The sequence below is a fragment of the Macrotis lagotis genome, chromosome 5 (assembly GCF_037893015.1).
Source record: "Macrotis lagotis isolate mMagLag1 chromosome 5, bilby.v1.9.chrom.fasta, whole genome shotgun sequence".
Taxonomy (NCBI): Eukaryota; Metazoa; Chordata; class Mammalia; order Peramelemorphia; family Peramelidae; genus Macrotis; species Macrotis lagotis.
Genome location: NC_133662.1, coordinates 16,104,174 through 16,176,262, shown reverse-complemented (window position 1 = coordinate 16,176,262; position 72,089 = coordinate 16,104,174).

The window sequence follows — 72,089 nt, the reverse complement described above, 5'->3', positions numbered from 1 at the left end:
TAAAAATTGTTTTCCAATTTACTACATTTCTTTTGATCTTGGTTACAGTGATTACAGTGGTTTTGGTTATAACCACTTGATTACAGTGGTTTTTGTCTGTGCAAAAGCTTTTTAATTAAATGTAATCAAAATTATCTAGTTTGTTTCTATTGATATTCTCTATCACTATCTTGGTCATAAACTGCTTCCCTTTCCATAGATCTTACAGGTAAACTATTCTTTGATCTCCTAGTTTGCTTATAATATTTTTTAAGTGAAATCTTGTATCTATTTTGATCTTATCTTGATATAGGGTGTGAGGTATTGGTTTAGTCCAAGTTTCTGCCATAATAATAGCTTCCAATTTTTCCAAAGAGTTTTTATCGAAGAGAGAGTTTTTAATCCCCAAAGCTGAATTCTTTGGGTTTATCAAAGAGCAGATTACTACTAGCATTTCCTGCTATTGCATCTAGTCTATTCTAATGATCCAACACTCTGTTTCTTAGCCAATACCTGACAGTTTTGGTGAGTGATAATTTATAATATAATTCTAGATCCAATATGGCTAAGCCATCTTATTTTACAATTTTTTCATTAAATCCCCGGGAATTCTTGAGTTTTTATTTATCCATATGAATTTACTTACATATTTTCTAGATCATTAAAGTAATTTTTTGGAATTTTGATTTGTAGGTCATGCAACAAGTAGTTTAATTTAGGTAGCATTGTCATTTTTATTATATAATCTTGGCCTATCCATTAGCAGTTATTTTAATCCGATTTTATTTGTGTGAGAAATGTTTTGTAATTGTTTTCTAAAAGTTTCTGAATCTTCCTTAGTAGATACACTTCCAAGTATTTTATATTGTCTGAAGTTATTTTGAATGGGATTTCTCTTTCTAGTTCTTTCTGCTGTATCATTCTAGTCATATATAGAAATGTTGAGGATTTATGAGGGTTTATGTTATATCCTGTGACTTTGCTAAAGTTGCTAATTATTTCGAGTAGTTTTTTTAGGTGATTTTTTTGGATTCTCTAGGTATACCATCATGTCATCTTCAAAGAGGGACAGTTTTATCTCTTCCTTCCCAATTCTAATTCCTTCAATTTCTTTTTCTTCTCTTATTGCTAAAGCTAACATTTCTAGTACAATATTGAATAGTAGTGGTGATAATGGACATCTTTGTTTCACCCCTGACCTTATTGGGAATGCCTCTAGCTTATCCTCATTGCATATAATGCTTTTTTGATGGTTTCAGATAGATACTGCTTATTATTTTAAGGAACAATCCCTTTATTCCCACTCTCTCTAGTGTTTTTAATAGGAATGGGTGCTGTATTTTGTCAAAATTTTTTCACCATCTATTGATATAATCATATGATTTCTGATAGGTTTGTTATTGATATAATTAATTACACTAACAGTTTTCCTAATATTGAGCCAACCCTGCAATCCTGGGATAAATCCTACTTGGTCATAGTGGATTATCCCGGTGATAACTTGTTGTAATCATTTTGCTAAGATTTTATTTGAGTTTTGCTTCTGTATTCATCAGGGAGATGGGTCTATAGTTTTCTTTCTCTGTTTTGACTCTTATTGGTTTCAGTAGCAGCACCATATTGGTGTCATAGAAAGAGTTAGGAAAAGTACAGTCTTCACCTATTTTTCCAAAGAGTTTATATAGAATTTGGACGCAATTGTTCCTTAAGTGTTTGATAGAATTGACTTGTGAATCCATCAGGCCCTGGAAATTTTTTCTTAGGGACCTCAATAATGGCTTTTTGAATTTCTTTTTCTGAGATAGGGTCAATTAGGTGTTTAATTTCCTCTTCATTTAACCTGGTCAATTTATATTTTTGTAAATATTTGTCCATTTCACTTAGACTGTCAAATTTATTGGCATTGACTTGAGCAAAATAATTCCAAATTATTACTTTAATTTACTCCTCACTGGTTGTGAGTTCACCTTTTTCCTTTATGATACTAGCAATTTGATTTTCTTCTTTCTTTTTATAAATCAAATTACACAGAGGTTTATCAATATTATTGTTTTTTTATATAAAACCAACTCTTGGTTTTATTCATTAGTTCAATAGTTTTCTTGCTTTTGATTTTATTATTTTCTCCTTTAATTTTTAGAATTTCTAATTTGATACCTAATTGGGGACTTTAATTTGTTCTTTCTCTATTTGTTTTAGTCGCATATTTACTTCATTGATTTTCTCTTTCACTAATTTATCCATGCAAGCATTTAAAGATATAATATAACCCCTGAAAGCTGCATTGGCTGTATCTGAATAAGTTTTGGTATGGGTATGTTGTTTCATTATTGTTATTAACTAGGATGAAATCACTAATGCTTTCTATAATTCGTTGTTTGATCCACTCATTCTTTAAAATGAGGTTATTTAGTTTCCAATCAGTTTTAGGTCTATTTTTCTGTGGCCCATTATTGCATGTGATTTTTCTTGAATAATGATCTGAGAAAGATGTATTCACTATTTCTGCCTTTCTGAAATTGATTATTACATTTTAGGCCCTAGTACATGGTCAATTTTTGGTTAAGTGGCATGTACTATCGAAAAAATATATTCCTTTTAATCCCCATTCACTTTCCTCCATAGGTCTATCATGACTAGGTTGCCTTCTTAACTTCCTTCTTGTTTATTTTATGGTTAGATTTATTTAATCTGAGAGCAGGAGATTGAGGTCTCCCACCAGTAGAGTTTTAAGATTCTGGTTTTTAATCTACTCTGCTATTTGCTTACATTTTAAGGGAAAGTTCATCCCATTCACATTCAAAGTTATAATTACTAACTCTCTATTGCCCTCCATGCCATCTTCCCTCAGTTTCTAATTTTTCCCCTTTTCTATTTTATTCATATTCCCCAGTATTTTGTTTCTGAATACCACCACCTTCAGTGTATTTGACCCCATATCCAATCCTCCTTCCCTTTCTTTCCCCTTTCCCTTTGCCCCTTCTTTCTTCCCTTCCTTCTGTTTGTTCCCCTTTTCCTCTCCTGCTTTCCCCCCTTTTAATACTTGAAAGGTAAGATAAGTTTCTTAACTTACCTGAATGTTTATATGTTAACTTTTTGTCAAATCTGATGAGAATAAGATTCAGGCAGTTCTTATCTCCTCTCTTCTTCCTCTCTATTGCAATAAGCCTTTTGTATCTCTTAATGTAATGAGATTTGCCCCATTCAATCTCCTATACTGTCCTGCCTTTTTACTGTGCCCCCTTTCAAGGAGGTAGTGGTGATAATGGGCATCCTTGTTTCACCCCTGATCTTATTGCGAATGGCTCTAGCCTCTCCCCATTGAATATAATGCTTGTTGATGGTTTCAGATAGATACTGCTAATTATTTTAAGGAACAGTCCATTTATTCCTACACTCTCTAGTGTTTTTTAATAGGAATGGATGCTGTATTTTGTCAAAAGCTTTATCAGCATCTATTGATATGATCATATGATTTCTGATAGGTTGGTTGTTGATATAATTGAGTATACTAACAGTTTTCCTCATATTGAACCAACCCTGCATTCCTGGAATAAATCCTACTTGATCATAATGTATTATCCTAGTGATAACTTGTAATGATTTTGCTGAGATTTTATTTAAGATTTTTGCATCTATATTTAAGAGATTTGTTTCATGTGATAGATGGGGAAAGATCAGGAGACTTTAGAACTGTGCCTGTCTTCTCTCCGCCATCTTGGCCGGAAGTCCCGGTTTGCAATTTTCTTCTCCACCTCTATTTACAGATGAGAAATGTAGGCAAACACTGACTTGCCCAGGGTCACACATCTAGAAAGTATCTGAGTGACTGGTGCTCTAACCACTGCCACACCATGGGGTCAATTTATCCATTGCATTTTTTGTTTCCCTTCATGTTTTCCCATAACTCTAAATTAATCTTCTCCTCTTCAAGTCCTCATAAATGTCCTCTCCCTAAATTCCAACCTTGACTTCAAAATTTTGAAAATTTTAGATTTAGTAGTTCTTTCCTTACCTTCCTTTGCCACTATATTGTTTTTGCATGAATTTTTTCCCTTCTTTCCAACTTGATTATCTTCAGATACTAGATAGCTTACTCACTGGATCAAAAGTGTTAAGAGTAAGTATAGACTTAGTCACTGACTATAGCATCCTTATTTTCCAGAACAGGAAATTGATGTCCAGAGAGTGTCATATAGATAGATCTGTGTTATTTTCAGCCATTTATTTTAGTTAGTTTCAGCATTATTTTTTAAAATATCATGACATTTACAAACATAAGCAGCCATGAAAATTTCATATTCAAAAACAAGAAAATGAAAGATTTCATAAATAAAATCTTGAATCTTTATTATTGACACAGCTTGACTTCCAATGTATATTAAATTTAACATGGCAATATTCAAACCACTCAATTTGTCTAAATTCCCTTCTTGTCTAAATTCCCTTCTGTACTTCCTTTCATGCTCTTCTGTTTACTTTTGAAGACTGGTTCTTTATTCTTCTCTTTTTTGACATAATTATTACTCTCTTACCTTCCTTCTCCAAGAGAAAATCACTTTTAGATGTCACAGCTAATTAGTGAAATGAATAAAGCACTAAACCTTGAGAGATTGAACTTAAATCTGACTATAAAATTATGATGTATCTCTGACCATGTCACTTAACTATTAAATGCCTGTATCCTCATCAATAAAATGGGGATAACAGTAGCACCCACAATTGTTGTAAATATTAAATCATGTGGTATTTGTTTTCTCAAACTTTAAAGCAACACATAAATATTAGCTAGTTTTAGCTATTATTAGATATAGGAAGAAAACAAATTCAAATATTGACTGTTTCTTACACTGTAAGTCTAGTTACATGCCTGTAGTCCATTCCCTCTCTGCTAAGATGTGCGAAGAATACTTCTTTATCAGTCTTCTGGAGTTGTGGTTACTAGTCACATGGAACAGAATTTAGTTTTTCAAATTTATTTGCATTTGCCTTTTTAGAGACAATAAATAGTTTTCCTGCTTCTGCTCATCTAACTCTAATATCAATTTATGTAAATTCTCCTCAGTTTTTCTGAATCTTTCCCTTGAATAATTTTAATGGCATAATATTCTATTGTAATCTTATGCCATAATTTATTTATCAATTCCCCAGTTGATGTACACCTACTTTGTTTTGAATTATTATAACATATATACATATATATATATATATACACATATGTTGGTGTGTGTGTGCATGTGTGTGTGCATGTCCTTTCCTTTTAAAATTGATGTTTGGATATATATGTCTACTAGAAGTATTGTTTGATGAAAAATGACTTTAGGAATATGGTTCCAAATAGCTTTCTAGAGGTTCAATTCACTTCATCAATCATACGTTGGTGAGCCTATATTTTCACAGTCCCTTCAACAATTATCACTTCCCTTTTCATATCTGTTGCTAATCCGCAAAGGTTTTCTACCCCTTACCCACATTTAGTTTTCTTTCAATAACTAATGTCATTTTGCTTACTTTGCATATTTGTTACAAGGAGTTTTCTTTTCTTTTCTAGTCAGAGAGAGAGAGAGAGAGAGAGAGAGAGAGAGAGAGAGGTGAGAGAAAGGAAAGAACAGAAGGTTACTAAAAGAAGTTTGGAAATGCACAAAAGGGAATAGAAAGAAAAACCTAAAAGAATCACAGGTAAGCAGGAAAAACTTTGAAAGTTGAATGTTTAATTATCATTTTGTTTTTAAAAGAAAGTAAGTTTTTATATAATAGAGATACATAGTTTCATGTATAATTATTTTCCAATTCTAATATATATTTATGTATGTACTAATTTTATTTGGAATTATCAAGGTCAAAATAAAAATTTAAAACTAAATGAAATTGAATTGATTCTGGAGACGCAAAAAGATTTTTCACTTTTTTTTAGTTTTTTTTTTTTTGCAAGGCAAATGGGGTTAAGTGGCTTGCCCAAGGCCACATCATCTAGGTAATTATTAAGTGTCTGAGACTGGATTTGAACCCAGGTACTTTTGACTCCAAGGCCGGTGCTTTATCGACTACACCGCCTGGCCGCCCCGAAAGTTTTGACTTTTATGCTCTCAAGGCTGTCTTTTTATAACTTGTTATCATCTCAGTCTTGTGGTTGATGAAGAAGGGTTCCTTGGTTGTTATAAAAGGTATTTATGTCCTATTCTTGTTTATTAGTTGACCTTTTGTCTTGTCAGTTAGAAGGCAGAGTGAATAAAACTCAAGACCTGGATCTGAGTTCAATTCTGACCTGAAACACTTGTTACATTTCTTTGGGTTTGGCAAATACAACTTTATCTTCCTCAATTATTTCTTTTTATTGTGTGCTTAATGTTATAAAAATATTATATACAGAATACATTCTATTTGATTATTTCTAATAAGGGCAAGTTGGAACCAGCTCATACTAGACCTTGAGAACTGTCTTTTGAATTTTCAGTCTAAATAGTCACACTTCAAATATTGTCCAAGTTTACAAATCAAAGCATGATTTATTTTTTGTTGATTATCTAAACTTAATGAAGTAAAGGAGAAAATGTTAATAATGTAGATAAATCTTCAAAGTGTGTATGATGGGTTTGGGTAGCATAGTGACTCAGTGGATAGAGCACTAGCCCAGGAGAACCCGAGTTCAAATCCAGTCTCAGGCACTTGTGTGACCTTGGGCAAGTCACTTAACTCCATTGCTTTGTAAAAAGGAAAAAAAACACAAAAAAAAGGTGTGATAGGGATAACTTTTTTTTCGGGAGAGCTGAATGTTAAACATTTTTTTACCATAACCATGATTGACACCTTATTGCATAGTTTGAGTTCTAATGTATTGATTCCATCCCATTAATCATTATTTGTCTTGCAATTCTTGAGCTTTTGTTTCTCCTGATGAATTTTGTTATGATTCTATTTAGTTCTATAAAATAATAACCCTGAGGAATTTGGTTGATATGGGACAAAGTATGTAAGTTAAATTAAATAATCCCAGTTTATTTTTACATTGGCAAATCAGGTATGCCAATGTAATAAAAATATTTCTTTCTACATATATATCGATAACAGTTCAGCTATGCCAATGTAATAAATATATGATACATAAATATATGTTTCCTGTTTCTTCATAGTTATATGTAAGATATTTAATAAAATCCATAGTAATTTATGGATTTTCCTTTTCTTTTGCTACCTATTGGATTCAAGTAGTACTACATAGAAAGCCTGATAATATATGCAGATTTATTTTATATCTTACAAATTTGCTGAAGGTATTAATTATTTCATTAAAATTTTAGTTGACTAAGATTAACTAAGTAAACTATCCTAAAACTATGAAAAGAAATACTTATTTTTCTTCTTTGCCTGTTTGTTCTCTCAATTTATTTTTCTTGTCTTGTCATAATTTATAGCATAACATTAAAATGTATTAATAACAATGGAAATTCTTGCTTTTATTCTAATATTCTGATGGAAAGGCCCCTAGTTTCTCCATTACATTTAATTCCAGGTATTTTTTTAAATTTCATTTTGCAAATGAACAAAAATCCATGAGGGAAATCTCTTTTGTGCACATAAATAGTTTGATAAAACAAATTCCTGAATTGTCTGTGTTTTAAAAAATGTTTTATTCTGAAACCTGAATCAATCATTTTCATTTGAGATGAATACCTGGATCATCATTTTAGGATCATGGTTGATTATTGTGTTAATAAATGTTTTTAAGTCTCTCAAAGTGGGTAATAATTATGATTATGTTATTATTATATGAATTATTCCATGGCTCTGCTCACTTCATTATGGCATGGTCATAGAGATTTTGGAGCATAACTATGTAAAATAAGTCATGATACTTATTTTTCTTCTGAATTTCATTTTCATCATATACTATTTTGACCTTATAATTTTCTGCCCTCTTCTTTTTAATAGGGTTAGCTAACAGTGTCAATTTTGTTAGGCTTTTCAAATGATCAGGTTTTACTTCTGTCATTTCTATAGACTTTGGTTTCCAATTTATTTTACCTATTATTTTCATTGTTTTAAATTTATTTTTCAGGTTTCAAAACTTTAAAATGCACATTTAAATAATTCTTTCCTTTTCTTTTTTTATAACTGTTTGCTTTAGGGATGTAATTTTTCTCCTGATGACATTAACTACATATCAGAAATTTTGTTGTTATTTAACATGATCATTTTCCTTTATGCAATTATTATTTTTCTCCACAATTTATTCTTTGACACACTCATTATTTAGGATTTCATTTTAAGTCTGTGGGGGTTTTTTTGGTTCCTGAATTGATTACTATTTTTATGCTCTGTAAAAGATGTTCTTACTACTTCTGTCTTTTTTATTTGTGTGGGATATCTTTGTGACCCAAAAAATGTTCAATGTTTTGTAAAAGTTCCATGTGGTTTTCAGAAACATGTACATTTTTAGTGATCCCACATAAAAATGCCAAATGTTTTTAGCTCTAGTTTCACCAGCAATTTATTCAATCTTATCTCTTCTTTTTAAAAAAAAAATTCTTTATGCTATGTTTGTCCAATTCTAAGAGTCGATCATTAAAATTCTCCTATTATGCTTTACTATGAATATTTTCTAGTTCTATGTCTTCTTTGATTTCTTTTTGTCCCATAGAGAGGTGAATTTCAGAGATTGATACACAGCACTACTTTTATTCATCTAAGCTGGAACATTGATAAGCATCAATGTTGATTTAAAAAAATGATGAGAAAATTTAGGAACTGCTAAACAAAAAATAAGAAATCCAGAGTTTACCAACAGGATAACATGCATCTCTAAGGTGTCAGATTTTAACTGCTGTCAAAATGAAAGGACAAAAGTAAGGTGCAAGCAAAGTTTAGAAAGATGTAGGATTGTAGACTTAGTAAGAAAGTAGATGATAATTAATTTTGCACAGGTAGTAACAATCCAAAGCATTTTTTTTTAGTCTCTCTTTTTTTAAGGCTTTTTGCAATGCAAATGGGGTTAAGTGGCTTGCCCAAGGCCACACAGCTAGGTAATTTATTAAGTGTCTGAGGCCGGATTTGAACCCAGGTACTCCTGACTCCAGGGCCAGTGCTCTATCCACTGCGCCACCTAGCTGTCCCTATCCAAAGCATTTTTATGATGCCCTGAAGGCTATTTATGATTCAAAAACCTATAGTACATCACAATCACTCAATGCTGATGGAGCAGCTTTGATTAGTTATAAAGACATGGTCCTTGTGATATGGGGTGAGCACCTCATTGTTGTATGCCTATGAGTGCTCTCAACAGACTATCATCAAGCAATGCTGAAATCATTGACCATATACTTTACATTGGAGGCAATCTTTCCTTAACCAAACTTCCAATCGAAGAAGAAGCTTTGAATGCCATTAAGGTTCCTCTTGTCTGGAAAAGTGCCTGGTACTGATTCTAATCTAACTGAGATTTACAAGTTTGGGAATTCATTGCTTCTGGAAGCTTCTGGAAGCTTCTGGAAATTTTTAGTGTTATATGGCAAGAGGAGGTTATTCCCCAGAAATTCAAGAATGCCTCCATTGTCCATTTACACAAATGAAAAGGAAATAGATTATCTTAGGACAATCACAGGAGGGATCTCTCTCTCTCTCTCTCTCTCTCTCTCTCTCTCTCTCTCTCTCAAGTTTCTTGCCAGTGTCCTCCTTAAAACGCTAATCCTTCAGCTGGAAGATGGTCATCTACTTGAGAGCCAATGTGGTTTCAGAAATTGACCAACAACTCCAGAATTATTTGAAAAATTCCAGGAGGAGAATAGAATGTACACAATATTTGTTAATCTGACCAAGACCTTTGATGCTGTTTGATGGTTAGGGCTTATGGGAAGTTTGGCAAAATTTGGTTGCCTGAAGAAGCTCTTTAGTGTTGCATATCAGTTTCATGATATCTTGCCTACATGGTTTCTGGATAATGAATGATTTTCTTATATTTTTCCAATCACCAGTATCATTTAACTGAGGTATACAGTGAATGCTTTCAACACTGGGCCATAATAGTCTGTTGAGAAAACAATAAAAATATTTGGTTCTTCTCTCCAGGCTTATGGCCTAATCATTGGTGAAACAGGACTATGCACTTGCTCCCATGCAAAATTTAGCATGATGTTTTAGTGATGTTGTTAGACATCTGCAATGAGGATGAAAACCATATCAAGTTATGCTGGAAGTAAATTATTTAGCTTGAAAAGACTGCAAGCCAAATCTAAAGTGGAGGGAGAGTTGGTACACAAGCATTTGGTTTCAGATTACTGTGCACTGAATGCTTCTCTGAGGCTGAGCTCAACGGAGTTTCAATTGATTCACTGTTGCTTGTTCTAATTTGGCCAGACAGTTAGCACCAAATAAACAGAGATTCTCTACCAGTCAACACCACACCATCAATAAGTTGAACACTGGTTTGAAAAAATAGAGAAATTTTGAAAGCCATGGATAAGTTCATTTGTTATATACTTTCAGGGATGTAAACATAGATGATGAGATTGACACATACATTGCTAGAGCTAGCTCAGTGTTTGTAAGAATCTGAAGGAAAATGTGAGAGAGAAGAGGTCTACCAAACTGAAGGTCCACAGACAATGACCTCATTGTTATATGCCTATGAAACATAGACAATCTACCAGACTGAACTGGTATCATTTGAATTGCCTTAGGAAGTTTCAGAAGATCTCCTGGTAAGTTAAGGTACCTGATACTGAGGCCCTTTCTTAAACTGAATTGCCAGGCATTTAAACTTTTCTTTAGAGAGTACAATTCCGATAGATTGTCCATGTTGTTTGAATGTCAAATATACATTTGTGGCAAAATATTATTTTATGGAGAAGGCACACAAGAAAAATACTCACATAGAGATCAAATGTCTGAAGACAAAAAGTTTTGAAGAATTTTGTAATGAATTGTGAGAAACACATGACCCATACGGCACGTTCATATCAAAAAAAGGTGCTGAGTACAAAGACCAAAGCAGAAATGTAGTAACTCAAAAGAAAGGAGATGTTCAAATTTAGAGACAACTCTACTCCAAATTTTCATATGGTTTCTTTTCTGCTTAACCTGTGGTAGAGCCTTTTTTTTTCTTTTATTCTTTGTCTGAATTATTTGTTTTCCTCAGAGAGCTTTCTTATCTCTTTTTCCATCTGGCCAGTTCTGCTTTTTAAAGCATTGTTCGCCTCAATAACTTTTTGAACTGTTTTATCCATTTGACCTAAGCTGGTTTTTAGTATGCTATTTTATTCAGCATTTTGTGGGATTTCCTTGACTAGGATGCTTACTTTGTTTTCATGTTTTTCCTGCATCTCTCTCATTTCTTTTCCCAGTTTTTCTTCTAACTCCCTCATTTGATTTTCAAAGTCTTTTTTGAGCTCTGTCATAGCCTGATCCCAGTTTCTGTTTTTCTTGGAGTCTTTAGACGCAAGAGCTTGTGCTTCCTCATATTCAAACTGAGTACATTGATCCTTCTTGGGATCATAGATAATGTACTTCTCAATGGTCTTCCTCTTTTTTCTCTGCTTGCTCATTTTCCCAGCCTAAGCTTGTTTTGGGGGTGCTTCCTGAGCTTTTGGGACACTCCCACAAGGGTCTCAGTGTGTGAGGCTCTGTCCTCCCTCCTGGTCTGTGAATGACCATATGCTACCCCTCTGCCACGAGGCTGAGGTGGAGGGGGTCCTGCTGTTCTATGGGGGGGGGTGCCTATACTGCGATCAGGATCTGAATGTGTTCAGAGCCCCAGAGTCCTGTTCCAGGGCAGAGCTCTGCAGTCTCTCTCTCTCTCTTCACTTTCCTCCCTAGGTTCAATGGGCTCATGCCCTGGGGGCTCCTGCTTACCCGCTCTGCCTGCTTATGTTTCCTAGATCAAGAATGCAGTGGCCATGCTGCTCTCTGTGTACCCTGAGGGCTGGACTTTGTGTGCTCTCACTGGCAGAGGTCCCCCACTGTTCCCCCAATTTGTGCCTGGTGCTCCCCGGGGGCATAGCTCAGGAAACTCCCCCGCTGCTGTGAGCCAGGATTCCCTGCACCCTGGGGCTGCTCTGGGAGGGTGAAGTTCTTTCCCTCTGGGGGGCCACCCCTCTGGCAGGCCGCCCCTCCGACCTCAGGGAGCAGAGCCTTTCTGCTCTTTTCCAGGTTACCTTGAGTAGGTGACCTGCCTCATTTGGTCCCTCTGTGGGTTCTGTCTCTGGAAAATTTAGTTAAAGTCCTTAGTTTTGAAGATTTCTGAGAGAGGGCCTAAGACAGGATCTGCTCTTGTCGCCATCTTGGCTCCACCCCTCCCCCAAATTCTGGTAGAGCCTTTTGATATTGTTTTTGTCTAATCCTCCACAGCTGGCCACTTTTAATTACAACAAAGTGATTTCATTTTGATCTTCTTTGAGCTTGAAGGGCAACAATTAAACAACCAATCCATATTGTCTGGAAACTCAGCTAATTTTCTCCTTAAGAACTTAATTCTTTACCATCTGTATCTAGAGAAAGAATTGTGGAGTTTGACAAAGATCAAAGATTATTACCTTCAATTTTTTTTAAAAAAGTCTTTATCTTATGTGATTTTGCTATCTCTTATACTTTTTTTCCCTTAAGGATATGATTTCTCTCTCATCTCATTCAACTTAGATCAATGTATACCATGGAAAGAATGTAAAGGCTAACAGACTGCCTTCTGTGGGGTGGGGGGGGAGGGAAGTGAGATCAGGCGAAAAATTGTAAAATTCAAAATAAATAAATACATTTTTAAAAAATTCAGCAAACAAAAAAAGAATTTAATTCTTATGACAATTGGAGCATAAGTTTATTACTAATATTGATTTTTTGCCCATGGTTACTTTTAAGCATAGTATAATTTATGTTTATCTATACATTGTGAATTTTTGTTTGTTTGTCTTATTGCATGATTGCAATTTCCACTTTTTTTGGATTTACCCAATGCATAGTAAAAAATATTGAACTTCTTATTTTTATTCTGTGCCTATCTTTGATTTTTAAATATGTTTCTTGTAAACATAAGATTATGAGGTTTTGTTTTCTTCCAATATGTCCCTCATTTTATTGGATTGCTTAAATCATTTTATTTAAAGTTATGAGAGTTAGGTTAATACTTTCCTCCCCTTGTTTCTCTAATACTGCTTTATATGAATTAAAATTCATTTTTCTTCTTTCTCTTTTAAGATGACATTTTGTCCCTACATTATTTTTGCTCTATGTACCTTAGATCTCTTCCCAAAGATTCTCTTTCTCTGCTCCACAACTTCTTCCCACTCAAGTCCTTGCTTGTTACTCTTTTCTCTAGTTGGGAGTTCTGATCAATTTATTGATTTGTTTTTCTTTCTCCTTTTATCCAGTTTTCTAATTCTTCTTTGGTTTCTTCCAGTTAAATAGTTAAAAATAGAATTTTTGTTTTATTTTCTGCATATTTTCTTTAAAATATATCATTATTTTATTCCCATTTAATTTTCTTTCCTTTCTGTATATTCCAAATGTTTTTACATGGTTATTATTATGGGAGCAAATTTCTCTGTAGTAATTAGTCTAGAATGCAGTCTTAATTTTTCACCCTCTTTTTCTCAAGAATATTTTCTTTCCCATTTGCTGTGCAATCTCCTCTTTGAGTTCATGTCCTACCTTATTTCTGGGTGTTGATTGACCCAAGAACTTCAATTTCTTTTCCTCTATGTCAAGATCCCCTCAATGGAAGTTTTCAATGCCCCCAGAGTGGTATGATCAAGGTTATGCTCTTTTTCTTAACTTCACAAAATTCTGATCCTATTTTGGGTTTGGGCAACAAAATTGTCAGTATAAAAAATGAAATAAGATAATTCACTTATAATGAAAAAGAGATGAAGAAAATTATTAGAAACTGATTTGCCCAATAATATATAAACAACATGGAAAATTTTAAAAAACTGATGAATATTTTAAGTAAATATTTGGGTTGGAGATCCATTAGATTATTTTTGGTTCCAGTTTCTTTTAGCTAATTGGAACGCTAAAAGGTGAGTCTTGTGTGTAAGGTTACCCTAATTTCTGAGGCCCTGCATTTGTTATTCACTTTTTAGGCTTCAGACTAGACCGGGCCCTGAATCTAAGACATAACATAACTCTGGGGTCAGAGTGATTCCATTTCAACTTACTTGTATTTATATTTCTTAGCCAGTGTACAATCTTAGGTTCACAATTGCCACATATCTGCTGCACAATATGATAAGTCCTCTCCTAAACCTGAACTTCATCTGCCACCCAGCTTTTAGATAAAATGACAGAGATGACAGCTAGTTCATATTCCTTTTGCCCAAGCAAAGAGATATAGTCCTCTGTTCAGTCTCACCATAAAATTTGGATACCCCAGTCCACAGAGGGTTCTTTTTCTTTATTAACTTGGACTGTAAATATTAATCACTGTTTTTATTTTTATTTGTAATTTTTTTTAACTTCAGATTTTTCAGTATGACTCAATGTGCTTAAATAGTGTGAGAGAGCTGGAATGTTTTGCTTTCTATCGCCTCTATTATATTTGCCTCTCCCTAGCCTTTTGTTTTTAAAGATATTACTCATCATATTAAATATTATATTTACTCCTATTTTTCCATGCTTTAAAATTTTGTTTATTTCAAATTATATGAAAATTTTAAAAATATTTAGAAAAAATTTGATATTTAAATTATTTTTCTCCCTCATGACCTTTGAGAAGACAAATAATTTGATGTGAAGGCTAACATTTCCATATTAACTATGTTCCAAAAGAAAACACAAAACAAGTAAAATGTACAGAATTTTAAAAAGCAAGCTTTAATTTGCATTCAAAACTCACAAACTTTCTCTCCTTAGGTAGGTAACATTTTTTGCTCTTGGGTCCTTTGGAATAGTCTCAGATCATTGTCCAAATTGGTAAAATAGCTAAACCTTTCATAGGTGATCATCTTTATAATATTGCTGTTACTGGAAACAATGTTTCCCTGATTTTGTTCACTTTGTTTTGTATGAATTCAAATAAATCTTTCCAGGTTTTTCTAAAACTACCCTGTTCATCATTTATTTTGGCACAATAGTATTCTCTCACAATAATATACCACAACTTGTTCAGCCGTTTCCCAATTGTGGGCATCCAGCCAATTATTTTGCCTTTACAAAAAGAACTGCTATTAATACTTTTGTAGAAATAGGTCCCTTTCCATTTAAAAAAAATCTTTTTGGAATATAAACTTAGTAGTGGTATTGCTAGGTTGAAGGGGAGGCAAGGCTTTATAGCCCTTTGGGTGTAATTCTAAAGTGTTCTCCAGAATAGTTGGACGTACTCACAACTCCACCTTTAGAACATTAGTATCTGTACTTTTATATGTATCTTTCAGCATTTGCCATTTTCTTTTTCTATCATGTTAGTCAATCTGATAGTTGTGAGGTATATCAGATTTGTTTTACTTTGTATTTTTCCAAGCAGTAGTGATTTAAAGTACTTTATCTAACTATTGATGCTTTAATTTCTTCTTCTGAAAGTTACCTGTTCACATCCTTTGACCACTTCCAGGGAAATGACTTTTATTTTTGCACATTTTACTCATTTCTATAAATATTTGAGAACTGAGACCTTCATCAGAGAAACTTGCTATAAAATATTTTCCTAGTTTCCTTTATTCATTTTACTTTTGTGCAAAAGATTATAAATTTCATATATTTAAAATTATTTATTTTACATCCTGTCATTCTCTCCTTCTCTTGTTTTGTCATAACTCTTCCCTTATTTTCATGAGATGCTGATCTATATCTAGTTTATGCCAAACTGATTTCTAGTTTTTGCCAATGGTGAGTTATTACTCCCAAAGCTTGCATCTTCCAATCACTCTGAAGAACAATTTGGAACTACGCCCAAAGGTTAATAAAACTGTGCATACCTTTTGTTCCAGCAATACCACTGTTAGGTTTATATAGCAAAGACATAAAAAGGGGGAAAGACGTATTTGTGCAAAAATATTTATAGCAGCTGTTTTTATGAGGCTTAGAATTGAAAATTGAATGAATATCCATTAATTGAGTAAACAAGTAAACAAGCTATGGAGTATGATTGTGATGGAATATTATTATGCTATATGAAATTTCAAATGATTTAAGAAAAACCTGGAAAGACTTACATAAAGTAATGCAAAGTGAAATGAACAGAAGCAAGAAAAGTTGTTCACAGTAACAGATATATCATAATGCAAAGAACTATGAATGACTTACCTATTCTTAGCAATAAGCAAGCCATTTTTCTCTTCCTTGTTTCCCTCCTTCCCTTTTCCCTCCCTCCCTCCCTCCCTCCCTTCCTTCCTTCCTTCCTTCCTTCCTTCCTTCCTTCCTTCCTTCCTTCCTTCCTTCCTTCCTTCCATCCTTCCTTCCTTCCTTCCTTCCATCCTTCCTTCCTTCCTTCCTTCCTTCCTCCCTGCCACCTCACCTGCATGCCTGACCACCTTTCTGCCCTCCTTTCTGTCCTCCTGCCTGCCTTGCTGCCTTCCTATCTTTCTTCCTTTCTTCTTATTCAAAATGACTAATAGGGAAACGTTTGGGGGGAAATGAGGGATGGAGAAATAGAATTTGAAAATCAAAGTTTATAAAAAAAAGTTTAAAAATTCTTTGATATGTAGTTGGAAAAAATTAAATACATTTGCACATTCAAATACATGTATATGTATATATATATATATATGTAATCTTATTTTTATACATTTTACTCATTTCTCTAAATATTTGAGTAGAGACCTTTATTATAGCAATTTTCTATAAAAATATTTTCCTAGTTTCCTGCTTTTTTAAAATTTTTGACTGCATTAGTTTATTTGTGTAAAAGATTTTAAATTTCCTGTATTTAAAATTATTTATCTTATTTTTTGTCTGTAGATTAGTGTGATCATTTACTACTATGTATTGTGTTCTTAAACTATTCCACTGCTCCACCACTTTATTTCTTAGCCAATTTTGATCATTGCTGCCTTATAATATTGTTGGAAATCTGGAACTGATAGGATGCCTTCCTTCATATTTTTTCCATTAATTTCCTTGATATTTTTGACATTTTCTTCTTCCAGAAGAATTTTTTTTACTATTTTTTCTAACTGTATGAAATCATTCTTGGTGGTTTGATTAGTATTGAACTGAATAAGTAAATTAACTTAGGTAGAATTGTTATATTTAAACTGGTAGTTTGACCTACCCAACATCAATTAAAATTTCTTCCATTGTTTATGTCTGATTTTACTTCTGTGAAAAGTATTTTGCAGTTATGTTCAAATAATCTCTGAGTTTGTCATTGAAGTCAGATGTCACAGTATTTTATATTATCTGTAGGTATTCTAAATAGATTTTCTTTTTCTATCACTTGCTGCTTACTGCATTATGTTGGTAGTATATAGAAATACTGGTGATTTATATGGGTTTATTTTATATCCTGAAAATGTACTGAAACTTTTGAATGTTTAGGTTTTTAGTTGATACTTTATGTTTCTTTTAGAGTACTATCATATCATCTGCAAAGACTGATAGTTTTGTTTTCACATTGCCAATTTTTATTCTTATTCTTCCAATTCAATTTCCTATTGTTATAACTAAATTTTTTTAATTTAATTGAATTTTTTTGATTTTTCCAATTACATACAATGGTAATTTTTCAACATTTGTCTATTTTCAAATTACTTTCTCCCTTTTCCTGGTGTCAAAACTATATTTATGTTGTAAAAGAACTGACAGAATTCCTTCTTTGCCTATTCATCCTAATATCAGGGTCACATAGTATTTGTTAATTTATTTTTTTCAAAGTTTAGTAGAATTTATTAAAAAGTTATCTGATCTTGAAAACTTTTTTCTTAGGGAATCCAATGATGACTTGTTCAATTTCTTTTTCAAAGATAGGGTTATTTTATCTTCTGCTCACCTAAGCATCTTATATATTTGAAAATATTCATATATTTCACAAATATTATCAGTTTTGCTGATGTGATCCAGCAACATAAATCTGAATAATTCCTTCAGTTTTATCTTCTTTGATGGTACATTCACCCTTTTAATTTTTGAGACTATTAACTTGGTTTTCTTCTTTATTTTTTAAATTAAATTAATCAATAGTTTTTTTATTTTTCATAAGGAAAACTATTAGTTTTTTTAGTTATTTGTTCAGTGACTTTATTACTTTAAACTTTATTAATCCTTTCTTTGATTTTTCAGGATTGTTGTATATAATTGGAAATTTTTAATGTGTTCTTTTAATGTGTTCTTTTTAGTTGTGCACCTAATTTATTGATGAGCTCTTTCTCTCTTTTGATGATGTATGCAATTAAGGATATTAATTTCCCCTTAGGTATTATTTTAGCTGCATCCCACAAATTATGGCATGTTGTCTCATTATTGTTATTCTCTTTAATAAAATCATTGGTTGTCTCTGATTTTTCTTTTCGGAGTAGATATTTAGTTTCCACTTAATTTTTAATCTATAATTCTACCATTTCTTATAAAATGTAATTTTTTTGCATTATAATCTGAAATGGGTGTATTTCATATTTCTGCTATTCTGCCTTTGGTTTTGAGGTTTTATGCCATAATACATGGTCATATTTTTGCACATGAAAGGGCTTGTACAGCTGAGAAATGGTACTCCTTTCTTTTCCCTTTCAGTTTTTCCCCCAAATATCTGTCTAACTTTTCTAAGATTCTATTCATTTACTTTATTTCTTGATTATTTTCTTTCTACTTAGATTTACCTAACTCTGAGAAGTGAAAGTTGAGGGTTTTGACTAGAGTAGTTTTTACTGTCTTTGTCCTCATTTAATTTATTTAACTTTAAAAAATTTCAAAGTTTTTCCATTTAGTGTATTTATAATTAGAATCACTCTTACTTCATTGTTTGTGGGTTTTTTTATCAAGATGTAGTTCTCCTGTTTATTCCTTTTAATTAGGTATATTTTTTGTTTTGCTTTGTCTGAGATCACAATTGCTATCCCTGCCCTTTATCCCATAAACGGAGGCATAATAGACTCTGCCCCAGTCCCTCATTTTAACTCTGTATGGCTCTCTCTCAAGGGTGTTTCTTTTAAATTAAATATTGTTAGATACTGGTTTCTAATCCATTCTATTATGCCCTACTATTTGATGGGAGTATTCATCCCATTCATGGTTGAAGTTAATGATTACTCACTGTTAATTTCCTCCCATACTATTTTCTCTATTTATCCTTCTCTCTTTTTATCCTGTCTCTCCTCTAGTCATTTTACTTCTGACTTTTTTTAATCTTATCTCCAATTTATCAACCTTCCTCCATCTTTTGTCTTGTTTCTTTCTGTTCACATTTCCCTGTTGGATAAAATAGATTTCTGTTACCAATTGAGTATGGATATATTTTCCCTCTTTGAACCAATTTAGTGGTAAGTGAGGTTCAAGTGTTGCCTACTTCTTCTTCACCTCCACTATCCCCCCCTTCTTTTAAGTGATATAATTTTTCTCATTCTTCCTTTCCCTTTACCCTTCTCCCAGGACATTCATCTTTTTTGCCTATTTTTTTTTGCTTTATTCCAACATAATTGACTTGTTCACATGCCCTTTTTATGTATAAATTTTCTAACTTGTAATTATTATTACATTTAGATATTAGAAATTTTATTTATCATCTTCCCATATAGAAAGATAAACAGTTTAACCTTGAATCCCTTATGATTTCACTTTCATATTTACCTTTTTATGATTCTCTTGAGTCTTGTTTTTGAAGTCAAAATTTCTAATAAGCTTTGATGATTTTCTTTAAAAATAATTGCTTTAAAGTTCTCCATATCATTATATATCTATTTCCCTCAAAAGATTATATTCAATTTTCTGGATCTTATTCTTCTTTGTAATCACAGCTCTTTTGGCTTCCATCAATGTCATATTATCAGTCCTCTACTCCTTTATCCTGTTAGGTGCTAAATCTTGTATAATCTTAATTTTGACTCATGGTGTTTCTGATGGTTTCTTTCTGGCTGCATGAAAGTTTTTCACTTTGACCTCAGATCTCTAGGATTTGGTTATACTATTCCCAGGAGTTTTTATTTTGAGATCTCTTTCAGATAACTATTGTTGGTATTTTTCAATTTCTGTTTTACTCTCTGGATCTAGACTATCTGGGTAGTTTTCTTTTGTAATATCTTAAAATCTGATGTCCAAGTTCTTTCTTTAATTATACCTTTTTAAATTATATCTCCTTGATCAGTTTTCTGTCAATTTTTTCCTTTGAAATATTTCACATCTTTTTACATTTTTATTGTTTCTTTTTTACTTTTGATTTTTGCAAGGTAATGGCGTTAAGTGACTTGCCCAAGGTCACACAACTCAGAAAATATTAAGTGTCTGAGGCCTGATTTGAACTCAGATCCTCCTGACTCTAAAGTTGGTGCTCTATCTAATATGCTACCTAGCTACACCCTTGTTTTATTGTTTCTTAATGTCTAATGGAGTCATTGACTTCCACTTTTCCAAATCTGATTTTTAAGTTTTTTTTTCTGTGAGCTTTGTACCATTTCCTGCCCCCCCTTATTTGACCAATTGTCTTAAAGGTATTTTCTTCAGTAATTTTGAGCCTCTTTTACCAAGTTGTTTATTGTCTTTTCATAATTTTCTTCCTTTGCTCTCATTTATTTACCTAATTTTTCTCTATCATTCTTATTTCATTTTGAATATTGGTTTTTGCCTCTTTTAGAAATTCTTGTTGCACTTGTGTCCAAATCACAGTTTTTTTTCTTTGAGATTTTGCTTGTAGCCATTTTAATTGCATTGCCTTCTTCTGAGTTTATTTCTTGATTGTCCCTGTCACCAGAGTAGGTTTTTATGATTCACTTCTCTTTTTCATCCTATTTCTTAATTTTGAATCTTATATTAATGTTGGACCATGTACTTGGCAGGCAATGGGATAGTGGTATTGTCTCAAGTTTCAGGTTTTTTTGCACTGCTACTTTCAGAGTTAGTTTTTGGAATTTCAAAGTTTTTGGTGTTTCCAAGTTGGCATGGCATAGGGAGAGGTGTAATCACTCATCTCTTGATCCGCATTCTAATTCTTAGCCTGGAAGGACCCTGGCTCCCTAAGATTCCTCAAGGTTGCTCCCTGGAGACCAGAAATGATAATGTTCCTCGGGATCCCTGACCCTTGTGAAATAAAAGTATTGCTGCCTCTTAGGAATTCTACTCCACCTCGACTGAAAGTTTTCCTCTTAAGCTCTTGAACTATGACCCAAAAGTGAGTATAGGCAAGGAATTTCCAGTGTCTGGTCATTGCCCAATACTAGCACTGGAGTTTCTTTGTGATCCTTTTGTGACTAGTTTCCAGGTCCCCTTCCCATCTTTAGTGTGAGAATTATGAAAGTTGCTGCTTCTGTTGCCACCTGGTCCCACCACTGGTGTTTCATCAGTGTGGTCATCATGTCTACCTTCACCCCTGCGTCACAGATCTCTCTTTCTGATCTCCTAAACTGTCTTTCACTGGAACAGTGTTTCACTCTGATCTTTGTGGACTCTGTCATTCCGGAATTTGATTTGTGATGTTGTTTTAAAGTTGACGGGAGGGGAATAATGGGGAACTCAGCAGAGTACTTTTTCTACTCTGCCATTTTCCATTTTTAAAGAACAAAAATAGATATATTTTGTCAAAAACCTCATTCTATATTTATTGATATAAGTAAGTGACTTTAATGCTATTGTCATTTATATGTTCTATTGCATGTTTCCAATGTAGAATGATCAGGGTTGCTAGGTGGTACAGTTTATAGAGCACCAGCCCTGGAGTCAGGAGTACTTGAATTCAAATCTGGCCTCAGACACTTAATAATTACCTAGCTATGTGGTCTTGGGCAAGCCACTTAACCCCATTTGCCTTGCAAAATCCTAAAAAACAAACAAAAAAAAGATTATGATCAGTTTGTCTTCATGTCTTGCTATAGTTTTTAACTGATGTTAGTATTTCAACATTCCTTAGAGTAAATTAGTCTATCCTTTTCTTTCTCTGCTTTATCTCTCTCTCTGTTCATGTATTGAGATAATATTTGTCTCATAAAAGGGATTTAGTAGAATTTTTCCCCCTTATTTTTCAAACAATTGTATAATATTAAAAGTATTTTTATTTGAATATTTTATAGAATTCATTTGGAAATTCTTTTGGTTCTGAGGCTTTTGTTATTTTTGTTTGTTTTTTCATGTAGAGTTCTTTTATGACTTATTCAGTTTCTTTTTCTGGATTGGGTTCAAATTCCTATTTCTCATTTTCTTAATCTAAATATTTAATGGTTTTTTAAAATATTCATGTAGTGCTGTTAGGTTTTCAGTATTGTTTACATATTAGATTTGTTCATCACTTAATTCTTTTCAATTTTATTTCTTCTTGATTTTCAGAAATTCTTTTTTTTGATTTAGAAATTGAGAGTTGCTCTTAAATTGGGAAATTACTGAATATGTTCTAATATATGAATGTAATGTAATGCTATTGTGCTACAAGAAATGATAAACAGATGTATTGCAGAAAACCTGCAAAGACTTTCATGAACTAATTCTGAGTAAAGTGAGCAGAACCAGGAGAATATTATTCAGAGGAACAACAATGATCATCTGTGATTGACAAAGGAAAGAATTAATAAATGTAAAAAAATCATTTCAATAACAATAACACCATTTATTATGAAAGAGAGAAAGGGTATTCCATTCTTCTCTAGGCTACACTTAAGACTTCCTTCCCATGCTTACTTCTTCATTCTGAAACTTCATTCTAGCTCTGGAATTCATATTTGAATGTATTTCTGCATCTCTAACTTCTATTTCCAATTTGATGACTTCTCTAAGAACTTTTTAAAATGATAATCCAGGCTAACCATATTCCATTTCTCAGCAGTACAATAATCCTAGAAAATTCCAAAAGATTCATGATGGAAGACAACATCCAGAGAAAGAAGTATGGAGTCTGAATGAAGATCAATGCATGCTATTTTCACTTTTCAATTTGTTTCCTTTTTGTGACTGTTCCATTTTGTCCTGTTTCTTCTTTCACAAAATGACAACTATAGAAATAAGTTGAACATGATTACATATGCATCACTATATCAAATTGCTTGCCATCTCGGGGAGGGGGAATTGGAGATAGGAAAAAATGGACCTCAAAATCTTTTTAAAAATGAATGGAGGGTGGCTAGGTGGCTCAATGGATAGAGCACCGGCTCTGGAGTCAGGAGTACCTGAGTTCAAATCCAGACTCAGACATTTAATAATTACCTACCTGTGTGGCCTTGGGCAAGCCACTTAACCCCATTGCCTTGTAAAAAAAATGAATGGAAAACTATTTTTACATGTAATTTGAAAATATAAAATAACTACTGAAAAGAATTATCTTTTTTGTAACTAGTTGGATACTTCTTTCTTTTCTGATTTTTTTTTGTTTTTCTAGCTTTTTTTTTTTAATTTACATACACAACTCATTTCTCAATAATTTTTTCCCCTTTCCATTGATGTGCTTAGAGTAATAAATTTTCCTCCAAAAGTTGCTTTGGACAAATGAAAAAAATGTTGGTTTTATGTCTCATTATGATCATTTTCTTTAATGAAATTATTTACTATTTCTTTAATTTGGTCTTCGACTCACATATTCTTTAGTATTAAATTATTTAAATATTCATTTAAATATGAATCTTTTCTTCGTATTAGTCAATTATTCAACAAGTATTTATTAAGTTCTTGGTATGTGTCAAGCTCTCTACTAAATACTGGGAACACAAATACAAGTAGAACAAATGAGTCTCTCTTCTCATGGAATTTACATTCTGAAGAGGAATGGAAATATATAAAAATAAGCTGAAAAGTTTATGAGTGAATTTGTGCATGGTTTTGTGTGTGTGTGTGTATGGTGATGAAGACACCTGGTGCAAAAGAATGGTAGAGAAAAGTCCTGAGTACAACCTATGGAGGAATGGAATGTGGTTAGCCTGAATTGGCCTTTTTAAAGTTCTTAGAAAAATGATCAAATTGGAAATAGAAGTTAGAGAAGCAGAGATGCATTCAAATATGAATTCCAGAGCTAGAATGAAGTTTCAGAATGAAGTAAGCATGGGAAGGAACATAGAGAAGAATGAAATAATTTTTTTCTTTCTTAATAGTTACTAAAGTGATTTTTTACATTTATTAATGAGCTTCTCCCCTTATACCTGATCCTTTATTGTAAAGGTGTATATTTCTTTTTTATTACCACATACATATGTATTACATTTATAGAAATTATCAAGGCCATTTTAGACAAAATCAAAATAATAATAAAGATATGGGAAGGAAAAAGAGTGGGTAACATCAAAAGTAAAATTATTATCTTTAATAAAGTAAAAGAGAAGTCAAACTTACAGCAAACATATACAATTATTAAATTTAAGACAATGGAATATATTTTATTTAAGATATATTTAATAATAACAGAATTTTAAAAAATATTATTGTTGGGAGGGGTTATAAAGGCAGCAAAATAACAATAGAACAAGTAATAATCTATAATCCCAGGACTAAAGAAAAATTAAATTGAGTTCTATAAAAAGAATAAGAATTTTCTGTCACATTACAAAACACATTTTAGCAATATGACTACTAATAACAGTTGACAGTTATATTGCCCTTAAACGTTTTTTTGAAGCATTTCACCTCAATTATCTGATATGTCATATAACTACCAGGTTAAGAGAGGGATATAACAGTGAGGTTACAGTTGAATTTAATTCAGAAATCAATTACTAGATACACAAGAGTATTTTAAGATGGTAAAAAAAAGAAATAATGAAAATCTAACCATATCAGACTTATATTCCCCAAGTAGCATAGTACTTAAATTGAAAAATTGTAAAGTATGACAGCATTATAAAATCAAATATAAATTTTAAAATGGTGGAAAATCTAAATGTCCTATATTATGTTAAGCTAAAATACAAGGAAACAAAACTGCGTACCTAAGCAGCTAATATCACGGATTTGGAGGGAATCAAATAAAAGGAAAGAAAATAGTTTTACTTTTTTATAAGTTGTGAGTAGACTCTTTCACAAAAAGAAAAAAAAAATGTATATGTATACTTAAATACTCATTCAAAATTTTGGTAAAGAGAAAAAGCTACAATTTCTTTTTTCTTTTCTTTTTTTTTTTTTTGCAAGGCAATAAGGTTAAGTGGCTTGCCCAAGGCTACACAACTAGAGGTAATTATAGTGTCTTAGGTCAAATTTGAACTCAGGTACTCCTGACTCCAGAGCCAGTGCTCTAGCTACTTAGCCACCCCACAACATTTTCTATATAGAAAAGTTTCGCAGAATAATACAATAGAACTGGAAATAAATAACAAAAATGAAATTAATTTGCAATGGTATTAATGAATTAAAATTGCTTATTGATTGTCAGGTCAAAGAAATTCCTCAATAACTTTCTGTTTGTTTGTTTTTTAGGTTTTTGCAAGGCAAATGGGGTTAAGTGGCTTGCCCAAGGCCACACAGATAGGTAATTATTAAGTGTCTGAGACCGGATTTGAACCCAGGTACTCCTGACTCCAGGGCTGGTGCTTTATCCACTGTGCTACCTAGCTGCCCCATCAATAACTTTCTGGACAGGAAAAATATCAATAATCTTCTTTTCATTTTAGCTCTCTTTCTCCCACTCTTTCTTTCCTACCTTAGTCCTTTGAAAAATCATTTATTATTCCCTAAAGTTACAGTGTCCTCTCCTTTCATTAACTGACCAAAGTTCTAAAAAAGAATAATCCCTAGTCATTAGTGCTTATTCAGCTCTATCTCATTGTTCACTTTACACTCAAACCTTTACCATCTGATTTGTTTCTCCACTACTCTATTGGAATAACTCTCCCAATTCATTACAATTTCCTATTCTAAATCCAATGACCTCTAGTAGACAAGAATTCTTCTAATTGAGATGATGCTCTTATCAATAAGTCTAGTGGTCCCACTTTCCTCTTATCTTCACCATACTCTGAAAATTTTGGACATTATGGACCCATACCTTTCTTCTTTGTGTGACTACATTGGTTTGTATGATTCTATACTCTTAAGATTCTGCCCCTACCTGTTTGAGTTCTTTTGACTCCTTTGCTGACTTCCCTGTTTAAGGGAATTTAAACAAGAAACCAATTACTGAAAGAGATAGGTAAGGATAATATAACATGGCAAAAGCAAGAAATAATGAAAATATAACCATATCAAACTTTATATTCCCCAAGTAGTAAGGTAATTAAATTGATAAAGGAGTATTCTGAAATCAAATATAAATTTTTAAAACAACCCGTTGTTAGGTAGAAACCCTCAAGTTTTTGTCCATGATCCTTTTCTTTTGGTGTTCTCATTCATTTCCATGGTTTCAATTATCACCTCTATCTATAACTCCCCTATCTCTTTTTTTAATTAATTAATTTATTTGTTTAAGGCAAAGGGGTTAAGTGACTTGCCAAAGATCATATAGCTAGGTAATTATTTAGTGTTTGAGGTCAGATTTGAATTCAGGTTCAAAACCTGAGGATGAAAACCCTAAAGAGGTGATTGTTATAGGAAATCTTTTTTTTAGAGAAATGAGAAGGAACAATTTGTACTCTTATATACCTAGATTACACTTACCAGAAATCAAAACTCTCATGAAGACCAAAAAAGCACTTGACAGTTTCTCGTAAATTCTTATCAAAATGACTTCATGATAATCATTTTATGAGCTCATAAGACCATAAAGAAGTTATTCAAAGTTTTATCCAGATCATGTATCACATAATAAATTATAAAATTTCAAAGTTTTGTGACAGATGTCAAAGAAAAGGAAAATTGGAAGTCAAATTAAAAACTGATTTTGGCCATTTCGTCTTATCTTAATTCATGAAGTGGAAGAAACATAAAATGCTATATGTTTCATGATGTTTTACTCTCAAATGAAACATGTAAGTAATTGGATCAGAGATTTGGGCACACATATATGATCTTCAATAGAACATAATGAGTACTTATATAATATAGTACTTATTCTATAGTGAAAATATTTTGAACTTGAATTAGAAGATTTGGATAAAAATACAAGATTTGCAGCTTACTACATTGCTCAACATTGAGCAAATGAATTCACCTTCCTGAGCATCTATTGTGAGGGTCAAATATCAGATACCTTTAAAGGACTTTGCAAATCTTAAAGGTTTATGTAGACCTAGTGTTTTAGCCACTGGGCTTACTAGTTAATCCTTAGATTAGTGTTATTCTCTGTTAATTCACAAACTGTTGCCTTTTTGTATTTCTTGTTGGTCATAAGACATTAGGTCTACATAAACTTTTAAAGTTTTCAAAAACCTTTACTGTTATCATTCTCACAACATACTTTTCCTAAAATATTCCATTCTCACTCAATCTTCTAAAAAAGTAGTAGATAATCTTACAACCTAACCAAAGAACAAATGAGAGAGGATCTGAGAGAGGGAACCAACCTGTAGGGCTAAAATTAGCCTAAATGAAAGGGGGTTTGTACTCCCATAAATTACTTTGGATAGGGCTGTTGAAAGATAAATTTCTGAGACAACTTTTGAGATCCTACCCTGGGGGTTAACTCTAAATAAAAGGGAAAGGTTTTTAAAAACTGTGTGATGGAAAAACTGAAAGGAAAAAAGAACTAAAATTAGGAAGAGGAAAATTTAAAAACACTAACAGGGACATAAGCGGGGGCAGTACTAAAATTGGAAAAAAGGATGAGTAGCAATGTATCTACAAAATTGCAACTTTCTTTAAACATATATTGTAAGACAGAAAAGAAATTGACCCAATAACTGATGAAACATAGAATTCTATGGATTCCATAAAGGAGCATGGAATTGCAAGAGTATTGTCATAATATTTCAGAAAAGATAAGAATCTGACAGAAAAACTGAGCCAAGAACAAATGATAAATTTTGTGGATTGTATAATAGAAACCATAGGAAAACTTGAAACTAAGGCATCAAGTCTCTCCAAAAAGTCAAGGGAATAACAGACTGGGAAAGTAAAAACACTGAAGTGAGGAACAATTTGCAAAAAGAGAATCAAAAGGCAGTTATGTTATAAGAACACATAATTTTTATACAAGTCAAAATGCAATGATTTTGAAGACAATGTACGGTGTCAGTTTAAGGATTATTTGCTTCTCAAAACACTATGACAAGTTTAAGAAAATCTGAATGTTATAATTCAAGAAATTATACCAAAAACTGCTCAGAATTTCTGAATATAGAAAATCAAGAACCAATTAAAAAAACCCAAACTGATCATCTCCAGAAAAAAATGAAAACAAAATAATCCTATGACATAAACATCAAGACATAGTTATTAAATATATTAATAGCAAAGACAAGCCAACAAAATCTGCAAGCAAACAGAAATGTGTTGAAATATATGGTAAAAAAAAAAGAAGAAAAGATGATACTATACTCACCAGGAAACAAAGAAGGGAATGAAATAATATATTCTGAAAATTACAAAAGCTTAAGATACAATTCAAAATGACATAATCTGCAAACCTGTACCTATTCATCAACTGCATAAGATAGACATTAATAAAAGTATTTTCTACAGTATTTATTTCACAATGATAATAACAATAACAATAATGATTATCACAGTTAAAAGACTTATGTTGTCATCCAGATGGGACTGCTAAAGCATATATATTTTTCAGCACCATATGGAATATTTACAAAAACTGATCATGTACTAAAGATATTGCAAATAAAAATTAAAAGGCAGAAATAATGAATATATTTTTGGATACTCAATTCAATAACAATGTTAATCATTAGGGGACACAGATAAAGAAAAGTCCAAATATAAGCTTAATAGCAATATTCTCACTGTTTAGTCAAAGAACAAATCATGGAAACAATAATCATGAAAATGTAAATGATATTGATGAAACTACATATGAAAATTTCTGCTATGCATCAAAAGCAGTCCTCATGAGAAAAATTTATTCCTATAAACATACTTTCATAAAAGATGATGAGAGGATAAATGAACTAAATATGCATTTTTAAAAATTAGTAAGCAAAAAAAGTAAGCTTAATGATAAATAAGAGATATTAAAGATTAGAGGAGAAATAAATGAAACAAAAAAACCCTTTAAAATGATAAACAAGACTGATACTGTCTTTTGAAAGGACTAACAACATTTATAAGACAACCTGATTTAAAAGATGGGAAAAACAGAAAAACAGAAAAACAGAAAAACAAAATAACAATATGCAAGATTAACTCAAAACAAAATTAGAATAAATAAAGCAAGAATGACCAAATTCTACTATATAGTTGGGTCAACTTGCTGGTACGGTGGATAGATTCATGTTTATGAGCTTATTTAGCTTATTTTTGTTTGTCTCAATGTCCTCATCTGTAAAATAAACTGGAGAAGGAAATAGCAAACGAGTCCATTTATCTTTCCCTGTTTTTTTTTTTACTTCAGCTGAAGCAAAACATATTTTGCTCCAACCTTTTACCTTTACTCTATATGTATCTCTCTGCTTCAAATGAGTTTCTTGTAAGCAGCATATTGTAGGATTCTGGTTTTTAATCTACTCTGCTATTTGCTTACGTTTTAAGGGAGAGTTCATCCCATTCACATTCAAGGTTATGATTACTAATTCTTTATTGCCCTCTGTGTTATCTTCCCTCTGTTTGTGTTTTTCCCCCTTTCCCCCCCTTTTATCCATATTCCCCAGTATTTTGTTTTTGAATACCACCCCCTTCAATGTGTTTGCCCTCCTATATAACACCCTCCCCTTTCTTTCCCCTTTCCCTGTTCCCTTCCCTTCCTTTTGTTATTTCCCCTTATTTCCTCCACTCCCCTTCCCTTTCTCTGTCCCCCCTCCCCTTTTCTCCTTTTACTTCTTGAAAGCTTAGATGTTTTATAAGTTAACTGAATATGTGTAGGTTGACTTTAAGCCTAGTCTGATGAGAAGAAGATTCAGGTGTTTCTGCTCTGCTCCCTTCTTCCTGTCTATTACCATAGGTTTTTTGTACCTCTTAGGGTAATGAGATTTGTCCCAATCAATCCCCTCCCTCCTCCCCTCTCTTTCCTGTCCCCTTTTTAGGGAGGTAGTGTATTTTTTTTAGATCATTCTATCTAAGTCATAGAAAATTCTGAGTGTCTGTCCCTTCTAGTTCAGTATATTCTGTTGAATAGAGTCAAAATTCCTGAGAGTTATTAGAGTCTTTCTCCCCAGTAGAGTTAAAGCCAGTTACATCCCATTAGATATCAGTCTCATGGATAGGTCATGGATGTCCATCATTTCTGGCTAGGTGTATTCTCTCTGTTAGAGTTACATTTCTCAGGATTTATGAGAGTCTCTACCCTACCCCCATGCTGGGATATAGCCAGTTTCAACTTGCTGGATTGCATTTTTTTTTCCTTTTACCACCCCCCCCCTTTTTTTTTTACCTTTTCATGTGTCTCTTGAACCTCCTGTTTGATATCCTAATTTTCTGTTTAGCTCTGGTCTTTTCATCAGAAATTTTTGGAATTCTTCCATTTCGTTAAATGTCCATCTTTTTCTCTAGAAGAGAAGGCTCAGCTTTGCAGGAAAGTAGATTCTTGGCTGCATTCCAAGCTCCCGTGCTCTTCAAAATATCTCGTTCCAGGCCCTTCAATCCCTTAAAGTTGATGCAGCCAGGTCCTGCGTGATCCTTACTGTGGCTCCTTGATATTTAAATTGTTTCTTTCTGGCTGCTTGCAGGATTTTCTCTTTTGTCTGATAGTTCTGGAGTTTGGCCACAACATTCCTTGGTGTTTTCATTTTAGGATCTTTTTCTGGTGGGGATTGATGTACTCCTTCAATAACTACTTTGCCCACCGATTCCATGATGTCAGGACAGTTTTCCATCACTAGATCCTGTAATATTAAGTCCAGGCTTTTTTTCTCTTCAATGTTTTCAGGAAGTCCTATAATTTTCAGGTTTCCCCTCCTCGATCTATTCTTGAGGTCAGTGGTTTTGTTGATGAGGTATTTCACATTTGCTTCTATTTTTTCTATTTTTTGATTTTGTTTAACTGACTCTTGCTGTCTTGTGGAGTCATTAGTTTCTATAGAGTCCATTATTTTTTGGGGGGGAGGAGTTTTCTTCATTAACCTTTTGCAACTCCTTTTCCAATTGGTCAATTCTACTTTTGAAAGAGCTTTCCATTTGACCAATTGAGGTTTTGAGAGAATTAATTTCTTTTTGCATTTGCTCATTTGTGCATCTGAGAGAATTATTCTTATTTTGTAATTGTCCAATTGATGATCTGAGAGATTTATTCTCATTTTGTGTTTGTCCAATTGTACTTTCTAAGGTTTTGTTTTCTTGTTGCAAGGTATTAATTGTCTCCCCAATATTTTCCAGTTGATTTTTAAACTCCTTCTTTATTTCTTCAAGGAAGTCTTTCTGTGCTGGAGACCAGATTGTATTCTCCTCAGATGTTCCATGTCTCTCTGGGTTGGGGTCTTTCCCTTCCAGGAATTTTTCTATGGATCCACCTTTCTGCTGACCCTTCTTCATTATGCTAAGACCTTAAGTTGCGTGGGGCTGGTTCACCTGTGTTTGGGATCTCTAAAGGCTTTACTGAGTGCAGTTTCTCTGGCTGGCAAGTAGGAGGTGTTGGTTGCCCTCTCTGGGGTGTCTGTGACCTTGGTTGGGAGGCCTTCTCCCTTTTCGTGAGGGAGGGAATTGGAGCTATTGAATTCTTTTGCCTTCAATCAATGGTGTACTTTACCCTGGCCTGAGGTGATTCCTCAGCTGGGCTGGTTCTTTTGCTCACACACCTGGGCCTGAGGCAGAAGTAATTTGCATTTGTTTGGGAGGAGGCTTCAGTGCAATGGAGGTGTGGGCTCAGAGTTTCTCAGACCTGAGAAGCCCTAGGATGGTGTCTGCAGCTGTCCTGCACCAGACCTCTCCCTGCAGCCCCTTCCCCAAGCTCCAGGGGGACAGCACCAACACCAGCACCTCTGTTTCCCATGGACCCAAGCCCCCTTCATCCAACCCCACCACTGATCCAGCAAGTCCAGCTCTCGGGCCCTCAGCCTCCCAGGCCCTCAGACTCCCGGTTCCGATTCAGCTGTTGGTCTGGCTGATCTTCCCTGGGAGCTCGGACTCACCTTCCGGTACTCAGCCAAGGCTGCTGCAGGAGACAAATCCTGAGGTAGATTTTCCTCTCCTGGCTTTTCTTTCTGGGTTTCCTGGTTCAGATTTCTTTTAAAAGGTTTATTTCATGTGATAGATGGGGAAGAGATCAGGAGACTTTAGAACTGTGCCTGTCTTCTCTCCGCCATCTTGGCCGGAAGCCCTCAAGTCCATTTATCTTTGCCAAGGAAACCCCAAACAAGATCATGAAAAGCTGGATGTGACAGAGCAACAAAAAATATGCAGTTATTCAGTTATAAAAATAACCACAAAAATGAACAGGGCATAAAAGAAATTTTTGAGTTCATGGGAGAAAAGAAATTTTAGAAAAAGTAGCATGTAGGTTCTCAATAGATTTTGACTAAATTAAGTAATATTAAAATCTAAGTTTTATCCCAAATCATGAGGAATTTTGCTTTCTACAACAGTTATCAGTTCTGTTCCTAGCAACCTTTGTCCAGTGTGTGATTATTACTGCCCTAGGACAAATTTTGATTCTATTTGGTTTTGAATAGTTCCTCCAGTTTTCTAGTGGAGAGATTATGACTTAGTTTGAAATAAGGCTACCTGGGTTTGAGTTCTAAATCTATCACATAAATCTTTTTAAAATTAACATATTATTTGTTTTCCAATTATATACAATAGTTGTATCTACCTATCATTTTTGCCAGGTTTTGAATTTTACAATTCCCTCCTTCCCTCTCCCCGCAGAAGACTATCTGATAGTCTTTACATGGTTTCCATGCTACACATTGATCAAAACTGAATGTGTTATAAGAGTAAACATAACCCCCCCCCCCAAGAAGATGAGAAACTTCAAGCATTGAGAGAGAAAAAAAATGTACTTCAGTCTGTGTTCAGATTCCAATGGCTCTGTCATTGGGCTGAGTTGCTTTCTTTATCATAAGTCCATCAGAAAAATTGCTTCAATATTTTTCCCTCATTTGCTATTACTAGCCATACCTCCACTCTATTTCTCCCTACTCTCATTTATTCTATTCTCTCCTTTCATCCTGGCCCTGTCCAAAGGTATGTTGTATCTCAGTACCCTTTTCCTCAATCTTCCCTCTCTTCTATCACCTATTCACCCCTTCTGTCCCCCCATTTCCCCTTATCACATATCTTTCTTTTCATTTTTCTCTAGGGTAAGATAGATTTCCTCACCCTATCAAGTGTGTATGTTATTTCCTCTCTGAGCCATTTCTGATGAGATTGAAGGCTCACTAAATCCCCCTTGCCTTCCCCCTTTCCACTCCATTGAAAAAGCTTTTGCTTGACTCTTACGTGAAATTTTTTAGCTTCTTCTTCATCGCCTTTTCCTTTCTCCTAGTACTTTCCTTTATCACACATTGACTCCATCTTTTTACTATATTATACCATTATATTCCACTCCTTCCTATGTCCTGTCTATATATGCTCCTTCTAACGACTCTTATAAATGAGAAAGTTCATATGAGTTATCAATATCTTCTTCCCATGCAGGAATATAAACAGTTCAATATCATTAAGTTCCTCATAGTTAGTCCTTCTCTTCCACCCCCTCTATGGTTCAAAATAGTCCAGTACTTGGAGATCAAACTTTCTGTTCAACTCTGGTTGTTTCAATAGGAAAGTTTGAAAGTCCCCTGCTTCATTGAAAGTCCATCTTTTCCCCTGATAGAGGATGTTCAGTTTTGCTGAGTAGTTGATTCTTGGTTGTAAACCAAGATCTTTTGCCTTCTAGAATATCATATTCTAATCTCTATGAGCTCTTAATGTAGATGCTGCCAGATCATGTGTAATCCTGACTATGGAAACTTGGTAGTTGAATTTTTTTGTTTTTGGCAGCTTTTAGAATTTTCTCCTTGATTTGGGAGTTTTGGAATTAGGCTATAATATTCCTTGAAGTTTTTCTTTTGGGATATCTTTCAGGAGGTGATCAGTGAATTCTCGCAATTTCTATTTTACCCTCTGCTTCTATGATATCAGGGCAATTTTGATGTATTATTTCTTGAAAATTGAAGTCTAGGCTCTTCTCCTGATTGTGTCTTTCAGATAGCCCAATAATTTTTTAAATTATTTCTTCTGGATTTGTTTTTGAGGTCAGTTGTTTTTCCAATGAGATATTTCACATTTTTTCTAATTTTTGGCTTTTGTTAAGCAGTTTTATTACTTCATCATTTCTCGCAATGTCATCAGCTTCCTTTAGTTCCATTCTGCATTTGAAGAAGTTGTTTTCTTCATCTCCTTTCCCAGCTGGCGAATTCTGCTTTTTAAGGCATTTTTCTCCTCATTTTCCTTTTGTTTTGCTTTTTCAATTAGGTCTAAACTGTTTTTTAATATATTATTTTCTTTAGTATTTTTTTGTATATCTTTCACCAAGCTGTTGATTTGGTTTTCATGATTTTTCTGTATCGCTCTCATTTCTCCTTCCAATTTTTCTTCCATTTCCCTTATTTGCTTCTAAAAGTCTTTTTTGAGCTCATCCATAGTCTGAGACTATTTTTCTATTTCTCTTGGAAGTTTTATATATGGGAGCTTTGATTCTGTCATCATCTGAGTATGTGTCTTGATCTTCCATGGAGCTAAAGTAATTCTCTATGGTCAGATTCTTCTTTTTCTGTTATTTACTCATTTCCTCAGAGCAAGACAGCATTTCCAAGGCTTTGGGGTTTTTTTTTTCGGGGCGGGGGGGCACACCACTGGAACCTTTATTCCTCCAAGGTCTTATGCTCTCTTGCCTGTGCTTTCATATGTAGATAGACCCTGGACTATCCTCTGCCCTGGAGCTATAAGGAGGATCCTGCTATCTAAGTACAAGCCCAAACTGCAACCTGGATCTGAGTGTAGGCTAGCAGCAGAGTCCCACCCTGAAGGACAGCAGAGAAATCTCTGCAGACTTCCCTTGCTGTCTCTGGGGGTGCAGGCTGCTTTCTCCAGATTCTCACTGCATGTTCTATGGCTGATATTACTCACTCCACACTCATTCTGGTGCAGCAGAGTTCTCTCACCACCCCCTTCAAGCTGATATCTGGGCTGGGCTGGGCTGGGCTGTGGCCTCTGCATTTTTCCAAGGGCAGGTCCTGGTGAAACACACCTTTCCCACAAAACTTCTAAGTTATCTTGGACTGGAAAAATGTATCACAGTCTTTCTGTGGGTTCCGCCCTTCTAAATTTTGTCTAGAGTCATCATTTGTTGGTTTTTTGGAGTTTGGGGGGAAAGAGTTACTGGGAAATGCTGCCTTCAACTGCCATCTTGGTTCCGCCCCCACAATGCTTTTTTTAGTTTTATTTTTAAGCATAAGATTTTTCCATCTAGAAAATGAAGGAGTTATTATTTCTAATGTCTGTTCTATCTTTAAATATGCAATGCTTTGACTCCCAGTCATATTTTTTTTTCCAGGCCAGTGATTTAATTTGTGTAAGAAAATCCTTCTTGAATAAACTACTTCTACAGATGCAAGGTAGTAACTGTTGATTACTTCCACAACAATAGCAACAAGATCTTAAGAGTCTGGGGTATTGAAACTTAAATGCCTCATCCAAGATTACAAAGATACTGTGCCAGTGAAATAGAATTTGAATCCAATTCTGACTATAATTTCAGTTCTCTGTCCTCAACTTCTAGTCTATTTTAAATATACATTTAAGGCTTATTTTTAAATCTCTGCTTTCTTATATTGACTCAGCTAATATGTTGCTGTTGTTGAGTCATGTCTGCCTTCACCATCTCATTTGGAGTTTTCTTGGCAAAGGTAGGGATGGTTTCTCTAGCTCATTTTACAAATGAGGAAAGTGAGGCACACAGGATTAAATGAGTTGCCCAAGGTCACTCAACTAATAAATGTCTAAGGACAGATTTGAAGTCAGGTCTTCTTGATTTCAGGCTTATTAATCTATCTACTGCACCATGTTGAAGACCTTTGCCATCTAGCTGCAATCATATGGTCCACATGATGTTCTATTTGTGAATGAGTTCCCAAGGAAAGAATCAACAAGCCTTAGGTCCCAGTTCTTCCCACCCACAGCTGCCCTCCTTTAGCCTCAGTACTTACAATCATTAAAGGGATTTTCCTCTTTGTTTTTAGAGATTTTGATTACCCTAGAATCTCTGGAAGATCAAGAGATTTGAGTAATCTAATGTAAGCATATCAGATTCCCAAATGATGAGACTCTCACAATGCAACCAACACCTCTTCTGAAACTTAGAGTGTTAGATTTATCAAAGGCTCTACAATGAGAAGTCCTTTTGCCCAGGATCATAAAATCAGAATATGTCAGAGGCAAAGCTTTAACTCAGGTCTTTCAGAGTCATTTTTTGACTTTCTAAGTCAAAACACTACAAAACATTGCACCTTCTAGAATCTCTAAAGTCCTTTTCGTTCTAAATCTATGATGCTAGGTAAATTGTTCATGGTGGGCATATAATACTAGAATATAAACTCCTTGAGGGCAAGAAATGTTTTTGTATTTTTTTTTAATTTTCAGGATTTAGGACAATGTTTGCTATAGCAGGTGCTTAATAAATTGTTAACTGGCAGGATGTCAGACATTGAAAAGTTAAAAGACTTGCCCATTGTAACATTAATGTTAAAAAAAAGATTTAGCCACCTCACTCATAGTTTATTCTTTTCTTTCCTCTATGATATAATGCCTTTCTCATAAAGATATCCTTTCTGTTTCTTTACTCCAAGATGGACAATTCTCCCAGTTAAGTTGACTCTCTTGTTAGTAGAACTTGGAAAGGGTAAACAGCCAACAAAATGGCATGATTTTACCTTTAGTCACAAGATATGTCCCTAGCAACTTCTTAATCTGTTTATCAAAATTGATTGAACTCTGAGCATGTTCTTTTCTTATCCTGGTAGTCATATAAGTAGCCCATTTTGAAATGCTCTGAAAATGCCAAGATTTTTATGTATGAAAATATCCATAATTCTCAAGTAATGAATAGTATTAAATTTCCAGTGATTTCTCTCTGTGTGTGATCTGATGTTCTCATTAGTCTAAGGGGTAAGATTAGTGTGAATTTACCTAATCAGGACTAGCTCTGAGCCCCCATTTACAGAAAATCATAACTTCTCTCTGTTTTTAACATATTTTACTAAGCTCTAGAAATATAACTTTGACATAATGGAATTAATCCTCTCCAGTTGTGAGTCATAAGACAAGTTTAACATATAGTGTTTCATTTTTTACATAGAATCAATAAAATGCATAAATAATAGATAATAAAATATCTTCCCTATCCTTGTTTGTTAACAGCTTCTCCTAGAATCACCACTGAATTGTAAAGAGGAATCTCTAAAACCAGGAGTTCCAGTAAAGGTGTAATTCTTTTTGTTAGCACTATTATATTCTCTACCCCAGCAAGCTTTGTCTCTAACCTTCATACAAACTCTGATACTCCTCAAAGTAGGCAACAGAACATAGAAAATACAGCATAATACCTAACTGATGTTCAACCCATATAGCCACAAGGGTCAGTCTTGATGAATAACTCAAATTCTGGGTTTTAGTTTTAGCTTTTCCTCTTGTTCAGGAACTTAGGAAAAACCTCATACAGCCATTTAGTCATTCAGTGTATGCTGTCACTTCCAGGAACCTCTGCCTACTCAAGAGAAGGTCTAGCTTCTTGTTGGTAGAGTAATTGGTAATGGGTTTGGTCAGGCTGGGCTCAGCCTAATCATACCTAATTCCCTTCTTCCTCACAAAAATTTACATACTTAGAATATTACTAATGAACTCTCCAGGATTTAATGAACAGATGCTTATAAAATCTATTTTATGAGGCGGCTAGGTGACACAGTGGATAGAGCACTGACCCTGGAGTCAGGAGTACCTGAGTTCAAATCCGGCCTCAGACACTTAATAATTACCTAGCTGTGTGGCCTTGGGCAAGCCACTTGACCCCGTTTGCCTTCCAAACACCTAAAAAAAACCCTATTTTACACCAAGCTATCACCCTATATAAAACCACATTAATCTGAGGAATATAATACCTTCTATGTAGCACATAACTTATATAATATCTTGGATGGTAGTATTCTCATCACTGGAAATATAAGCAAGGTTTTGAGTGGCCATCTATCAGGGATTTTACAGTGTTACAACATTTTAATTCAGGAAGGGGTTTTTGGAGATTATCTAACCCTGAGACATGAACTAGCTGTATGATTCTAGACAAGTATTTTTACCTCTGACTACCTCAATTTCCTTACCTTTAAAATGGGAACAATAGAACCTGCTTCACAGGGTTGTTGTGAGAATCAACTGAGACAATATTTGTAAAACATTTAGTACAATGTCTGACTCTGAGTCAGTATCAATTATCTTCTTTTCCTCTAGTCCAGGGATTTTTTACTTGAGTTTTGTAAAATTAAAAAAAAAATAACTCTTTTTTTTTTTAGGTGTTTGGAAGGCAAACGGGGTCAAGTGGCTTGCCCAAGGCCACACAGCTAGGTAATTATTAAGTGTCTGAGGCCGGATTTGAACTCAGGTACTCCTGACTCCAGGGCTGGTGCTTTATCCACTATGCCACCTAGCCACCCCGATAACTCTCTTTCTATATGATAATTTTCTATGTTTGAAAACATATTATGAGAATGAAGACAGATTTTTCTGATCCACTAAAGGGCTAAGAAATCCAGGCTAAGAAATCTTAATATAATCTAACATTGTTATTTTACAAATGAAGAAACTGAGGCATAAAGATGTGAAAACGGGAGGGTTCAGTGTTGATCCCAGGTATCCTGACTTAAAATCCAAGGTTTTTCCCATTATATCATGCTGTCTTTATAAGCCATTCCTACATCAGTGAGAGGTTGGACTAGCTGACCACTAAGGTTCCTTCAGATTCTAAGATTTTGTGATTCTGTGAATATTTGTAGAATAAATAAAATATGATGGTCATAAATATTATATAATAAGTTATAAGAAGCAGATTGGTGACCCCTCATGGTATTTGGAGTCTTCTAAGAGACTCCAGATGCTTCTAGAATAAGAATCCTCAGAATACTATATATCCTTCTTCAGGGAAGCCAAAGATAGTTAAATGTCTCCCCTCCCACCAGTCTTTTCATTCCCTTGGTGCCAAAGAGACTGAGCCATGTGCCAAGTGTGATATAAAGGAAAGACTCAGAGATTTTCCAAGTGGAATGAATTCTTTCAATAATTAAAAACTCATTTTTATATAGCTTCTTGCCCTAAAGGGCAAGTTTGAGGATTGCTACCATCATCCCTATTTTATAATCAGTCATTGTGTCAAGATGACCTCTTAACTTGCAGTTTTTCCCTATGGATTTCATGGGACAGAAAGAAAATTCTCGAATCCAAATAGTTTTTTTATAAATAAGAAAAACTGAGGTCTATAGATAACAATGAGAAGAGTTGGAATTATAACCTAGGTCTTCTGACTCCAGAACTAGTATTCTTTCTATTATTTCATGATTCTTATGTTTTGGATGCATTATGAAATGCGCAATCAACATTTTTAATACTAATTATGGCAATTGTAGTAACAGCATTTATTTGCCATAGAACCTAACTGGTGTTAAAAACATGGCATGATGGAAAGGACGTTGGATTTGAAGTCAGGCATCTGGGTTCCAATTGTAGCATTGTCATTTTCTTAGAGGTCTGAGACCTTGACCAAGTTATTTCACCTCTCTGGGCTTCAGTCTATAAAATGTAAGGCATAGACTAGATGACCTCACATATCTCCTACTTCTCTATATCTATGATTCTAATATTTTTATTTATAATCAGAAACATTTTATTATTAAGCTCTAATATACAAAATACTGTTAGGAAGTGGGTTATATCACAATTGAATCTAGTATGGGTTCTGCTCTCAAGGAGATTATAATAGAGTAATAGAATATTAATAGAAGATTAAATATTATTTCAGTCCTGGTTTCTCCACCTGGGAATAATTTGTAACAAGTGTTCATTATGGACCTAATGGGACATAACTCTGCAGGTCTAAGCTTTGGGAAAAAATTCCAGGCTCAGTGTGAATGGAACGCTTCTGGTTCTAGCCACAATGGCTACAAATTCATATTCATAGAATGTTATAATTGAAAAGGGTCCTCAGAGATCATATAGTCATCCTCTTACCTATTTTGCAGTAGTGTGTGTTTGTCTGTGTGTGTGTGAGTGTGTGTGTGCATGCATGTGTGAAGGACCCATTTGGCAGTTTTCTGAAGCCTGAAATTTCTTCTTTTAATAGTATTTTTAAATGCACAAAGTATAATCCATAGAATTCCAAAGAAAACCAATTATATTGAAATAAATATGAAATACTTTTTCCCATTCAAATTTCTATATCCTCTTAAATTTAAACACAGGGTGGTGGAGTAGATAGAGCACCGGCCCTGTAGTCCAGAGGACCTGAGTTCAAATCTGCCTCAGACACTTAATAATTACATTAGCTGTGTGGCCTTGGGCAAGCCACTTAACACCATTGCCTTACAAAAACCTAAAAAAAAAATTAAACATGGACTTTAGGAAAACTCCAGATTTAGAGCCCCTTTCTTATTCTTTGTGTTCTTCAGAACTTTGAGTTAACTGGGACTTATGAATGCATATGTAAGACACACACACATATAAAAATCACATCAGAGAATTTCCAGGCAAGACATGTTAACAAAAACTTGGAAGAATTATATTTCACTTTCTTGCCTTTTATTCCAAGCTAGAAAGACTGAGAAAACATGTCTATGATATACCATGGTAACTGCAAACAACCCTCAAATTACAAAATGAAGTTCATAAAATTAAGAAAGTATTCATTTTATTTTCCAATTACAAAGATAGTCTTCAACATTCGTCTTTTTGTAAGTTTGAGTTCCCTATTTTTCTACCACTCTCCCTTCCCTCTCCTCTCTCCATGGTAGTGAATAATCTGATATAGATTGTCATGTACAATTGTGTTTTACATATTTCCATATTAGTCATGTTGTGAAAGAAGAATTAGAATTAAAGGAAAAAAAATAAGAAAGAGAAAAAAGCAAAAAAGAAGTTTTCAAAAGTCAAAATAGCATTCTTTACTCTGCATTTAGACTCCATAATTGTATTTTATTTTATTTCTGATTATATACAAAAGATAGTTTTCAACATTCATGTTTTGCAAACTTTTGAGTTCCACATTTTTTCTACTACTCTCCCATCCTCCCCTTAGTAATGAATAATTTGATGTAGACTTTATATGTGCAGTTGTGTTCAAGATATTTCCATATTAGTCATGTTGTAAAAGAAAAATTAGAACTAAAGGGAAAAAACATGAGAAAGAAAGAGAAGGCATTAAAGATGTTTTAAAAAGTGAATTAAGTATGCTTGTTCTGCATTCAGATTTTTTTCCCTTGGATATGAATGGCCTTTTTCTATAACAAGTCTTTTAGGACTTTTAGCATCTGAACTGTTGAAAGAAGCATCTATCATCTCACATTGATCAGCTCACATTATTACTGTTAATCTGTATAATATTATCCTGGTTCTGCTCATTTCACTCAGTATCACTTCATGTAAGTCTTTCCATGTTTTTCTTAAGTCTACCTGCTCATAATTTCTAACAGAACAATAGTATTCCATCACTCTCATATACCATAATTTGTTCAATCATGTTCCAGTTGATGGGCATCTCACCAAATTTCCAATTCTTTGCTACTAAAAAAAAAGAGTTACTATTAATAGTTTTGTACATGTGTGTCTTTTGCCCTTTCTTGTGATCTCTTTGGGATGGTATTTCCAGATCATAGAGTATGCATAGTTTTATTGTCCTTTGGGTATAATTCAAAATTGCTCTACAGAATGAATTCTATCAGTTCACTACTCTACCAACAATGCATTAGTGTCATAGTTTTCCCAAATCCCCTCCAATACTGATAATTTTATTTTTTTTTTGTCATTTTAGCCAATCTGACTGGTTAAGTTGCATTTCTCTAAACAATAATGATTTAGAACATTTTTCATATGAGTATAGATAACTTTAATTTATTCATCTGAAAACTGCATGTTCATATCCTTTGAACATTTATCAGTTGAAGAATAATGTATAGTTTAATAATATGTATAGTTTAATATGTATATGTATAGTTTAATAAAATGTATAGTTTAATGTATATGTATAGTTTAATAAAATGTATAGTTTAATAAATTTGTTCTCTAAATTTGTTCTCTCTCAGTTCTTTAAAATTTAGAAATGAGTCTTTTATCAGAAACACTAGCTGTGAAATTTGTTTACCAGCTTTCTTCATTCCTTTGAATCTTAATTGCATTGGTTTTATTTAATGTTGTCAAAATTATTCATTTCATAATGTTCTCTTTCTCTTATTTGGTCACAAACTCCTCCCCTCTCCATAGATTCTTGTCTTATGGTATCATCCTTTATGTCTAACCCTGTACCCATTTTGACCTTATCTTGATATAGGGTGTAAGATATGGGTCTATGTTTAGGTTTTGCCATATTATTTTCTAATTTTCCCAGAAGGTTTTGTCAGAAGTTTAAGTTTTTGAGTTTATCAAATGGTTTACATTTATTATTGTTTCTTTCATACTTAATCTGTTCCACTGATTTATTTCTCTATTTCTTATCCAGTACAAGTTAGTTTTGATGACTTCTGCTTTATAACATAATTTTGGAACTGATATAGCTAGGTCATGTTGTTTTGCATTTTTTTATTAATTCCCCTTGATATTCTTGACCTTTTGTTTCTCCAGATGAATTTTGTTACTATTTCTTTGGAGCTCTGTGAAATAATTTTTGGTAATTTGCTTGCTGTGGCACTGGGTAAGAAATTTAATTTAGACAAAGTTGTCCATTTTATTATATTAACTTGATCTAATCAGGGACAATTGATATTTTTCCAATTATTTAGATCTGAGTTTATTTTTATGAAATTTTTAAATTGTATTCATATAATTTCTAGGTTTGTCATGGGTGATAGACTCTCAAGTATTTAATATTACCTACAGTTACTTTAAATGGAAATTCTCTTTCTATCTCTTGATGCTGTACTTGTTGATAACATATGGAAGATATAAGGAAACAGTTTTTGAAGTTAATGTTTCTGATAAATAACTTATTTCCAAACTATATAAAAAACCAAGTCAAATTTATAAGAATACAAGTCATTTTCCAGTTGATAAATGATCAAAGGATATAAACAGGCAGTTTTCAGATGAAATTATAGCTATGTATATTCATATGAAAAATGTTCTAAATTAACATTAATTAGAGAAATGCAAATTAAAAAAACTCTGAGCTATCACCTCATATCTCTAAGATTGACCAGTATGACAAAAAAAGAAATGATCACTATTGGAAGGGATATGGGAAAACTTGGACACTAGTGCACAGAGTTGTTGTGCGAACCTCATTGCTGCATGCCTGTGAAACCTAGACAGTATACCAGTGCCATGTCAGGAAACTGAATTGCTTCCATTTAAATTGTCTTAGGAAAATTCTGAAGATCATCTGGCAGGAGAAGATACCAGACACTGAGGTCCTTTCTTGAGCTAAACTGCTTAGCATTCCAACATTACTACAGAGAGTGCAACTGTGATGGGCTAGACATGATGTTAGAATGCAAGACCTATGCTTGCCAAAAAGACTATTCTATGGAGATCTCACACAGGGCAAGCACTTACAAGGGTGTCAGAAGAAGTGATACTGAAACACCCTGAAGGTCTCCCTTAAAAACATTGCCATATTATTTTCCAATTGATCTACAGAATGATTGTATCAATTCACTACTCTACCAAAAGTGTATTAATGTCACAGTGTAGCATGTGTAGCATGGAAGACACTGGGACACCACCTTGCATGGTGTACTGTCATCAGTGAGGGTGCTGGGCTCTAATGAGGAAGGCAGAATTGAAATAGCTCAAAGGAAACGTGGCATCCGTAAGTTTAGAGCACCCACCCAGTTGTTCACATGGCTTATTTGTGCCCAACTTGTGGTAGAACATTCCGAGTCCATATTGGTTTGATCAGCCACAGTAGGACACTTAAAGTACAAAGGGACAAAAAAGGAGAAAATATCACAGTAGAGTGGCGACACATTCTCACAAATATCTTTGAATCATAAAGGGGAAATGTCTATTTTGTGACCTGGTTCCCTTGTGAAGACTATAAGGTCCTTGAAGGGAGGGACCACATCTTTTCTCTCTTATAAATCTCATAGGGATAAAACTAGTTTTGGGGAGCATTAGCTGAGCAGAACATTGATTCTGCCACCACTCTTTTTCATGGCATGTTCAGCCTCCTACACTTCAGTGTTCACTCAGCAGGATTCAGGGCTCTGACATGCCACCCAGAAAATTCTCTTCCTTACTAATCTCCCTGGCTGCCCTGTAGGTGATCACACAAGAAAAACCACTGCTGCAAGGCTTTCAATAGGAATTATAAAGAATTATAAATCTCCCATTCATCTTTCAGGCTTAAAGATTCAACAAAGGCCATATGTGAGACACTGAGAGTTTACCTCCTAAAGGCTGGGTAACAGAGGGTAAAGGAAATATATTCCATTATTTAGTCATTCTACCTTTCCTTGTCCCTAAAAGAGAATGATTGGTTGGGAATACCAGATTTATAAAAGGTCAATATGTAACTTTAATTAAATTTCTTCATTTTGCAGATAATAATAATAGCACATATAATACACACATATCATATATATAATATGTATTTATATATTATATGTGTGTATCCATTTGCATATACACAATCCTGGAGACTAGAAGACCTGAGTTCAAATTTGGTTTCAGTTAAGTCTCAGTTTGCCTCAGTTTTCGCATCTATAAAATGCTCCAGTATCTTTGCCAAGAAAATCCCGAATGGGATCACAAAGAGTCAGACAAGGCTAAAATCACTAATCAATCAACAACTCACCCAGTGAGTTGGGACTGAATTATGATTGATGGATGTTACTTATTCCTCATTCCGGTAGACAGGTGATAAAGGGGAATGAAAGTGATAAAAGTACTGGGAACTTCTTTTATTATATTGTAAGAATACTGAGGGCAGAGATTTTTTTATGTTTTCTTTGTATTTCCTTTAGCATTTTTTTCACTTCCTTATATTTAATGGGTACTTAAATTTGCTGAATGAAGGAAAGAGTTAATGAATAGACAGGAGAGAGATAGAGAGGAGTATTATGACATTTTCAGCATGAAAATGTACTGATCAAGTTAGTAAGTTTACAAACTTGGCTTAAAAACAGAGATAAGAGAGAGTACATGCCTTCCTTCTTTGCAGTGGGTATAGGACATTGCATATAATGTTGTACTTGGCTGATGTTTTGATGAGTTTCACTGAGCTGTCTTTTTTCCTCTTTTATTTTTTTGTTCTTTGATATAAGGTAAGGCACTCTGAGGGAGAGGGATGTATTGGGAAATGAAGCCAATGTAAGAATAACACATAGCAATGAAAAAAAATTTAAAAAGATGAAAGAGTTGATTAGAATTGCACTGGGTGTTCAGGACTTAGGAAAAGAAAATTTACATGAACAGAATGAGGGATTGTCAGCTGAGTTGGGCTCCAGGTGGTTAGAAGGAAAATCATTTTGATTTAAAGTTGGACCCTGGGACCCAGACAGAAAAGAACTCAGATGTTCCAATGGCCCACAGCCAGACCTTAAATCTATGCCAAACTAAATGGCTGTTGTAAAATGAAACTGATTATTAGTAAAGAAACTTGCTCTGTGAAAGATCCCGAGATCTATACTTATTATAGTGAACAGAATTTGAGTACTTGAACTGACTGCATGTCAGAAGGTGTGATGGGATCAATATTTTTCTGACTCAGTTCCCCTGAATTCTTCCCCATCATATATTATTATTGACTCCAGTTTCTCTGATCCAGGCTTGGGGAAATAGAATGCTCCAACCTTCTCAGAATTGGTGGGTGCTTTGGACCAGGTGAATAATCACCCTAATTTGGTAATGGATTTCCAGATGGAGATGAGGGGAAGCACCTATATACAGAGAAGCTAATGCTTCTACATCCTTGCTACATATCCTTTTTGTGTTGTGTCTCAGTTAATCTCCTTTGTTCAATGATTCATGAGTGCTTCTTTTCATCCCAACATTAAACATGAATTAAGTGAACAAACCATGATTACAAGAGAAGAATATAGGAATATTGCAAGAATTTTCATGTGAGAAAATTTGCCCCATTGAATCTCTCCCTTGCCCCTTCTCCCAGTGCATTCCTTTCTCAATTCTTCATTATTTATTTGTTTGTTTGTTTGTTTGTTTGTTTTTGGATATCATCCCATCATTTGTAACTTACATCCAGTCCCTCTAATTGCCTAAAAATGAGAAAGTTCTTAAGATTTACAAGCATCATCTTCCCATGGAGAGTGTAAACAATTTAATCTTATTGAGTTCCTTATGATTTCTCTTTCCTGTTTACCTCTTTATGTTTCTCTTCAGTTTTGTATTTGAAAGTGAAATTTGCTGTTCAACTCTTCTTTTCATCAAGGAATGAAAGTCCTCCATTTCCATAAATATCTATTTTTTTCTCTGAAGGATTATACTCAGTTTTGCTCAGTAGGTAATTCCTGGTTGCAATCCTAGCTTCTTTGCACTCTGAAATAACATATTCTAAATCTTCCAGGTCTTTAAATGAAACAGGGGAATTTCAAATGTTCATTTTGAGATGGCCAGAGTGTGTATGCTGTTTCCTCTCTGAGCCATTTTCGATGAGAATGAAGGTTCTCTCATTCCCCCTCACCTTCCCCTCTTCCATACCATTGCAAAACCTATAAGAAATATCTTAACCTATTCTACTTCTCCTTTCTCTTTCTCCAAATTCATTTTCCTTTCACCCATTGACTCCATTTTTACAATATATTATATCTTCAAATTCAGCTTTCTCCTGTGTCTCATCTAAAAGCTCCTTCTACTTGCTCTACTAAATGAGAATGTTCATATGAGTTTTATCAGTATTATTTTTCCATGCAAGAATACTTGCAGTTCATCATCAATTCAGTCATAATTTACCTTTCTTTTCCACCCTCTCTATGCTTCACCTGAGTCCTGTACTTAAAGGTCAAACTTTCTGTTCAGCTCTGACCATTTCCTTTGCCTTCAGGAATATTATATTCCAACCCTAGGAGCCTTTAATGTGGCTGCTGCTAAGTCCTGTGTAATCCTAACTGTAGCTCCACAATACTTGAATTGTTTCATTCTGGATGCTTTAATATTTTCTCTTTGATTTGGAAGTTCTGGAATTTGACTATAATATTCTTGGGGGAGGTTATTCTTTTGGATCTCTTCCAGGAGGAGATTGATGGATTCTCTCAATTTCTATTTTACCCTCTGCTTCTAGGGTATCAGGGCAATTTTCCTATAGAAATTCACTAAAAATGAATTCAAGGCTCTTTTTCTAATAATTTTTACTATCAGCTCAATAATTTTTTAAATTGTCTTTTCTCGATCTCCTAGGTCAGTTGTTTTTCCAATGAAATAATTCACACTTTCTTCTAGTTTTTCATTCTTTTGATATCATTTTATTGTTTCTTGATTCCTTGCAAAGTTATCAGTTTCCTTTAGTTCCATTATACATTTGAAGGAGTTATTTTCTTCAGAGAGCTTTCTTATCTCCTTTTCCATCTGACCAATTCTACTTTTTTAAAATATTCTTCTCCTCATTAACTTTTTGGACTGCTACTTCCATTGGACCTAAGCTGTGTTATTTTCCTTCAGCATTTTTTTGGATCTGTTTGACTAAGCTGCTAATTTGGTTTTCATGTTTTTCCTGCATCTCTCATTTCTCTTCCCAATTTTTCTTCTATCTCCCTTACTTGATTTTCAAAACCTTTTTTGAACTCTGCCATAGCCAAAGCCCATCTTCTATTTTTCTTGAAGGTTTTAGATACAGAAGATTGGACTTTCTCATCATTTGAGTGTGTATTTTGATCCTCCGTGGGACCAAATAATTGTCTGTGGTCAGGTTTTGTTTTGTTTTGTTTTGTTTTTCTGTTACCTCATTTCCCCAGCCTATGCCCTGGCTTTGGGATGCTTTTTTTCAAGTTTTTTTTCAAGGCAATGGGGTTAAGTGGCTTGCCCAATGGCACCCAGCTATGTAATTATTATGTGTCTGTGGCCAGATTTGTACTCAGGTACTCCTGACTCCAGGTCCAGTGCTCTATCCACTGCACCATCTAGCCACCCCAATTCCCAAGCTTGTGAGTATTATTGGGACACCCCTGCAAGGGCCTCAGTTCCTTTAAGGTCTGTGAGAGGCTCTGACTGCTCTCCTAGTCTGTGCTCTGGTCTGTGGATGATCACAAGCACACTCTTCTACCCTGGAGCTGTGAGGAGAGTCCCTACTCTTCTATGGTGGTATTGGGGCTTAGACTGTGACCAGGTCTGAATATGGACAAAGCACCAGAGTCCTGTTGCAGGGACAGAAGAAAGACTTTGACAGTCTCCCCCACACCCTTCCCTTCCCTGGGCTGAGTACGCTGGAAGTAGCTGCCAGCAACTCCCTGCTGGGTAGCTCTGTGAGCCAGCTTCCATTTCCCAGCATCTGAGTTGCACTGAGGGCTGTGGCTGTGGTGAGTGCCACATTGGCCTGAACTCTGTGCACTCTGGTAGAGAGGTTTCCCTGCTGATCTTCCAAGTTGTGCTTGTTGTTCCCTGGGTTGGCAGGTCAGGAAATTGCTTTTGCTTCCACGAGTCAGTTCTCCCAGGGAACTAGGCACCCTGCAAGGGCTGTTCCTGGAGGGCTGGAGCTCCTTCACTCCCATCCAGTGATCCTGACTTCGCTTCCGCCCCCCTCCAACCCTGTGGAACAGAGCCTTCTCATGAACCTCTAGGTTACCCTGGACTGGAAAATTGCCTCCCTGGATCTTTTTGTGAGTTCTGTCTTGAAAATTTAGAGTCATAGTTTTTAGGTTTTTGGAATATTTTTGAAGAGAACTCCTGGGAAATCCTGTACTTATGCTGCCATCTTGGCTCTGCCCCAGAATTCTACTTTTTAAGAAAGTTTTTTTTCAGTCAGCTTTTGTACATTTTTTTAAATCACCAATTCTGCTTTTTTAAGAGGTTCTCTTCTTTGGATTTTTGTGCTTCTTTTACCATTTGGCCTATTCTGGTTTTTAAGGTGCTATTTTCTTCATTTTTTTCCTTTATCAAGATCTTGATGCTTTCGTGATTTTCTTGCATCACTGTTATTTATTTTCCAATTTTTCCTCTATTTTTCTTATTTTTTTTTCTCTTCTAGACCTCAGAATAATTCACATTTTTATTTGATGTTTTGGATATAGCAGTTTTGATTTTATTGTCTTTTTCTAAGTTTGTGTTTCCATTTTTCTTTTCACTATAGTAATTTTATGTTTAGGATCTTCTTTCATTTTTGTTTATTTTTTTCAACCTATTTCTTGACTGTTGGGAGCCAGGGTCTCTAAGCTTTTTGACATAGTTGCAGCAAGAAGATTCAAGGTGGTCACACTGCCTGATGGAACAACATTTCCTTCTTCAATATATATGGGGATTCCATGCATACCCATATTTATAGGTCTATTATTGATTGCAATATTTACTCAACCTAATAGTGGAATGACTATAAAGGAAGGATTTCAGAAAAATTCCTTGAGTAAAACAGATTGTAAACTCTGTCCAAATTTAAAAGGACTGCCTCTCCCTGAGGCATACAAAAGGCTTCAACATTATGAAATCTCTGGAAAACCCAACACTGGGAATTCCAAGGAGATGTCAGAATATATACAGGGAATACAGATACAAGATGGGTCAGATAGAATTCCAGGGAAATTAATAGTTTTTCCCCCCTTACCATACCAAGGAATATATGAAAAAGATGGTGAGAAAATAGTACAGGTGACTGATATGTGAACTCCAGCAGCCCTAGTTTCATAGGAAAGAATACAAACATCACAGAAACCGTGGTTTCTACCACCAAGGCCTGAAAGAAAAATTTGTTATTGTAAGAGTTAACGGATGGGTGGACAAGCATAAAGACCCTCACTACAGATTGTTAAGGGAGTGTATTGAAAAATATTATTTTTATAAAAAAATATAAAAAAAACTGTCTTTTAAAATAATTGCTTAATTAATAACTTTAAATGAATTAACAATTATACATTGTAGTAATAAATAAGGTAACAGATAGGTTGAGGTCATCATGGTCTGAGTAGGGATAAAAAATCAATTAACTATATGATTAATAATTAAACTTGTAATCACATGATTAAACCTTGTAACCACATGAATTATATGATTGATGATGAAAATTGTACACTTTTGTAACCAAGGAAATGATCTTAGCTTGCTTGCTTGATGCATACATGATCTCGAGACTATAAAAATAAGTCCAAGCAGCTGACAGTCAGTCAACCTGCTCCTGCCGTTACCCTTGTGTTGACTGAACTCATTTCGCTGACTCTATCCCTCCTGTCAGGTTACAAGGACCCTGTGGAGGCTGGATTCCTGCACTTGACTTTTCCTTTTGTACTGAAGTTGATCTCTGCTCTCAGGGTAAAGGGGACACTGTTCCAAGATTCAGGGTTTTTTGTGCAGTTGTTTGCAAAGCTAGCTGTGGGATCTATAAACTTGACCTTGTACGAGAACTCTAAATCTGTGACCAGGATACCCCTTTTAACCCTCTGGTATGCTACTGCTCCTTCTTGACCTAAGACTGCTTTTTAGGTTTGTGATCTAGATCTGAGTAAGGGTACTACAACTGAGTTTTACACTAAGTTCCAGCAAAGGAACCCCTCTAATATTCTACCAGTTGTTTGATCTCCTTACCATTTATTAGCTGAGAGCTGCTGCTGCTCTCTGTTGATTCAGTTCTACTAAGTGTTTGCTGCTTATTTCTTGGTGGAGTAGGTTTGTACTGACACAGTCTGACCTGGAGTTTGCTGTATTCTCACCTTTCCTTTCCTAACTTGTCTTGGGCTAGAAAATTGCTTCACCCCATCCTTGCATGGGTTCACTAGCTCCAGAATGTCTTTTAAGATGTTACTTAAAGTTATTTAGTGAGGAATTTGGAAGAGCTCGGTTGAATCCCTGTCTTCTCTCTGCCATCTGGCTCCACCTTACTTATAGCTACTCTTAAATGGTTGACCAAATTCCCAACAGATCTGACATTCATATGAAATTTTAGCATATCTATTATCTCACTTGAACTTGGCAACAACCTTATGAGATGAACAGGACAGTCATTAGAATTTTCATTGTACATATTGTGAAAGCCAGAGAGATAAAGCTACATGGCATCAGGAGTATTTGAGAGCCTTCTCAGACTGCAGCTGAGAGCAGATTGTTAAATTTTCAGTGTGAACATTTATATGTCATAAATCTGCAAATGCTTATTTGGGGCTTGTTGTCTAGTAATTAGACCAGGGTTGTCAAAGTCAAACAGAAATAGGGCCATTAAACAATCCTGAAGCCCCATATTGACTTAGAAAATGACAAGCTAACATTTTATTTATACTATTATATTTTTATTTATTTTTTTGTTAACTATTTCCATATTTAGGAGTGTTGTCTTAATACAGCCTGTAGGTTGCATATTTGACATCTGTGATTTAGTCTTAAGAAAGTAATGGAGAAGATGCAGATTCAATTTAAAAGTGAGTTGTGTTAAGTTAGTGGTTTTGTAAGAGGTCTCATTTCTAAAATATTTAGAGAATTGAATCAGTTTTGTGAGGTTAAAAATCATTCCCCAATTCATAAATGGTTAAAGGATATGAACAGGCAGTTTTCAAGTGAAGAACTTAAAACTTTAAATAGTGATTTGAAAAAAAAATGCTCCAAATGATTATGGATTAGAGAAATACAAATTAAAACAACTATGAGTTTCATGTCATACCTTTCAGATTGGCTAAGATGGCAAAAAGGGAAAGTGATCAATGTTGGACAGACTGTGCAAGACTGGAACATTAATGGATTGCTGGTGGAGTCGTGAACTAATCCAACCATTTTGGAGAGCAATTTGGAACTCAGCCCAAAGAGCAATAAAACTAATCTTTGACCCAGCACTACTATTAGGAGGCCTATAAGCAAAAGAAATCATTGAAAAATGAGAAAAATTAGGGGTGTCTAGGTGGCATAGTGGATAAAGCACTGGCCCTGGAGTCAGGAGTACCTAGGTTCAAATCTGGTCTTAGACACTTAATAATTACCTAGCTGTGTGGCCTTTGGCAAGCCACTTAACCCTGTTTGCCTTGCAAAAAAAACCTTAAAAAAATGGGAAAAATTCCACATGTTCAAAAATATTTATGCCTGTTCTTTTTTGTAGTATGGAAATGGAATGTAGTATGTATATAGAAATTGAGGGGATGCTCATCAATTGAGGAATGACTGAGCAAGTATGGTATATGAATATAGTGAAAACAGGAATGGTCGGACTTTAGAGGAACATGTAAAGAATTACATTAATTGATGCTGAGCGAAGGGGGCATAACCAATAGAACACTGGACACATTAACAACATTTTGTTGATAAATATGCAGCTCTTCTCAGCAGTTCAGAGATCTAGGACAAACAAACTTGAAAGACATATTATGGACAATAATATCCACATCCAGAAATAAAAGCAACTACAACAACAATGACAAAAAAAAGAAAATCATCAACACAAAATCTGAATGGATACTATGTTCACTTTTTTAAAGTTTCTTTTATGTTTTTCTTTCCTATCTCATGGTTTTTTTTTCTTTTCCCTTAATCCCAGTTCCTCATATGAGGAATGTAGGGTGTTGTTGGTCTTCACAGGGTTGGGGGAGAATCCCTTTGTAATCCACTACCAAGGGGGAAATGGCCCCAGCCATTCAAAACTGGGAGAGTTTTCCTAATCCCATTCCAAAAATGACAAACCCCAAAATAGAAGAAACTAGTCCTTAACTGGTCAAGAATGACCTAGAGATTTTGACCTAATGCAACTGAGTTTGCACAATTAGGTAATTGAATATTATTGCACACACTCCCTGTGATGATTGGGGTTCATCAGCATATCATGCATCGTGTGATGGGGGAATGATATAATGATATTAGAGACATGTCATGGGATGCGCAGACCTCTTAGACTGTAACTCAAATTCTGAAAGCCTATGAAAATGCAGGTGGGAGGGGAGTTTCTAAAGACTATATAATACCTTATGAAATTACCCCACCTTGTGCCTCACACTAGGTGAGGCATCCATATCCTGCATGAACAAAATGTTCAATTTTCTCTCATTCCAGCAGATTTCTTTCATTTATAGATAACACTCATACACAAAATAACTAATGTGTTAAATACATTAACACAAAAATTCAAGTACAACTTTTACTAGACTGTTCAACACAAAGGGGAGAGGGGTGGGAGAGAGAGTGGGAGAAAAATGAATAATTCATGAATATGCAAATAGATGAATGTTGAAAAACTTCCTATATGGCGTAATTAGAAAAATAAAATAAAATAAAATAAAATAAAATAAAATAAATACAAGTTCTAAAAAAAAAGGTGAACTTTGTCCATTTTTTCCTCTGGAGACTCAGTTGTTAAACATTTATCAGTAAATTATCATTTACTTACTACTTTGCATGACTTGGTGCAAAGAATAGTAGCTTCAGAAATCAGAAGACCTTTGTTTGAATCCTGATTTACTATTCAATGGCAATATGACCTCAGGCAAACCAATTAACCTCTTTGAGTTTCAGATCCTCCTCAGAAACATATAGGGGGTGGAACTAGCTGACTCCTATCTAAGATCTCTTTCAGCACTCTTCTATCTTGTGACTTTCCGAAGTTAGTTCAGAGAAGAGTGAGGACTAGAACCCAAGTCTCATTACCTCTAGGACAAGTTTCTTTTGAAGGGGTATGCAAGCTATATAGATGAAACTCTTTTGAGGAAAATGTGGGGTGTTGGGAAAATTAAGGGAACACTTCTAAAATTGATCCAGAAAGGTAGGAAAACTTTGATTTTTACCTTTCAAGGCTTAGAAGTCCGCATACTAGATAATCCCAGAGAAGGAAGATCCCAATGGGAGGTCAAGGCTAAAAAAATAGCTCCTAATGCGGGGAGAGGAAGAGACCCCTCTCTCTCAAATACCCAAAGAGAATACTTTGGGAACAAAACTAGCTAGCTGGGATGGCTAGGATGCTGTCCAGGGTAAAGAGAAAAATGTAAATATTTTTATTAGTAGCAAGTTATCTTTAAACAAAGAGGAGGTAGGATTTGCACCAGGCTGAATAATTGGGGATGATAATGACCTAGCTCATAGGAGAAACATGCAGAATTTGAGGGACCTTATTATCTGGGATCAAGGAGGCCACTCCCAAGCAAGAGAGGATTTCTTGAGAGAATGAGGAAAATGGGAGTGAATATTGAGGTTTGGATCTCTAGGATCCTGTGACAAAAGGCATGTTGAGGGTCCATTTTGTCACCAATGCCTGGCCTGATATAAATAAAAAATTGCAGAAATAAGAAAGATGGAACACGCATCCACTTGAGGACTATTACGTGAGGTGGAGAGAGGATGAGAAGCAGAAAAAAAAAGGCAGCCAGAATGATTGTTCAGGCTAATAGAAAGAGTTATGGGAAAGAAAGGAAGAAAGAGTGGATGGAATGTTTTAACTGTGGTAGAGCAGGACATTTTAAAAGAGAATGCCCTGAATTGGAAAGGAGGCACAGATTATGCCCCTCGTGACCTTTGACTACGAAACTCAGGGGCTCTTGTTCTTCAAGTGCAACCAAGAGCTCCTGGGAAACCTGAGGGTTGGAGACTCCAGAAAAAACGTCTTTGGGGATGTGTGTTTGTTCTATGTCCTGTCTTGTGTAAATGTCTGTGGTAAGTATTTCTGGATCTGGGGACTCAGCTTGTTTTAAACTGGGGAAGCCAGAAGTTGGGCACAGGAGTTTCAGAAGGTGGGGGAGAAGGAAGTAGGTGTGCAGAAGCCCCCATGTGGAAATCACATGAGCTCACTGAGCTGGCAGTAGCTATGCTGGTGTGTAGAGTTAAAGAGAAAAGGGGAGGAGGATTCTTAAAGAAAAAATGCTGTGGTTGAGAAGAGTTTAAGAGAGAAAGAATGTTTAAGGGAAAGATTGAGGAGTTATAGGAGGGAAGGTTTTTTATCCTTATGAGTGTCTGGGAAAGACCCTGTGCTTTCTACCTGGGTTGGGGAAAGGGGGTGGTGGGTTGGACATGTGGTGATCTTGATCCCATCCACCATCTTGTTAAGACTTGAATTGTACACTGAGTTCACCTGAAGAGACCCACCCACCCTTGGATAGAAGAGCAGGGAGACAGGAGACTTCAAGTACTTAAATCTTAAAGGGAAAGATACCCCTCCACAGGTAGCTTATATGATTAGGAAAGAAAGAAAATATAGAATCCAGGGGTTAGGAAACATGCTTATTATAAGGAAATCATGTTTAATGAATGTCTGCTTAGGCCATGTGTCTTTAAAGTAATGACTCTCACTGTTTAAGGTTTCTGGACTAGAGTTTTGAGAAGCACAATGAGGGTTTTAAAAGAGGGTTGTTAGTCTTGTTACATTCTGACAAAACTTGTACAGAATGGGAGGAATTAAATAACCTGTATTGTTAAATTAGTTTGGGATTATAAACTATTTTAACACTATTGTAACTATTGCAAGGAGTTAAGTGGTCTGAGATTTTAAACTTTATTGTAACACTTTTGGTTTTAAAAAATGGTATTGTGTTACTAAGAAAAGAAATACTCATGTTATCAGGAATATTTACTGATTTCTTTTGGGAAAAAAGTAATTCATTTTAATGTTAAGCCTAATAATACTAACAATTCTATTTTTATTTTTGGATAGAGCTTTTGGAATGTGAATGCTGGATTCTCTGTATAAGGTACTCTAAAGTTTTTATCAAAATAAACTGTTGGAGAGTTTAGTTGTAGTTGCATTGGCGTTTTAAATGTATCATATGTATGAGATTGAATTCTGAAGTTCTGGATAAAGAGATCTGGAAGACAAAAGTGTAAAGGTAGTGAGATATTCACTTTGCTCTTGTTCTAAGGAAAATGATATGTTTAAATAAGAATCATGTTTAATGTTTATTAACAATGTATGTGGGGTGGCTAGGTGGGACAGTGGATAGAGCACTGGCCCTGGAATCAGGAGCACCTGAATTCAAATCCAGCCTCACACACTTAATAATTACCTAGCTGTGTGACCTTGTGCAAGTCACTTAACCCCAATGCCTTGCAAAAAACCTAAAAACAAACAAAACAAACAAAAATAACCCCAATGTATGTTTAATTTTAAAGAAGTCAAGAACGTGAACTTCTCTCTTGGTAACTGAAGACAGCTGATGGGGGGTATGCTCTGAAAAATTAGCAATTGTGTGGGCCCCATTGTAAGGTAACTTATTAATGAATAAGATGCATTTATCAGTTATGTGATATTCTTTTGTAAATGCAAAGAGATTATATTTGCAATATTTAGTTATCTCTTGTGAATAGGTTATTTAAATTCTGTATTGTTAAAACCTGGGATTAATGTGTGATTGCTTTGAAGGGCAATAAGGGAAATATCAAAAAGTATGACCCATTCTAGGATAGAGCTGTGAGTTCATGAATAATGTAATAATGGAAGGATTGCTTTGTACAATCTAGTAATTTGTGTGTTACTCTTATTGCTCTTCTGTTATATTGAAATTAATAACATATGTTGGAAATTTAAAGTCATCTAAGATGTTCTAATGGTTTTAAAGAATTCTGAAAAGTGAGAGACTAGAACCCAAGTTCATTACTTCCAGGCTAAGTTCTTTTGAAGGGGTATGCAAGCTATATAGATGAGAGTCTTTTTAGGAAGATGTGTGGAACACTATGTGAACTCGGATAGAGAAAGGCAATGCTACTTTAGTATATCAGTCTGGTAGTGGATCTGAGGTCCCACTTTCTATAAGTATGCTGGTACTATTTGACTCTGGAGATGAAGTTTTCAGGCAAGGATACAAGGCATCATAGTTATTGAACTTAGCTTCTTCCTAAGAAAAATGACTTGGTCATAGAACTAGGAATCTGTTATAGATTCTGGAAGCTTCCTTCTGAACCCAGGAGAGTAGAAAGTATAAAGAATGGACAGGAAGCATATGAAAGACCAGAACTGGACAAGTTAGACAAGAGAGATCAGATCAGATGGGCAGTCAAGTGAAATTAACTCCAAGCTAATGTTACACTTCTGCCAAAATCTGGGGAACTACAGTTTGAACTAGACCTTTCAACTGGCTATGTTACCTTGGCAAATCATGGTGCTTCTCAGTGCTTTAGTTCTTCCTGTGTAAAACTAAGGGTGGACTATATTTTGGTGCAATGGAAATAGTATAGATGCAGAGAACCTGGGTCCAAATCCTAGCTATGCCATTTACTACCTGAATTAATTTGGGGCATTCTATCTCTCTGGAGATCATTTTCTTTTACTTTTCCAATTACATGTTATGAAGATTTTTCATATGCATGTAGATGCATATACATATTTATGTTACATAATTTTCTTTCACTCTTCCTACCCATATCCCTCCCCTCAACAATGAGCAGTCTGGTGAACATAGTACATATACATTTATGTATATCATGTCATTTTCTGTATAAGGACTTAGGACTAAGGGAAAAGAAAGAAAACCATGAGACAGGAAAGAAAAAACGTAAAGAAATTTTAAAAAGTGAACATGGTGTTCATTCAGATTCTGTAGTTTTTGTTTGTTTGGTTTTCTTTCTACGGATATGGATAGTGTTGTCCATATCCATAGGTCTCTCAGGTTTGTCTCAGTTCTCCGAACTCCTGAAAGGAGCTGCATCCATCAAGTATGATCAGCTCACAATGTTGTTAATGTGTACAGTGTTCTCTTGGTTCTGCTCCCACAGGCTAAGCATCAGTTCCTGTGATTCGTTTCATGCTTCTTAAGAGTCTGACCATTGATGATTTCTTATAGAACAATAGCACTCCATAACATTTATATGCCATAATTTGTTCACCCATTTCCCAATTGATAGGCATTCCCTCAATTTCCAATTATTTGTGGGGCTTGTTTTTTTCAACTATCAAATGAGAGAAGTGAACTAAATGGCTTTTATATTCCCTCTCACCTCCAATTTTTCTGTAAGTGGAATTGGAGAAGAGACATCTGGGTTCAAGTCCTATTAAACTTTTCCATAATACTGTGTCTCATCTATGCAATGGAGATAAATTACATAATAGCTCCATCATAGGAGAAGAAAGCAATAAGTGAGGCAATGCATGTCAAATACTTTGTAACTGGAAAGCACTATGTAAGAAGAAATGTAAATGAGTGAAGGACTACCCGACTCTATTTGAATCATTTGCACCTAGGAACAATGAAGGGGAACTGCTGTTTTCACCTCCCCTTGGAGAAATCTCTGAGTCTCTCTCTGGTATAACTTATGTGACCTAACCCACCTTCTTGTGGAAGTACAATCCAAACCTCCAAAGTTACAAGAAAGAGACATGCTGACCAGGTACTCTGAAAAAGAGATAAGGTGATATAAATTCACTATGTGTCTAAGGGAACTCAAAGAGGAAAACTGACACCTATATGAGCTATTCAATAAAGAGAAATTCTCGCAGCCACCTGAGGAGATTCAGATATAAAACATCTATGGGATTTATATATGAAAGAACTGAATATTTAAATGGGTCAGAGGTAATTTATGCCCCGGAGGAAGGAAAAAGGATAATACATTTACCCAATACCATTTTTAGGAGCAAAACCAAGCAGCAGGAGAAACAGTGACATAGAAAGGATGGTGAGAGCCTCAAGCAGGACCTATGAACTTACTCAAAGGAGAAGACAGTGATAGAGTGGCAGGAAGATAGGAAAGTGCTCAGAAACCTACCAACATCAGATCTAACTGGGACTCACAAAGAGTTGGACATGACCAAAATGAATGATAATACAAGCAGAAAGACAAAAGTATCAAGGGGAGAAGAGCTGCTGGTGAATGGCCAATGAGGAATAGACCACAGATGTGGAAGGGTACATTCTATCCTAACCAGGGTAGTTATGCCAATCACAGTGATTCCATAATCTCTTAGTGGAGTGTGATAGCCCTTTGGAGAGAGATGGTCTCTTGACTTTGTATAGCTTTGGATAGCAATAATTTCCATATCCTTTATTATATAAATCAAGCTGTTCTTCATTTTGAAGTCTTGTGAATCACAAAGATTATAAGGAGAACTGATGCTGGTAATTGGAGGAGAAAGCAATGCAGAAGAATCCAAATTCTACCAGGCTATAGGGCAAATGAGAAACTCAAATCATACTTAGTCTTTAGAATCAGAAAAGAATTGCTGACCTAAAGATTGCATTAATTATTACAGAGAAGAGATCCCAGAGGGAGGAATTTGATTTTAATTCATGGTGTGAAATCAAAAACAAAGGCCTTGGGCTCTAATTCCAGTTCTATCACTTACTATGTGACCTCAGGAAAGTTATATACCTTTTTTGGGCATCTGTTTTCTCTTCTGAAATAATCAAGGAGTTGAAATAAGTGGTCATTCCTGGCATTAACATTCTAGGATTCCCTTAAATCGGCCCTTCTTTACTTTTTCAATCTTTTCACATTTTAGTCCTCTCTCCTCTATTGTCATATACTTTTTACTCCAGTGATCATTTCACTATTCCTTGATCAACACATTGCATCTTCCACCTCCTAGAATTTTCGTTAGATGTTTCCCATGCCTAGAGTTCTCCCTTTTTATCACTGCTTACTGACTTTCCTGGCTTCCTTCAAGTCTTAGCTAAAATCTAACCTATAGAAACCTTTTCCTGATCCCACTTTATTCTAGAATAGATGCTAGAATAAAATGAGATCTTGAAAGACTTGATTACTTCCTATTTACTTATTTATATTAATATATCTATTAATAAACATAAGATTGCTTCCTATTTATTTCTTATTCCTGTTGATTAATTCCTATTTATCCTGTACATGGCTTACTTGTAAAAGTTATTTGCATTTGTATCTATTATTAGATTGTGAACTTTCCCAGAACAAGGACTGCCTTTTGCCTTTTATTCATAATCCTAGTTCTTAGGACAATGCCTACTACATATTAAGTAATTAATAAATTGTTTTGACAGACTGGAATGCTGGGCCAAATGAAAAATAGGAAGCATAAAATGCTTTAAAACTTTGCAAACATTATATGATTATCTTATAATTATCCATTTATTACTTCTTGCCCCCTTTCTAAATAAGGAAGCAGGTAGAAAAAGAGAGTTTTAGGTTTAGAGGAAAAAGTGATTAGCTTTACCTCAGGAAGATGAAGAAGCTGAGACCAGGAAAATAAAATCATCAAGAACTAAGTCATTTAGAAGAATTAAACCATATAATTAGGTAGATTGAACCTCGGGGACTAACACATCTATGAACTCCCTGTGGATATGTGTGAAACAATACCCTTAGGAAGAGCCTGTGAAAGAAAGAAGAATATGTGTCCTTAGGAGAAAAAAAGAAAAAAAATGAATCAGAAGTTTAAAGATGAAAGGAACCTCAGAGGACATAAAATTCAATGTAAGTCTGAGGCATGAGTCATCTCTCCAATATCACCCAAAATTAGTCATCCAGTTTCTCTTTGAACTTCTTTTGTGACAGGAAGCTCACCACCTTATGAGGCAGCCCATTCTACTTTTGGACAGCTCTAATTTTATGTATCTCAGGAGAATTCCATTTTGTTAGTTTCTGCTTTTTAAATCTCCCCTAGGCCTAAGAAATTCAATGAGGGACTGTGGTAGAGAAGAATCTGATATCTTCCTGCCATAAAGGGATTTTCTGAGGGTTATGATAATTTCCTCAACAGAGACCATTGTAAAAGGAGAATTTTTGTAATTCTTTTTCTTTGGAAGACTTCAGGGTAGAGTTTAGATCCTAGTGCCATGTCCAGAGGAAGAAACTTCAGGGATCATGTGGGATCAGGGATCAAGTCCAACCACAAAAAGAAAAGATAACTTCAATCAACTGTTGCTAAGACTGCTATGGACTATGAACTGCAAAGATTCCTGCCTATTTTTGGAAACACGTTAAGAAATTTTCTTTGTCCCCCATATTCCATGAGTCATGGAATTATGTAGAGAATTTACCAACACAAAAGAGCAGAAAGAAGGAAAGGAGAGTGAGGTTGAGAGGCACACAGAGTCAGAGAGAAAGAGATATAGCAACTTAGAGACAGAGACACACACTGAGAGATGAGAGAGACACAGAGACAGAGAAGCCAATACAGACATATAGAGAAAGAGACAGAGACAGAAAAAATGGAGAAAAATAGAGACAAAGAGACAAATATGGAGAATAGATTAAGAGACAGACAGCTATTTTGACTAAAACATATGTTAGCCAAGTGAATTTCACTAACACTGTAATGATCTCTCTGTAGCTTGGTTCAGTCACTTAATTAGATAAGGAAGAAAAAGCGAGATAACAAATTATTTGAAAGGTTCAGAGATGTAAATTGTAGCAAATACTATATGAAAAATATTCCCATCTTCCAGATTAGAAGTCTAGCAACAATAGCAGGCACAAGGAGGTGAACACTACCTTTGTACAGAAGAGTGAATGACAAGGACCATGAAACTTTGATGGCCATTGAATAAAATAACTTAGGTTATTTTCTGTCTTAATACTCTATCCTAAATTAGACTTCCAGAGACTATGGCTTGGGGTGGTGATGAACCTCCCTGCTCATGTATCCTCCTTTTCAGCCCCCTTGTTTTTAGCTTTTTTGCAGGGTGATAGAGTTAAGTGACTTACCCAAGGTCACACAGCTAGTAATTATCAAATGTCTGAGTTTGGATTTGAATTTAGGTCCTCCTGACTCCAGAACCTGTGTTCAATCCAATATGCCACTAAGATGCCCCATTCACCACTTCTTTTGACCATTTTTTGCCCAGTTATCCTGACCCAGCCCTTGATTCAAAGTTTAACCAAATAAATCCTACTATTGCTTCTGAAAAATATGTGTTGATATACTATCTTATTTTTCAGTTCATCATCCCTGTCTAACAGTCTGCCCATCTAGAGCAGCTAGAGGTCACAGTGAATAGAATACCAGCCCTAGAATCAGGAAGACCTGAATTAAAATACAACTGCAGATACTTACTAGTTGTGTGACCTTGGGCAAGTCACTTAATCCTGATTATCTCTCATCCAGAGCCATCTCCATTCAACCTGATCCATATCTGACCACTGGACCCAGATAATTCCAGAAAAGAAAGGGAGGATCATGACTTTTCACAGCACTCTCTCACTCAAATCTAATTCACATGCATACCATGGCACCAGCATTGTGAAGGAAGAACAATTATCATCAATAACCTTCCCTAATATTCTCCTATATGTGTTTCTTCTCTAGTTTTCTTGGTGAGAGTCTAGAATCACAAAGATCTGACCTCAAAAAAACCTCAAACTCTTTAACTGTGTGACCTTGGGAAAGTCACTTAAACTCTGATTATCTCAACTTCTTCAGCTTTCAGATGGGAATAATAACAACACATACCTGCAACAGGGTTTCTATGAGGGATGAAATGAGATGATATCTGTAGAGAACTTAGCACAGTGCAGGTCCATAGCTGGTATTATATAAATGATGATTCTCTTCCTCTTTCTTTTTCAGCTCCATGAGAATGGGTGTTGTTTTACTTTTGTTTTTATTTACATAGAAAATATCACAGTGTATGTGCTTAATAAAATGTTTCTTATTCATTCATTGAGGGGGATAGTGAACTCTGCTAAAATTCCTACTGACTGATAGAACAGATCAAGTAGAGCACCACCTTGTGACTGCCTCAAATATTGCATTAAAATTACTCCAAACTGTATTTTAATCTTTGTGAAAATTGTCTCCCTATATATTTAAAAGAGACAACATGAGTCAAAATGTGTCACATTTATAATTATGAATTTAAATCAAGAAGGAGGCTAAGAGATTATCCAGACCAACTTCCTCCTTTGAAAGGTAAGGAAACTGAGGCAAAGAGAGATTATATGACTTTTCCAAACTCAAAGAGATAGAAAATGGAAGAACCATTATTTGGAAATAAGATTCCAGCTCTTTTTCCTATTTCACTTAAAAATGAATTCAAATCTACCCCTCTGTGATTTCTTGCTATTATTTCTGGATTTTCCTCTCTACAACTGAGCAAAACAAATTGAAGTCTTTCATCAAATTCTTGAAGGCAACTATCAGTGTTTAAATAAAGGGTTCTTAACCATTTTTTAAAATTTCACAGTGGTTAAAAGCTATGTATCCCTTCAAATAATAGTGTTTTTTTAGATAATTGAAGGAAATGCTAACTGTCATTTAGAAGTTAGTAAAAAGAAAGGGTTTTTTTTTTTTTTGGTTTTGGTTTTGGTTTGGGGTTTTGTTTTTTTTTTTTTTGGTATTCTAAATTCATAGACTTCTTGAAATCTATCCAAGGATTCTCTTGGGTTTAGAGGATTCCATTTAAGAGCCTGTTCCTCAATCTTCTTTTTTTTCAATCTAATCCAATAAGTATTAAGTACCTAAGACAAACCAGCAGCAATAATAACAAAATCCTGTCCCTTAAGGACTATTTATCCTACAAGGAAAATACAATACTAAAAGCCAGACAAATATACTGTATAAGTGATGAAGTGAGGATAGAGGGAGAATTAACATATAAGAGTAACAGGAAAATTTTCTGGAAATGACCTATGAGGTGAGGCTCAAAGTAAGTCATATACTCTAAAAGAAAAGAAAAAGGAGGCAGTACAGTTTCTGTTTATGCAAAGGTATAGAGGCAGGAAGTAGAAGGTCAAGTTTGGGAAACTATTAGAACAATTTGATCAAGTAAAAAGTCCTAAGATAAATTCTTATGTTCCATAATTTATTCTTTTAAATTAAAAAAAAATTATTCTTAATTAACTAATTCATTTTTCCAAGTACATATAAAGAAATTTTTTCAACAATGTCTTTTTGTAAGATTTTGAATTCCACACTTTTCTCCCTCTCTCCCTTCCTTCTCCCCTCCCCTTGACAGAGAGTAACCTAACATAGATTATACATGTATAATTTTATAAACTTATTTTCATATTAATCATACTGTAAAAGAAGAATCAGAACAGAAAGGAAAAATCCATGGGAGAAATAAAAATGTAAAACATAAAACAGATTTAAAAAGTTGAAAATAGTAAGCTTTGGTTTGCATTCAGATTCCATAGTTCCTTCTTTATAAAATTGACTTTGATTATTGTACTACTGAAAAAAGTCCATCACAGTTGATCATCACACAATGTTGTCAATGTGTACAATATTCTTCTGCTTCTGCTCATTTCACTCAACATCAGTTCATGTAAGTTGTTCCAGGCTTTTCTGAAGTGCATGTGCTCATGATTTCTTACAGAATAATACATCTTCTTACAGAACTCCATCACTTTCATATACAACAATTTGTCCAGCCATTTCCCAGTTGATGGGCATCTTCTCAAATTCCAATCTTTGGCTCTACAAAAAGAGTTGCTATTAATATTTTTATACATAAGGGGTTTTTTTACCCTTTTTCATAATCTCTTTGGGATACCACTTAGTAGTGGTATTGCTAGATCAAAGGGTATGCACAGTCATATTGCCCTAGGGCACAGTTTCAAATTGTTCTTCAAAAACGTTGTGTCAATTCACAACTCCAACAATAGTGTTTTAGTGTCCCAGTTTTCCCTCATCCTTTCCAATACTGATGATTTTTCTTTTTTGTCATTTTAACCCACCAGTATGAGGTGGTACCTCAGAGTTGTTTCAATTTGCACTTATTTAATCAATAATGATTTAGAGAATCTTTTCTTATGAGTATAGATAGCTTGAATTGGGGCAGGGGGCAAGGCAATGAGATTAAGTGATTCTCTGAAGGTTACACAGCTACGTAATTAAGTGTCTGAGGCCGGATATGAACTCAGGTCCTCCTGACTCCAGGTCTTGTGCTCTATCCATAGAGTCACCTAGCTGCCCCGTTAGCTTTAATTTCTTCATCTGAAAACTACTTAAACATATCCTTTGACCATTTATTAACTGGGGAATGACACATATTCTTATAAATTTGACTTAGTTCTCTATATATTTTACAAATGAGTCTTTTATCAGAAACACTAGTTATGAAAATTGTTTCCCAACTTACTATATTTCTTTTTTTTTAGGTTTTTTGGGAAGGTAATAGCGTTAAGTGACTTTCCCAAGGTCACACAGCTAGGTGATTAGTGAGTATCTGGGGTTGTATTTGAACTCCTGGACTGGTGCCCTATTCATTGCACCACCTAGCTGTACCAGTATTCCTTTTAATGTTGGTTGCATTGGCTTTATTTACCATTTTTAATTTATTGTAATCAAAACTATCACTTTTACATTTTTTAATATTCTCTCTTTCTTTTTTGATCATAAACTCCTCCTTTCCATAGTACTGACAGATAAATTATTCCTTGTTCACCCAAATGACTTATGGTATCACAATTTATGTATAATAGTCTTTGGTCTTTGTTCAAACTCTACAATTCTTTCTCTGGATATAGATATATAGATGATATTCTCCATCACAGATAGCTCCAAATTGTCCCTGATTGTTGCAATGATGGAATGAGCAAGTCCATAAAGATTGATCATCACCCCCATGTTGCTGTTAGGGTGTACAATGTTTTCTGGTTCTGAAATTAATTGTTCTTTAAATGTTTGCTAGAATTCACTTGTGAACCCTCTCATCCTGGACATCTTTTCTTAGGGAGTTCATTGATGACTTGTTCAATTCCTTTTTTTTTTTTTGAAATGGGGTTATTTAAGTATTTAATTTCTTTTTCTATTAATCTAGATAACATATTTTTGTAAATAATCACTTATTTCACTTAGGTTATCAGATTTATCGGTATATAGGTAATCAAAATAGCATTGAATTATTATGTTAATTTCCTCTTCATTGTTGGTGAATTCACTTTGTTTTTTAATCCAGTATGCTATCTGCTTCTGTTTTGGGGGAGTGTTAAACCCATTTATATCCAGAATTTACTCAATTCTTTATTATCCTCCATCCTAATTTCCCTCTGCTTGTATTTTCTTTCTCCTTTCACACTATCCCACCTCACCAGTGTTTTGCTTCTAAACACAGTCTCCTTCAATATAATGCCTATCTTTTAGCCCCCCTCCCTTTTCTTTCCCCTTTCTCTTTTGTATTTTCTTCCCTCCTTTCTATCATTCCCACCTTTGCTTCCCCCTCCCCCTTTTCCTCCCAATTCCCTGTGGGGTAAAATAAATTTCCAATACTAAGTGTGTGTGTGTTTGTGTGTGTGTGTGTGTGTGTGTGTGTGTGTGTGTGTGTGTGTGTTCTCACTTTGAGTCAAATCTGATGAAAGTAAGAATCAAACAATTCTTACCTTATCTTTTATTTCCATCTACTGTGATAGGTCCTTTGTATCTCTTCATGTGATGCAATTTACCCTCTTCTACCTCCCCTTAAACCTGTCCTAATAAAATTCCTTTTCTTAACATCTTAAATTTTTAAAAACATCCCATCAAAATCAACTTATGTCTATACTTTCTAAATATACTCCCTTTCATAGAGATACAGTTCTCAAGAATTATGAGTCTTATAATCCCATGTAGGGATATGACCATTTTAATCTCATTGAATAATATTCTTTTTTCCCCTCTATTTACCTTTCTGTATCTCTTGAGTTTCATATTAATAGATCATATTTTCTGTTCAGTTCTGGTTTTTTCATCAGGAAAATTTGAATGTCACAAATTTTGCAAAAAATCCATTTTTTCCCCAAAAAGAATAGGCTCAGTTTTGTTGGGTAACTGATTCTTGTTTGTAATCTAAGCTCTTAACAACCCCCCCCCCCCCCAGAATATCATATTCCAGGTCCTTTGTTCCTATAATGTAGAAGTTGCTAAGTGTTGTGTAATCTATTTTCTCCTTGATTTGCTATTTCTGGAATTTGTTACTGTATTCTTTGGAATTTTCACTTTGGGATCCCTTTCTGGAACTGATTGGTAGATTCTTTCAATTACTATTTTAACTCTCTAGTTCAAGGATATAAAGGCATTTTTCCTTGATGATTTATTTGAAGATGTCTCATTTTGGGCTTTGCAGCCCCAGTTTCTTGTATTGAAGGTGGGCTTATTTAGTGACTTGCTCACTGAGCTGGAGTTGTCCAGAACAGACTGTCCACTTTGAGAATACCAACAGTCAATTCACTGGGCTAGGATCTTCACCATGGAGAATGCTAGTGTCTTGCTCACTGGGTCATCTAGCCCAGTTATGTCAACTGGGGGTCTAAGGTGCCAGTGTTGGAGCTGTCCCAGATGTCCTGCTATGCTGTTGGCCTGATGAACCAGGACCACAAGAGCCTCTTCTGGCTGGTCTCCTCCACACCCCTCCCATATTGATTTCAGCTGCCCCAGCATTACACTCCTTGCTCCTGGTTATGGTCTTCCTCCACCTGAGATAGACCTTTATGTAAAATGCTCCATTTTGATCTTTTCTATTCTGTCACTCCAGAATTCATTTAGAGGCTTAACATTGTTTTTGAGGGAAACCCAGGAGAGGTTAAAGAAGTTCCTGGATTCTCTCCACCCTGTTAGCTCTGCCCTCTGTAATTTATTCTTATATGATATAGTTATGTTTGTTTAACTTTCTGTTCACCCATCTCTGCACATTTCAACATACTTCCTAAAATGATTTGCCCAAAGATGCATATAATAGTTAATATGGGGTTTGACTAAGTTTCTGGCAAAGATGGCAGAGAGAAGATAGGCACAGTTCTAAAGTCTCCTGATCTCATCCCCATCTATCACATGAAACAAACCTCTTAAAAGAAATCTGACCCACAAAAAACCAGAAAGAAAAGCCAGGAGAAAGAACATCTACCTCAGGATTTGTCTCAGGCAGCAGCTTTGTCCAAATTCGGGCAGGTGAGTCTGGGCTCAGAGGGAGCATCAGCCCCAGATCAATCAGATTAACAGCTGAATTGGAACTGGGAGTCTGAGGGTCTGAAAGCAGGACCTGCTGCATCAGAGGTGGGGTTGGACCATGGGGGAATGGGTCTGTAGGGGAGTGGAGGCACTGGTGTTGGAGCTGTCCCCCGGGACATCCCAGAAAGGGCTGGGGGAAGAGTTCTGGAGCAGGAGAGCTGCAGACACCATCCCTGGGCTCCTCTAGTCTGAGTCCCATTACAACTCAGACATCTTCCTTAACAAACAAATGCAAACTTTTTCTGCCTCAGGCCCAGGTCTGTGAGCAGAAGAACCAGCCCAGCATAGGAATGACCTCAGGCCAGGGTAAAGCCCACCATTGATTGAAGGAAAAAGAATTCAATAGCTCCAACTCCTCCCTTCAAGGAAAGGGAGAAGGCCTCAATCAAGGTCACAGACACTACAGAGAAAGCAACCAGCACCTCCTACTGGCCAGTAAGAGAAACTGCACTCAGTGAGCAAAGCCTTTAGCGATCCCAAGCCCCTGTGAACCAGCCTCCCCCTCCCCAACTCAGGTTTTAGCAAAATGAAGAAGGGTCAGTGGAAGGGTGGATCCACAGAAAAATTCTTGGAATGGAAAGACCCTAACTCAGAGAGACCTGGAACCTCTGAGGAGAATATAATCTGGTCTTCAGCACAGAAAGACCTCCTTGAAGATATAAGGAGGGAGTTTAAAAATCAACTGGAAAATTTGGGGGAGACAATTAATACCTTGCAACAAGAAAACAAAACCTTAGAAAGTACAATTGGACAAATACAAAATGAGAATAAATCTCTCAGATCTTCAAATGGGCAAATGCAAAAAGAAATTAATTCTCTCAAAACCTAAATTGGTCAAATGGAAAGCTCTTTCAAAAGTAGAATTGACCAATTGGAAAAGGAGTTGCAAAAGGTTAATGAAGAAAACTCCCCCCCCCCAAAAAAAAGAATAGAGTCTAGACCAGAAATTAATGAATCCATGAGACAGCAAGAGTCAGTTAAACAAAATCAAAAAATAGAAAAAAATAGAAGTAAATGTAAAATACCCCATCAACAAAACCACTGACCTCGAGAATAGATCGAGGAGGGGAAACCTGAAAATTATAGGACTTCCTGAAAACATTGAAGAGAAAAAAAAAGCCTAGACTTAATATTACAGGATCTAGTGATGGAAAACTGCCCTGATATCATGGAATCAGAGGGCAAAGTAGTTATTGAAAGAGTACATCAATCCCCACCAGAAAAAGATCCTTAAATGAAAACACCAAGGAATGTTGTGGCCAAACTCCAGAACTATCAGATAAAAGACAAAATCCTGCAAGCAGCCAGAAAGAAACAATTTAAATATCAAGGAGCCACAGTAAGGATCACTCAGGACCTGACTGCATCAACATTAAGGGATTGAAGGGCCTGGAATGAGATATTTCGAAGAGCAAGGGAACTTGGAATGCAGCCAAGAATCTACTTTCCCACAAAGCTCAGCATTCTCTTCCAGGGAAAAAGATGGACATCTAACAAAATGGAAGAATTCCAAAAATATCTGATGAAAAGACCAGAGCTAAACAGAAAATTTGGACATCAAACAGCAGGTTCAAGAGACACATGAAAAGGTAAAACAAAATAGTGGTGGTAAAAGGGAAAAAAAATGCAATCCAGTAAGTTGAAACTGGCTATATCCTAGCATGGGGGGAAAGAACATTATCATAAATCTTGAGAACTGTAACTCTAACAGAGAGAATATACCTAGCCAGAAATGATGGACATTCATGACCTATCCACGAGACTGCTATCTAAAGAGATGTAACTGGCTTTAACCCCACTTGGGAGAAAGACCCTAATAACTCTCAGGAATTTTGACTCTATTGGATAGAATATACTGAATAAGAAGGGACAGACACTCGGAATTTTCTATGACTTAGATAGAATGATCTAAAAAACACTACCTCCTTAAAAAGGGGGACAGGAAAGAGACTGGAGGAGGGAGGGGATTGAATGGGGTAAATCTCATTACACTAAGAGGTACAAAAAACCTATGGTAATAGAGAGGAAGAAGGGAGCAGAGCAGAAACACCTGAATCTTCTTCTCATCAGACTTGGCTTAAAGTCAACCTACAAATACTCAGTTAACTTATAAAACATCTAACCTTTCAAGTATTAAAAGGGGAAAAGGGGAGGGGGGATGGAGAAAGGGAAGGGGAGTGGGGGAAATAAGGGGAAATAGCAAAAAGAAGGGAAGGGAAAAGGGAAAAAGGTAAAGGGGAAAGGAGAAAGAAAGGGGAGGGTATGATATAGGAGGGCAAACACACTGAAGGGGGTGGTATTCAGAAACAAAATACTGGGGAATATGGAGAAAGGGAGGAGAAAGGGGAAAAGTACAAATGGAGGTAAGATAGCATGGAGGAGAATAAAGAATTAGTAATCATAACCTAGAATGTGAATGGGATGAACTCTCCCTTAAAACATAAGCAAATAGCAGAGTGGATTAAAAACCAGAATCCTACAATATGCTGCTTACAAGAAACTCATTTGAAACAGAGAGATACATATAGAGTTAAAGGTAAAAGGTTGGAGCAAAATATATTTTGCTTCAGCCGCAGTAAAAAAAGCAGGGGTACCAATCCTTATCTCTGACAAAGCAGCAGCAAAAATAGATAGCGTTAAAAGAGCTAAGGATGGAAACTTTATCCTCCTAAAAGGTACCATAGACAATAAAGTCATTTCAATACTGAATATAAATGCACCCATTGGGACAGCACCCAGATTCTTAGAGGAGAATCTGAAAGAACTACAGGAAGACACAGAGAGCAAAACTCTGCTCGTGGGAATCCTCCCCATCCCACTCTCAGATCTAGATAAATCGAATCATAAAATAAACAAGGAAGAAGTTAAGGAGGTAAATAGATTGTTAGAAAAATTAGATATGGTAGACTTATGGAGGAAACTGAATGGGGATAGAAATGAATATACCTTTTTCTCTGCAGTACATGGAACTTATACAAAAATTGTCCATGTACTAGGACATAAAAACTGATGGATTCACAAGTGAATTCTGCCAAACATTTAAGGAACAATTGGTTCCAATTCTATATAAACTCTTTAGAAAAATAGGGAAAGATGGAACTCTGCCTAGCTCTTTTTATGAAACCAATATGGCGCTGTTACCTAAACCAGGAAGAGTTAAAACAGAGAAAGAAAATTATAGACTTATTTCCCAGATGAATATAGATGCATAAATCCTAAATAAAATCTTAGCAAAATGATTACAAGTTATCACTAGGATAATACATTATGATCAAGTAGGATTTATCCCAGGAATGCAGGGTTGGTTCAATATTAGGAAAACTGTTAGTATCCTCAATTATATCAACAACAAACCTATCAGAAATCATATGATCATATCAATAAATGCTGAAAAAGCTTTTGACAAAATACAGCATCCATTCCTATTGAAAACACTAGAGAGTGTTGGAATGAATGCACTGTTCTTTAAAATAATTAACAGTATCTATCTGAAACCATCAACAAGCATTATATTCAATGGGAAGATACTAGAGGCATTCCCAATAAGATCAGGGGTGAAACAAGGGTGTGCATTATCACCACTACTATTCAATATTGTATTAGAAATGTTAGCATCAGCAATTAGAGAAGAAAAATAAATTGAAGGAATTTTAATTGGGAAGGAAGAGACAAAACACTCACTCTTTGAAGATGACATGATTGTCTACCTAGAGAATCCCAAGAAATCATCTAAGAAACTACTGGAAACAATTGACAATTTTAGCAAAGTTGCAGGTTATAAAATAAACCCTCATAAATCCTCAACTTTTCTTTATATGTCTAGCAAGATACAGCAGAAAGAGCTAGAAAGAGAAATCCCATTCAAAGTAACCTCAGACAATATTAAAATACTTTGGAGTCTCTTTGCCAAGACAGACTCAGAATCTTTTTGAAAACAATTATAAAACACTTGTCACACAAATTAAATCAGATTTAAATAACTGGGCAAATATCAACA